Below are 72,089 nucleotides of genomic sequence, written 5' to 3' on the forward strand. Positions count from 1 at the left end.
TTAAGTGAACACTGGTTAATTCTGGACATGGCTGTGGGTTCAGAATTGCATTGTTTTCACATTGAAAGAGATGTGCAAGATACTTTGACCAATAGTTCAGCAAATCAGGCAAATAGCCATTTCAGAATTTTAAATTGTTTAACCATAATCACCAATGTATAATTTCAGGGATTGGATAGGAAATATGTCTTTTGATTCAAATAACCTGTTAAACCCACACAAGAGAAAACATTTCAATGTTTCCAAATCAATTATCTTAAATCAGGGTTATGTAACAAAAGGACAAAGCAAGGATGTCAAACACCCACTTTAACTTAGTAAAAAGTCATCTATTATAAAATATTTACATGCTTAGAATCATTACCCAATACTGAGCCTTTCTGAAGTTTTCAGTTACAGTGATTATCTAAGAAGCCTCAGAAATTGAGCCAACTTCAGAAGACAAAGTTGGAGGCTAAATTGCATCACTTGGGCTTTTAAAAAAACACTATGAGCATTTTCTTGTCAGGCAGCTTAGAATGAAAACATCAGAAAAGCATGCTCACACCAGAGTATAACATGAAATGCTGATGAAAATACTGTCAAACACAGTAGAAACACAACGTTGCCTTTTACAGTTAATTTTACTATTTTTAAAAAACCTCTGCTTTCTACATGAAATGATAGCAACCATCCACAGATACTATTAAATTAATGCAGATATTGGCATAGTTAATAGCTAGGTAAAGAACTAGAGTTCAAAGCAACACATTAACCATGATTTGAATCTTATCAAAAACTTGAGTGCTCTACATCATTTTTTACTTCCTTATCTTTAAATTGCAAAGTAGTATAACACGTAATTTTCATTAACTTGATTAAACCTTTTAAACAAATACCCAAGGAGGCTTCCAGGAATCTCACGATGTGTTTTCTGTATTTATGCTCTGCCAACACTGCTTCCAGGGGTGAATGACATGAAAATAGGCTGAGTTCGTAATAAAGAGCTTCTGTCCTGTGCTCTGCTAATACAGGACACACTGATGGTTTCCTGGTGATCCTTAGCTGCGAAGACCTGGCCTAGGGTCTTCAGGTTAAGGCTTCTAAAGGGAGGGAAGCTGGGAACTGAGATCTGAGTGAGGGGGAGGCATGACGATTTAGTTTCCAATTTTGTCTTCCTTCTGAGGCTTGCTCAATTTCTGAGCCTTCTTAACAAATAGTAACTGAAAACTTCAGAAAAGTCCTATTTCGCGTGATGATTCTAAGCACATAAATATTTTACCATAGATTATTTTCTTACTAGGTTAAAGTGGGTGTTTGACATCCTTAGTTTGTCCTTTTGTTACACAGTCCTCATTTAAGATAATCGATTTGGAAACATTGAAATATTTTCTCTTGTGTGGGTTTAACAGGTTATTTGAATCATATGGCACATTTCCCAACCAAGCCTTGAAATTATACATTGGTGATTATGGTTAAACGATTTAAAGTGGGAGCAGCAGCAGTGAAGAGACCTTGGCCATGTCCTGTCTTTGACCGGCCTAACCTGGTTTCAGCAAGAATCCTGTCAAGTCAGTTTAGAAAGAACCCTCCGCCCCGATACCTGATACCTGATTCCTGCTTTTGACAAGAATCTCCCTACCCTTGCTATCTCCTCTTTAATCTTCCGGGCACTGACCCCCTTGCTCTGCTTGTTGGCTGTTAGTCCCCACTTGTCCTTATTGTACTTGGAATCGAGCTCCATCTCTCTCCCCTGTTGTGATAGCTTTCATGTCTATTGTAGCAGTGCTGAGCAAGGCCTGCCTTCTTCACAGTTTTCACAAGAGCAGAGTGAAGAGTGGCAAGACAAGGAGAGGAGGGAGGAGGAAGCAGAGAGAATAGAGTCGAGCGAGGCAGGCCAGGCCCCACCAGACAGGGGCTCCTAGGCTACCTTAAAGACTGTAGCCTTGATTAAAAGAGAACAGAGTTCTGAAAGGGCATCAGAGTTCTGAGCCACTTAGTGACATGATCAGATTTGCATCTTTGAAAGACCATTCTGGCCTTTAGCAAGCAGCAACAATAATACTGTTTTTAAAATCCTGTACAATATGTAAAGGGACATGAAAGAAAAATTGAGTTCACCTGTACACATGCAAATCTTCCCCACAAAAGGCTGAGGCTGAATTTGAGCAGGGATTTGCAATCTTTGTCAGCCCACAGCTATTAGTGCTCTTTGAATTCATGCTCCCCAATCTCAGTCCTCCTGCAGCTGTAAGATATTAACAGTGACTGGCTGTGACTATCCCAGCTACCAAATCCTCCTGTTTAATGTGGGTGCTTTGGGGTTTTGTGGTCATTTTAAGCAGCCTTGTGGGTCTTGAGACAGGTGTGGGGCTCTAGTGGGGCAGTCCTTGCTCAAAGGACAATTTATAACCTGGGCTTTATTTTTAAGATATGGTGACATTTTGATATTATTTTGAGAAAGCTCCTTTTTAACTTTACATAGATATCTGGTGATAGTGTTATAACATAGTGAAACCACTAAGGACTATACACACTTTAGGCGAAATGGGTTTGTTGAAGTTAACAGTGTAAGAGCATCTGCTGAGAAAAATAGAAAAAGCAACTCTTGGTTAGAGAAAGTTCTACATGTTCCATTTTGTGAAACCACGTACAGGTTGAAGATGGGAAGAGAGGGGCAGGTACTTGAAGTGAGAGCTGGTTACCCTGACAGTGGGCTCTGTTTAGGAAAGGAAATCAGAGTCCCCAAAGAACCAGGTAGAAAGTATAACACTCAGACTGTCTGCTGGCTGCGAACCCACAGGTGGCATGCCCTTGGTGTGTCTGACCGGATCAGCAGCTGCAGTTGCTCTGAATCAGCTCACTCCATCCCAGACTATGACTTCACTCTCGTTTGCAGGGACAAATGTATTTATTCACATAGTTTCCCTTCTGCTTTTCAGAAGAGCACTTTCAAATAAATTTTCTTCCTATGTTTGGAATTTGCTTCAAAATACAAATATGTGACCTTATTGCTAAACTTGCTTCGTCAACACATTTTTCTCTGATGAAAGTAAATTGGCTCCTTGTATTGTGCTCTATAAGGATTTACTCTTCTCTACTGGGTTCTGGGGTGTTGCTTTTCTGTCCACAGTCAGCTAAGTAGCAGAGCAGGTAAAATTTCTAGCATAAAAATTAGGTAAGCATACAGAAGAGAGCATTCTGCTTCATGATTCAGCAGCCAGCTCCTTTGAGATCTTTATTGTCTTCTGATTTGGTTATGGCATCTCATCTTGCTCCATAAGTGTTTGAAAATAAGACTGAATGATTTGTCAGGTGGGAACATGAATCGGGTCTGGCAATGCTTTTCCAATGAGCACCAGAGGCATTTTAAGACACCGAGCTACATGCACTTACGTACTCATTATATATGACTAACTGTGATGATGATGATAACAAACCGAAAGACTTACTGTCCTGTTGCTATAGGCCAGTGTCAGAGTATAACAGCTAAAAGCAAAGTTGCCTCTAATCCATTATAAAAAACAGGCTGCAATCAAGGCCTGCTGGTGTAGTCATCACACAGATGCAGGTATTTTTAAAAGCTGGAAAGCAAGGCAAGAATAACTGGCATCACACGCATTTTTTCCCTCCCACTGCTTTTCCTGTGGGTGGCAATCAGCTGTGGATATTATTGTGGCAATTGACCTTTATATAAATGAATGAGCGTTAGAGTGGAGCATCGATTGGTAGGAATTTTGCTTTCATTAAGCAGTAAGAATTGTGGCTTGCTATTTGGGTCAGAAAAGCTTGATGTGATTAGAGTTTTAATTGGAAACATCCTAGCATTAATTACCTGTTTGTCACTCCTGTTTGATGTCAGTGGAAATGGCCCTATTTTTGATTCACAGTCTTTCATTCTAACCCCAACTTACCCCCTATGACTAGTTCAACTTGTTGGACTAAAATCTAGGGTATTTGATAAAGGAAAATCACTTTCATAGTGGAAAGATCATCACAGGCTAGGAACACAAGTAATTATACTCTAGACTTCAGAAAAGTATCTTTTTTTTCAGGAAGTGACTACCTAAGAGCACTGAAGTATCCTTCTGTGGTCTAAACAGTAGGTAGGCCATAAAGTTGACTGGTGCTAAACAGAGCCTGTTGCATTCCTGCATTCCTAGTCCCCAAATCCAGCAGGTTATGTCCTCCAGCAGTGTCACAGAAGTCCAAGGTATCATCTACCAGCCTACTCAAAACACCTGCAAGTACTCAATCCCACCCAGGGCACTAGGTGGTCTCTTTGGTTGGGCAGACCCTGGAGGGAGAAGCCCAAATGGCCTCGGCAAGGTGAAGTCCTAAGGGGAGAAACCACTCCTCATTCATCTGTGCCCCCTTATCACCCCTGACCAACACCCCACACAACCCCCTCTCCACATATACAAGATATAGTTTGGATATTTGTCCCCTCCAAACCTTGTGTTGAAATGTAAGCCCCAATGTTGGAGGTGGGGCCTCCTGGAAGGTGTTTGGGTCATGGGGACAGATCCCTCCCTGCAGTGGTGAATGAGTTCTTATCACTCTCTTTGCTCCTGTGAGAACTGGTAGTTTAAAAAAGAACCTGGAACCTCCTCCTTTCTCTCTCTTGCTCCCTCTCTTGCCTGCTCCCCCTTCACCTTCTGTCATGATTGTAAGCTCCCTGAGGCCTCACCAAAGGCAAATGCTGACACCATGCTTCTTGCACAGTCTACAGAACAGTGAACCAAAATAAACCTCTTTTCTTTACAAATTATCCAGCCTTAGGTATTTCTTTATAGCAATGCAAAATGGGCTAATACAACACACAAACATCCACACTGTGCCCCAGGGATGACTGCAACACTGAGCATATCGCAGACGCCTAATGCATATAGATCGACCAATTAATATGATGGGCCAAGGAAGATCCTCCTGGCCCTGATGTAACCCAAACTCATTTGTGTTAAGGCGGCATTTTGAAAAAGTTCTTGTTAAACTCCAAATGACTTCAGTGAAATATGACCAAGTCATTGGCGCTTATTATTAATGTTTACTGAGTGTTACTGTGTGCCTATGCTAGATACTTTGCAAATGTATTTAAATTTGCTAAATACTTTGCAAATGTATTTAAATCTCAATTCTGTCCTTATAAGGTATTTGCTGTTATCCCTATTTCTCAAATGAGGACACTTATTACTTTGTCTAGCTTAATTTGCATAAGACCACAGGGATCGTAATTAGCCAAATCTTATCAGTCTAACTCCAAAGCCTGGGCTCTTGAACATTACTTTATACTGACAAGTTCATTTATGAGCTAGGATGCGTGAGAAACAGATCTTTTACTAAGGAAATGGAACAGAGACCTTGTGCCAAAAGTGAAAGGATGAAAAAGCTGGGACCAGAGAGAGTGAGAGAGGCAGGGTAGGGAGGCCTGGGCCTCTGCAGAGAATTAGGGTCCCCTATAGCCAAAGGAAGGTTCTGAAACAAGCCTGCCTGGTTATTACCTTAAAACTGTCTAAGGTTGGCCCTGGGCATAACTTGGCTCTGCCAGCTTGGGAGGAATTATTATGATCAAAGTTTTAAAACTTGCATTTGCTTTTAACCAACAGTTTTAAAAGCACATGTTTCTCCAACTGTTCTGCTATTTTAGGTACAGTTCTACGGAAGGGAAGGAAGAGGAGGGATTTTCTCTCCCACCTCTCCCAGGAGTATCCTTCTCACTGCTTCACTCCCTCTTTCTATGGCTTTGCTCCTTCTTTACAAAGCATCAGCATCCATTCTGCGGTTGTTTGTAACTGTTCCTGTGTTTGCTATGTATGTATATAAAATCTGTAGTTGTGAATAATGGCACTGAAGCATAGCGTTCTAAACGTGGTTGTCCCCTTTCCCTACTTTAAGCCATGTGAGTTACAGCCTGTTTGAACACTGTTTGCAGAGTCCATATGTCTGAGTTAAAACTGTGTTTGGTTACAAGGAATAAAACGGCCAAAGTTCAAACCTACCGGGGGTTTGTCCTCTCCAATGAGGTGTCTGGGTCATGTTAAGGTGGACAGCAGTTCTAAGATGCCACAGTCCTACTAGCTGCCTCCCTTCCTTACTGTGTGGCCTTGGCCTCATGCTATCAAGAGCGTGCTGTACCTTCATGTCCATGTCTTGTGGAGAGGAATGGCAGTTCACCTGTCTCTTCCATAGCATGTTCCCAAGGCCCTCCCAGTGACTTTGGCTTAGATTCCATTGGCCAGAACTTGGCCACAGTGCCACTCCAGAAACAAGACAGCCAGGGGAGCTGAGTGTTTTATCATTTTGGATTCTCATGGTAGAGGGAAGACAAAGGAAGAGGGGTTTGTGAGGCAGCACCCACATCACCATGCTCTGGGAATGCTTGACAGGGAACTTTGGGAGCCTGAGCTCGCAAAACTCACCCTTATCTGAGATGGGGCTTAGTTTACCTTACAAAAAAAGCTCTGGGCTGGTTGCAGTAGCTCACACCTGTAATCCCAGCACTTTGGGAGGCTGAGGTGGGTGGATCCCAAGGTCAGGAGATCAAGATCATCCTGGCCAAATGATGAAACCCCATTTCTACTAAGGATACAAAAAATTAGCTGGGCATATTGGTGTTTGCCTTTAGTCCCAGCTACTCGGGAGGCTGAGACAGGGGAATCGCTTGAACCTGGGCAGCGGAGGTTGCAATGAGCTGAGATCCCGCCTCTGCACTCCATCTTGGCAGCAGTGCAAGACTCCATCTCAAACAACAACAACAACAACAACAAATCTCTGATGGTGAATCATGCCCGCATAATAGATTCCCCTTAAAAGTTACTTTTTGCTAGTGATTGCCATAGTAATTAAAAATTTGTCAATTATAACTCAGTGAGTTAGGGAAAAGTAGAATACATCTATACAGCACAGTATCTCTAACCAATGTCATTATTATATAGCCTGACACTACAAAAAAGGGGGTATTGAAGAACAGAAGGATGCTTCAGAGCTTACCCAGATTTACTCTCTTATTGCACAGATGAGGCAACAATTCAGAGCAGCTGGTGACATGACTGACTCAGGGCTACAGTCAGGGAACAACACCACAGGGGTGGGATTCCGAGCACTTTGCTCTATCCAGGACAGCCTGAGGACCAGTCCCAGGACCCAGCACTGGGACAGCCAGGCTCGGATCTGACCTGGGGCCCTGCGCAGGAGTCACATGAACAATAGTTTGCACAATCTCAGTCTTTCTCTTCTTTCACACCCAAAAAATAATTTCATGCAATTACTGCTGTTTCAATCAGCACACATTCTATTTATGTTGTTATATATGCAAATGTGACTGTAAGGGGGGAAAATGCTAAGTTAGAAGTCAGGAAATTTCAGTGTTTGTGTATCTATCTTAATGACAGCTAAAATACACTCCCTGCTATACATGTCTGCTTGTTAAAAATATAAACAGGAAAATTTTGAGTCTAACATTTATTTTTAAATACTGAAGATGCTAATATCTTTAGTGAACCACAAAATTAATATATATAATTTTGGTAGAAATGTTGCCATAGTAACTTTAGATTGAGAATCAACTTTCAGGTTCTCATATGCCCATATTTTCTTTCTTTTTAATAACCTTCATTATTGATTTTTATTAAAGAAAGTGAAATTTAGGACCTGTCTGATACACCACCCAGCTTTTTGTCAGATACTAAACAAAATCATAACAGTTCTCTATCTTCTAAAATAAGGCTCTAGGCAATGTCAAAGTATTAACTACTGCTTTGACATATTTTTTTAAAAAGTAAACAGATTTAAAAGTCAACAACTTAAAACATTGCTACAGTTATTGTTAAAATGTTAAAACCATTCAAGTCAGTAGCTGGTCCTGTCCCCATGCCTGCCGGTGTGGTTGTGTGATCTTGATAATGACCTGAACTTGGTGTGTCTGCACTTCAGGTTCATCATCTGTAAAATAAGACTGGTGGATCGGATGCTGTCTATGGTGCTCACAGTCAGTGCTTCAAAAAGAATGTCAGATTTGCACTGTCTCTTTTGGTTCTGAACACTGTTACCTATCACTGTATTGATCCAGGAAGCTGATCTACCAAGAATGACGAGACAATGGATTTATTACAGGAATCAGACCTTTCACAGTCGTGGGGAGGAGGAGGGTGCTGGGGAGTGGTTGGGCTGATAGGGGAGTGATGCTCAAGAGTCCTTAGCCGGTCACTCCACGAAGTCAAATATGTCTAACTCCCGAAGTGGGTTGCCAAGGGCGAGCTGGTGGAAAAGCCTACAGGAAAAAAATCTATGGATCCACAGCCAAGGGTCTGAGGAAAGGCTCGGGGCTCCTGCTGGTCAGAAGTCAGGAAGAATGGCTGGAAGGGAAGCAGAGGAGAGTAAGTTGAAGCTAGAGTCTGCTGGCACCTCTGACCATATGACCTTCAGAAAAGGAGGCTGCTGCTTACTTCAGCCTCCCAATTCTTGTATAAGGTTCTCTTTAGTCCAGTTCTTACCTGGAGCTAGTCAGGTAAAAGCAGCACCTCACGGATAGGGATTCTAGGAAATAGAGTTCCAGTTTAATTAAATTGATAACAGGACAATTTAATACAAACACAACTGAACAAAGTGATGAGAACTTTGCTCTGATTCTCTCAAATGTTATTCATTCCTTCCATAGTCTATGCACCCTTGTGAATAGTCTCAAATCTGTGGTGCAGTAAGTTAGGTAATGGACACTTTTAAAGAAGTATCATTATAAAAATATCTGAGGATTTAGGGACCATGGGGACAGTCGTAAAGTGAAACTTTGGTCTAGAATTAACCTGATGATCTGCCCATACCAGCCCCTCCCTCCTCACAGATGCCCAGGCTGTGGGAGGAAAGAGTAGGAGGTTTTGCAGAAATGGGACGCCCAGCCAGAAGGGAAGGGGAGGCAGTGGGAGGAAGTGGCAAGCGGAGAGGGAGAGAGAGGGAGAAAAGGGGGAGGGGAGAGGGAGAGGGAGAGGGAAGGGGGGGAGAGAGAGAGAGAGGGAGGGAGAATAGAGGGAGGGAAGAGGGAGGGGAGAGAGAGAGAGAGAGAGAAAGAGAGAGTTCAGGAGATAGGTAATAGGGGCACGGGGGCTTGAAAAAAGAGCGAACCAATGAACCAACACCCAAGTGCAATCTGGCTGCCCATAAGAATTATCCTGGGGAACTATTTTTTCCATTTCATTACTATTAAATAAGTTTTCCAAGGAATCTATGTAGCATATATTTAAAGGCTAGTGTATTATAATACATCAAATACTCACAGACCCACAACCCACCTTAAGAAAACGAACACTGCCCACTGTTGAAGCTCCCTCGGTGCCCCTCTCTGCCTGTCCCCTTTTTCCTCTTCTCTCCTGTTTACTACTTCTCCCATCCTGAAATTGCAGCCCAGAAATTTGCAGTTGCTTTTAAAAAGGATGCAAAGGAGAACACATAGTGTGGGTGAGAGGAGAGTGGAACTGATTTTTCTTCCTCAAGAAAACCTGCATGGAGTTTCTGTCTACTCTGACCATAACCTAGCCTCTTAGTGTTGCGAGATCACTTGGGTGGTTTTGGGCATATAGATAAGGCGTGGATGAGGGGCTGGCAGGGGTCACTATTTTTACTCTGACTCCTGTATGTTGCAATTCAATGGTTTTTTTGCATTAAAGAACCAGGCTCTTAGGACTGCACTCAAACTAGCAGGGTAACCTCTTGACTGGGCACCTTCTCCAAATTAGAGGCATTAAGTGAGATCATTCTTCTACGTGAAAATATGGTATTTAGTAGCCCCATTGAAGGCTGTTACTTTGCAAGTGATAACTTAGTGGAACTTTCCTATAAAGAGGGACTTTTGTTGCCTTTTCTGGGACTTGTAGATTGGTCTCTTTGGGTCCTTTTAGGCTTGTTGATCCTAAGCAGGCAACAAATAGAAGTAAATCACAAGGAAGGGCATGTTAGGGGGGTTACGAGGAAGTACACAGCAGAGAAGAGAGAGGTGAAGGAAGCTAAGGCTGGATTCCTTGAGGAAATGACTGTCTGGTCCAATATGGAATCCTTCCCCTTGCCTTCCGCTTTTCCTGGCACAGAACAGTTTGTTGAATTGCTGAGTTGAAATGAGACAGACATAATTGGTCAGCAAAGCCTCCACAGCTTTCTAGCTTAACCGTGCTTTTCTATCATCTACTTTGATTCCAACTCCACTGTTTCAGAACTGCACGCAGAATAGAAATCCACAGAGAAATCTCTCCAGCATCAGCAGATCTGCCAAATGCAGTGATGTTTTAGGAGTGGCCTCAGAGGAGCCGATGGTCCTTCAAGACTGGGAGTTTAATTGCTGCGAAAGGCTCAGAAATGAGTTAGCATTTTTCAACCTAAGTCTTTGAAGCAAGGTTGTCAGAATGTTCTATAGCAACCCCTGGGACTAAGCCGACATGGGTTGGGGGAAACTGGTGATCAGGTACCACTCACAGGCTTGGCCAGTGCGGGGATGGCAGATGAAAAGCAGAATGTTCTGAGTCATAGACTGAGGTCTAACTAGGTCATTGTGGCTGTAAGGTAGGTTTTCTCAAGCTCAGCACCACTGACACTGCGGATCAGATCGTTCTTTGTTGTGGGTGATTATAGCACTGTGCAGTGTTGCATGGCTTCCAGTCTCCTTGGCCTCTCCCCACTAGATGCCAGCAGCACCCTCCTCCCCTCAAGTTGTGACAACCAAAAATATCTCCAGACATTGCCGCATGTTCCCTGGTAGCAAATTCGCCCCCAGTAGAGAACTACGGCTGTAGAGAATGTGTCTACAGTAGTTTTTCTCAAAACACCATTCTTAAACCACCTGCAAGAGAAACACATACTGTACTCATTGAAATGCAGAATGCTACAGGCCATCCCAGAATCACTGCGATCATAGCATTTGTATTTTCAATGAGCATCTGGAGAAGTTATTATATACGTGAAGTTTGCAACCCATAGTCTTCACTACTATTTGAAGCAGGGATTTTTTGTTTTTGATAGTCCAATAATATACCTTCATGACATCTGCAAGGAAAATTCTATTTTAACGAGTTTTCTTTAAATGTAGGATTTTGTTTAAGAATTCTATTTCTGTGTCCTGAAAGACAGGGCTTGTTGATATCATGAGTAACCCTTGCACAGCTGCTTAATATAGTATTTTCCAACATAAAGTGTGACCATCTACATAGCACTGACCTTCCTTCCTACACCAATCAATGTCCCTTCTACTCTAGTTGGCGAGCACAGCTTGCAAGTCCTACCACTCGATGTTCATAGAAGTCTGGGCAAGGAAATCCATGATTATAGAAACATTATCTGGTCGAGAAAACTCTTTACAACTTAGTATCACTTAGTTTTAAGGTTAGGCCTAGCATAGTGCTTGGAAAAATCGTAAATAGACATTTAAATTTAGATGAGGGATGAGATGGTTTCTGAGTTTTGAATATAAAGTAAGTTATTTTTAACTAGCCAACCTCAAGATATTTCTATGGAGGCAACTCCAGTATTAACATTCTTTGATAAATGGAGTGTATGATTTCTGGGTACTATGTGCTTGGTTAATTTGGGGAAGGGGTTTAGATGTTATGGAACTGCTAGGTGGCGGTGGTTACCAGGAATGTAGTACATACAGAGGCAACGGAACCCTAGGAATTGGAGGGTTAACATTGTTCAACACGAAGTAGAAGACCTGAAAGAAAAACAAAAAGACTTTAAAAATTAGAGCCTGCCTTAACATTTTTCTTAAGGCTGACTCAACGACAGCAACTAACATTGCTAACACATTTCCTATGTGTTTCATGGGCATTATCCCAGTTAATCCTTTCAACAGCACCAGGAGGAAGGCACTCTTATTATTTGCCATTGTAGTTAGGAAAACTCAAGTATAGAGGCAAAGCTATGATCTGAATGTAGGTCTATCTTTCTAACATATGCTCTTAATCACACCACTATAGGTTGCCTGGAGTCCAAATAATTTAACTTGCAAAACATCCTCTAGGGGACAAAGGTTCAGACAGGCTCCATAGATGTAGCTGTTAATCTGTTATATGAAAATAGCTTTTGATGTAGTTCACAATTTGAGCTCCTACTCTAGAGGCATCATTATCTGCCTACCATGGTCTTGAAGAAGTGGAGCAGTGCTGAGGGAAGTGGGGGCTGGGAAGAAGAAACTCCTCAGGACTGGGTGAAGATCCTTGCTGGAGTCACCGGGCGCATGCTCCAGGAGCCCAGCAGGAGGAGAGCAAGGGCCTGGAGCCACAGGGACTGGGGAAGAGGGGCCGTTATCCCAGCTGGTGCAAATATCGGCTGGAGCCCTTTCACCAGCTCTTAGCAACCTGATTCTTTGTTTACCCTCTGCCTCTGCAGCATACTCTCTTTCCTGTCCTCCTGCCTCCCTCTAAGACATTCTCTTTCATCTGAATTCATTCACTTAAAAGGGACAAGAGGAAGACCATTCAAACTGATTCTTCCTGCTCTGAATCCCCTCAGGGAAGACCAAGGCTCTAGGGTCCTCACGGACCCTAGGGGACTCCATCAGTCACTATAGAGGAGAGAGAGGTCAGGCTAGCAAGGAACGTGGTGGTCAGAGCTGAGTGTTTTCAAAAAAGAGGCAGCAAGCTTGCTTTATTTAAAGGAGGAGGGAGAGAGAGAGAGAGGGAATGAAGACATGGTATTCTGATCAGATCATACAGTTTTAATATCCAATTAAGTATATTAGTATTAGAATTTACTGGCTGGGTACAGTAGCTCAGGCCTGTAATCCCAGCACTTTGGATGTAATTTCACCACCCGAGGCAGGTGGATCACAAGGTCAAGGGATCGAGACCACCCTGGCCAACATGATGAAACCCCATCTCTACTAAAAATATAAAAATTAGCTGGGTGTGGCGGCACACAACTATAGTCCCAGCTACTTGGGAGGCTAAGGCAGGAGAATCACTTAAACCCTGGAAGCAGAGGTTGCAGTGAGCTGAGATCGCGCCTCTGCACTCCAGCCTGGGCAACAAGAGCAAAACTCTGTCTCAAAAAAAAAAAGAAAAAAAAAAAAAAAAAAAGAATTTAGTTGTGTTGGTTTAGTTGGTGCTTTCATGATTTTTTTTTTTCATCTTTGAATCTTTTACTTCTTTTGGTTTTGCTCACCCTGCTCATCTGGAAAACACAATGCCTCCCAAGACAGGGAAGTAAAGTCATGGCAATGTGACCTTTTTTTTTTTTGAGATGGAGTCTCACTCTGTCACCTAGGCTGGAGTGCAATGGCACAATCTCAGCTCACTGCAACCTCTGCCTCCCAGGTTCAATAGATTCTCCTGCCTCAGCCACCTGAATAGCTGGGATTACAAGTGCCTGCCACCACACCTGGCTAATTTTTTGTATTTTTAGTAGAGACAGGGTTTCACTGTGTTGGCCAGGCTAGTCTCGAACTCCTGACCTCAAGTGATCCACCTGCCTTGGCTTCCCAAAGTGCTGGGATTATGGGCATGAGCCACCGCACCCGGCCAGCAATGTGACTTTTACAGTTGCCAGTACACTGTATTACAGGGTGGGTATCTTGCGTGTGGGCTCCAAAATTCAGGTTCTCCAAGTCACACAGAAAGTGCCAGTCGGAACATAAACTCAAGCTGTCACTGGTCTTTGAAATATATCATGCACCTACAGCAGCACACTTCCCGCAAGAGGGCCAGTGCTTGGCCTAAGGGTTGGCAGGTAAAACTGCCAGAGGACATGGTCCTGTGGCTGCTTCTCCTTTGTTTCTGTACGAAGTCATCCTGTAAGACACCTGCAAGTCCAAAATGCTGCAATTCAAGGCCTTTCATGTAGTTGCTTCAAGATGTCTTGCTGTTACAGGTTGATGCACTTACACTTATACTTGGGGTAGAATTTTGGGCTCTAAGTGAGCCACTTATCATCCGTGCTGGGGTCGAGTCAGCAGGGAGGCTTTCATCCCAAGGCCATCCTGTCTGTACTTTGTAAGCACTCAATTTCAACAACTGTTAAGTGTTTTGCCGTGACTGTCCCTGTATTAGGGACAGAGAAATATCCACTATACAAGAAGAAAAATGCTCAAGTTGAAGGGAAATAAAGGAAGCTGACTACCCTTTGTTTCTTTTTTTCTACCCCTGAAAGGAATATAAACCGTGGGACCTCAAAATCACTAAGCTGAGGAAAAGTCAAGCTGGGAGCTCTATCAGGCAAACTGGACTTCTATTTTATTCCTAAATAAGATATCTGTAAAGATAAAAAAGCTACAAACCTCCCTCACAATGTGCCCACAAGGAAATTCCTTGTGAGCCTCAAAATCTTTACCCTAAAACAGTTCTGTTGAGTTTCACCCTGGCAATGCAAACTGATAGCTTCTCATCACAGATGCGGGACAGAAAGTCATCGCTCTTCTCAGCGGACACAAATGCATATCTGACTGCTTCCACTATTTGTGTACAAATGTAGGTTCACTGAGCCAAACTAAATTGTGTATTTAGTGTAAGGCTGATCAAGGACTCAAAAGAATACAACCTTTTGTCTCTTATCTACCTGTGACCTGGAAGCACCCACCCTTGCCTTCATCTTACACATATTTATTTATGTCTCATATCTCCTTAAAATCTAAAAGCAAGCTGTACCCGGACCACCTTGAGCTGTCATCAGGACCTCCTGAGGCTGTGCTCATAGTGCACCTTTAACCTCGACAAAATAAACTTTCTAAATTCATTGAGATCTGTCTCAGATATTTTGGGTGCACACACCCCAAAAGACTCATTTTCTGGTGGGGGTGGATACAAAATTGAAAGTGATGTCAAGAAATCCATATTTCCATTCACCATGTAGAGAGCAGACACCGCCAGGAACCCAGATTCTGTATCACATCATCTTGTCTATTTTAAAGGCTTCCCGTGGGAGTGTCCACTCTCTGAATAGCCACCTCAAAGATAAAGTGCTCCCTTTAAAGGAACAAAGCTAATTATATTTATGTCTTATTCAAGTCATTCCTTTTATCATGATGACAGTGGACTTTGAAATCTGCCTAAGATTCTATGGGGATTTTCCTAGATAGGAGCGTAAAAACATGACAGAGTAGCAGACCTAATTTCTGTGTCCAAACACTGCCCTTCACTCCCTTTATGTTGGAAGCATTGAAAGAAATAAATAGGACAACTTAATCGTAGTGTTTCAACTTCTGGGAGAAGCAGCATGGCTTAGGATGGGATTTGTTCTGTTTGGACATGTTTTCATACTTGGAGATACTCACCATCTCTTGATTAAGGGATGTAATAGAAAAAAATCTAAAAGTTTGGATATGTGGAAACTGAGAGATTCCTCTTTGTTTGAAGCTGTGCCCTTTGCTTTGCTAGGTTTTCCTTCCTTCCTTCTTACTGTGTATCCTCTGGGCACTTCGTGGGTAAAGACTCCTTCTGTTTGCTCAGCCTCCTAAACCTCTTATCCTCCACAACCACTACAGCACCAGGTGTGAACACTTAGGAATTTGGTGGAGGTGGGGTAGGATAGGGACTCTCATTAAAAGGACAGGGTAGGAGTCCCAATGCCCACAGCTGTGTGACCCTAGGGAGTGGCTAATCTGGCATTGGTGACTGCACCCAATGTTCTCATGATTTCCCCTCTCCATCCCTACTCAAACCTTTCCCTGTTCCTGTCCCCGGGATAATAAGAATAGGTTTCTAACAGGTCCATGTGTCATTCTGTGGTACCATTTTCATACTTGGCAAGAGAAAAAGATGGGGCCAATTTTGAGCATAGGCAGAATGAAAGATGCCTACATGCCACGATTTTCTTTTTGAAAGTCTGGAGAGAGCGCACGTCAAGGTTCGTCAGTCCAAGGGGTTTAGTAGAGATCTTGTAAGACGTGCAGGATGTAAGGAACTTGGAGAAAAGTGACAGGAATAGAAACAGTGTTAATTCAAGGGGACAAGAATCCAGAATTTTGTCCTAAGCTGTCTTTCAAAAACAGTTTTCTGTCATCTTTGTGTTCACCTAGGTGTAAGGCAACCTGCTGTAGTCCTGTGTTCCAGAGACTCCTTCTAGGAAAATCTTGATCTCTAGTATAATTTGATTATTTCTGATGAAGACAGGGAAGATCAGGGACTTTTTCTCATTTATAATTTACTCTTGAATTTTGTTAATTTTAATAAAATTCTGAAATTTTAGCTTAATGTCAGTTGGGTTTGATTGATATCTTTGATTGAAAGAATATGTAAAGTTGTACCTACTATATATTTTCTTTTTCTTGGAGGAGCTATATCTAGAACTGCTCAGTTTATTTCCACATGAATGTGATAGTGATGCCTTATGTATGTTTAAAGTTATTATGAAAATTTGGATGCAAATACCAAGAACTCCTTTAGTCAATGGAAATCCTTTGGACCTTAAAGCCTGGTAACCCGAAATCAAGCAACAGGATTGGCTCAGAATATTTTTGTAATGCAATTGTCTGAATACAGGTTAGTAGTAATACTTGGAAGTGGTAAAATCGTTTTCTAATATCAGGGATGTGAGAAATTTCTGATTGAGACTAAACATTTCAGGCTTACTCTGTCATCCCAACCATCAGAGACCAGCCAGTGCTATAGTGCAAAAATAAATATTACAGTTGCCACAGAAACTGAGATCACCTTGGAGATGATTAATACCAGGAGGGCTAACAGTGGAGGTTGCAATCACAGCATTTCCGACCGAATTAATCATGACCAAATGAAGAGCAGAAAACATTTTATAAAGGCAGAAGAGCCAAAGTCTTTTTTCAGACCATTTAAAAATTACTACCAACATTTGTTCTCTGTGAATAAAATAGTCTCCTGTGAAATGGATAGATTTTCAATTGGCAAACAACTTTTTCCCAGATCAGTTTTAGGGGTCTGGAACATCTTTTTCAGGGTGCAGTAGAGAAGTTTTGATAACAAAAATCCACCTTGTACTTATGTACAAGCACTTTCCCCTTCTCTTCTCTACTGTATTTTCTTTTAAGTTTTAAATGTTTGTGGCTTTTACAGAGATTGCCTTGCTTCAGAGACCTTTGTCACACCATCAAATACATGATGCTACTATCAAAAATTCATTATTGGACATGAAGAAATTGTTGTTGCTTAAACAAAAGAGTTCTTAATAGAATGTAGAGACAATTAAAAAAATATTATCTGGTGTGGCTGGGTAGAGATTAGGCTGTCTTGGTTTTAAAAGACAGTATAACACACTTCTTTTAGAAATCTCAGTAGCAGGGGTAGAACTAATAAAAATAATTATGCTTTTAAGATAAAGAGGATTACATTATGAAAATATTATTAAAAATTGAACAATGTCAAAATATTTTGATGCCTGTAACTTTGCATTACTTCCTTCTGGACAAAGTAATGTTATTATATGTATACTAGTAATGATGAGTAACTTGGCTCTTGTCGCAGAAAATCATGGAAATCTTAGAGGCTTAATCTAATAAAGTATTTCTCAAATCCAACAATATCCAATTTAATATTCATCTTAATATCACAGAAAGAGACCACAGATATCATATGCTTCCTAAGGTGATCCAATAAGAAGTACACAATACCATGTATAAAATATTCTTGCCAAAAAGCCCTACCTGCTCAAATGACCCATATGCAGAATATATGGGGCAGATAAACTTGTACAAACAACACTAAAAGGAAGCAATCAGCTAAATCCAGAAGGTGGAAAATGACGCAGGACAAATTGGCCTGGTTTCTTTAATAAATAAATTACAAAGAAAATTAAAGATGAGGAAAAAACTAAGAGAGATATATTAAAGAGTTATAGTTAACCAACTATGATGTGTGGACCTTATTTGCATCCTGATATAAAGAAACCAACAGAAAAAAAATTATAAAACTACTGGGGAAATTTTAATACCAAGTGGAATATTTGATAATAAAAAATAATGTTACTTTTTTTGGTGGGACAATGGTACTGTGATTCAATTACAATGAGAGGAGACTCCTTTGGGGATACTGAAATATTTACAGATGAAATAGGATATCTTGGATTAGCTCCAAAATAATTCAGCGTCTAGTGGGTGAGACCTTCACTTTAAAAAAAAAAAAAAGAATCTCATTAACAATGGAGACTTTGCTGATAGTAGACTATAATACTATTAGAAATAGTACTGAAGACAAGAATGGGTGCTTTTAAACACCTGGCAAGTGTAAGAAATTTTGTGTATGCTTGCAAAGGGTAAAACTATTTACTGAAGAATAAATATATTCATTTCATTGTTAGAGATAAAAGGCTCCAAATCAAAATGGAAGCAATTAATTAACCAGCATCAGTGGTCATCTTAGATCTCTTTCTCTTGGGAGCTTAGCTGATGAAGGATGTTGCTCTCATGACAGAGATAGGAAGGGGAGAATAGTGAAGGCTGTGGAGCAAACACACATGTGTTAAAAATGTCCCTAGGGGCCTCCGCCAGGCTGGGTCAAGTACACCTCCTGGCCTGGGTGCTTTTTCAAAGTGTAGCTAAGAATATATGCTACCTCACTTCTCAAGTTACAAGAAGACTGTGTTAGCCTAAGGGACTTTTTCTTTCTTTTCTTTTTTTTCAAATAATAATTTCAGTTCTCAGAAGATCTTTCACTGAGAAGGCAAAAACCCCAGAAATTACTCAAAGCCATTCATTTACAGGTGACATGACTTAATAATCGTTGAGTTTCTGGATCATCTCAGAAACAGTCTTTTCAAAATTGTTTGCCTTTGGTCTTCCTGGCCTTATCCAGCCTCTTCATTCTGAATTCTTTGTTTACATTTCCTCATCCTTCACGCTGTCAGGAGGGGGTTCTCTGGGTCTATGAGGTTAGCACAGGCCCCAAGGCAGGAGGATGATCCAGGCCGGAGGGAGCGGTTAGTGTCCAGGGTGGGGAGTGAGCTAAAGGTCATAGCACACGGCCACATCCATGCACTAGTGGATGATTTGGTTATTTAAATCTTGTAAGCTCCTTGAAGGATGGGGTAACATCTTATTTGGCTTTGTTTTCTCAACACCTTACATGATGCCTGATGTATAATGGGTTCTCAAAAAGCAATTGGACAGTGGCTATCTGATGGTGGAATCATGGGGGACATTTCATTTTCTAAGTCATACAGTTCCATTTTACTTGAATGTGTTTTTATATGGTGGCCACACATTATTTCCATAACCAGAGATATTATGTAAATAATTTTAAGTATATGGATAATAATTAAAGTTTTAAAAGCAATGGTGAATAATAGCTTGCTGTGTCAAGAGGAAAAATCTAGACCTAGTTGAGAGCCTAGACAGGGAACAGTTAATGGAAAGACTGGATGTGGGGCATGAAATAAAATCTAGTGAATGATGATGCAAAGGGTTTCAAGCTAAGCGGTTTGAATGATAGAGCTGTCACCACTGAGAAGAGAAAAACTATAAAATGGACTAAATTTAGAAGGAAAGGTATAGAGTCCAGTGTTGCTATGAAAAATTTCATTTGTCTGTCAGACATCTAAGCAGAAAAAACAAGAGACTGATATAAAAAAGAGTTTGGGAGTCAAGGCATTCAATAGTTTTTAAAGCCATTATATCAGCAGTGAATGTTGGTAGATTCAGAAAAGAAACAAAGACAGCTCTAGAGCACTCCATTGCTAAGTGCTAGTGAAGACGGAAAACCCAGCCATGGACACTGGGAAGAAGGGATTAGCAAAGTAGGGGAAAAAAAAAAAAAACCTGGGAGGATATAGCGTCCTGGAAATCAAGATTTAGAGAGAGAAACACAAAGAAAGGTAGCTAGTATGTTGAGATGACTGAGAATCAAAAATGCTTCCACTTTTCTTGCTACTACATTGATCTAGGTCCCAACTATCCTTAATTTTTCTCTTTGCTTCCAATATTTTCCAAACCTCAGATCATGGCCAAGTTTATATTCCTAGAGAACCGCTCCTAATATAGTTCTCCTATGCTTAGAAAGTCTTACCACTACCACAGAACCTGGTTACTTGGCCTGGCTTTTGAAGTTGTTACTCACCTGAATTCCAAGTACCTTTCCAACCTTACCTTCTTTTCCTCTCCAATTTAAATCCAATACTCCAGGCAGGCCACGTGTCCTGCAATAGGCTTTACTTGTTCCTAATGCTAGGTCTTAACTTTGGCTGCTGTTACCCTCTATGAGATTGTCTCTGAAATATTTCCTTGGTTCATACATATCCTTTAAAGTCTACTTCAAGTTGCTTTATCCAGAGAGCACCACTTTCTTTTTAATTTTCCTTCAGGATGTCAAGGATAGTACAAGTCTCATAGGTTGGTTCCCAACGCCATAGCTAGAAGTTACATGAGCGTGCATATGACACTTGAAAGTATTCTTAAAAATCTGTTCTTTACCTGTTTAATAAAATTAATGATGTCAAAATACTTTTCCTACTCAATTTGAAAGAGTGAATATTTGGATCTAAAATTTATTTTCCTACTTTTTTGGTATCTGCTGTTACCAGAATGTGTAAATGTGTAAAATTTCATTGAGAGTAGGTTTCTATTTCAAGTTTACATCTAGGAAATGAAGGTAATTTGCATACACAGGTAATATTAGAATTCCTGGGAGACTAGAGAATGAGAAAAATGTGCTGTACCAATGATAGGACCTTGGTAAATGTAATGTAATCTGCAGTTCTCATGAAACTAACTGAAATGGTCTTTTTGACTTATGAAATCATGAAATTGAAATATTATGTACACCTGAGTAATTGTTTCATTGACAAAATGGAGGTAGTAGTTCCTTTACTTCAAATAGGGGATGGGCCTTAAGGTTAAATTGAAAATATATGTGATAAAAAGATAATACAAAGTTAATGTTTCAAAAGCTCTTTGGCCAACTTTACATGTATTGAATTCCTTTTGCATTTCAGCAATAGCTTTTATATTTTCTATGTTTTTGAAAAGATATACACAGCCATTGAAATTCCTTTCCTTATTCATTCTGTGTTCATATGAGCCAGAGGACCATTGTATGCATGCCTCCCTAACTCCCTGCAATTGGTTTATAACCCAATCACTGCCTTATATCACTGTAAAACATAAAATTTTATAACCAGCCACATATGTTCTCCCTTTCCTGACATAGAGTCTTTGGCAAACTGACCCCTCAGTATGGGACAATGAAATTTAACTTGTATTTTCCACCATGAACTAAAAAGTGAATTACTTCCGCCAACATTCCTTGGGAACCCAGTAGGTACCAGCACTGGGTAAGCCCTTGATATGTTAAAATCAGTTTCAGAATTTTCTGGGCTTTTTGGTGTACAAATAATTCAGGGACATATGTGGATTGACAGTAATTTCCTTTGACCAGTGAGCCAATTCTTGACTGACTATGGCAATAGAAGTGGGTGAGTGAAAATAGCACATAGAAAAGATATACTTATTTATACCTCCTCTGTCCATTGGACATTTTCACATATTCTCCCTTTTCTTCCATTGTAAGCCTATGGCCAGTGTCACCGTTACATTGCAAAATGGTCAACACTCAGTTCTACCTCTCTTTTAACCTATCAACGAGAGAACACAGCCATAAAATTGGGTTAACAAAAATAAATAAATAGTTGAAAGAGAAGGGGCTGAATGAACCACAGATCAAATATTAAGTATTTAGGTATTCGAGAGCAGACATATCTTTAGAACTAGTTCTTTTTGGTGGAATTTCATAACATACAATAATTTTATGTCAGAATTTTGTAGTGTATATCATTGCCAGAAAAAGCCTGGTAAGAAAAGACTGGTTTATAGAAAATGTACTTCGTAAGTTTCTAAATGCCTTGGTAACCAATATAAAACATTGTGGTGTTCACATGCCAAAGAGAGTGTATTTCACTTACATTACTTCAGAAGAGAAGTTTTTCCTATCATTTAAATTATAGTGAGCACATTACACAGTAAAGTATAATTAATTATATCCATATATTCAATTTGTTCCAGATTCTAAATGTCCTTCATATTTTTTGCTCATGTGTATTTTATTTGACCCTCTTTGGGCCTTGAAACAGTAAGAGACTTTAATAACAAACTCATAAAATGCAAGAGCCTTTGAAAAATAATTCCTTAACTCTTCAACTAACTGGCTGGAACGTTAATTTGACTTTTCAGGTTATTACCTTGTGTTATCATTTATAATGTTAACACACTTGGAATTTGGAAATGCTTTAGGGAAAAATACACATCTAATAAACATAGAAAATATCTGAGTACAGGAAAAAAAGTTACTTTATTTTTAAAAATAATAATTTCTTAACAGCTTTGAGCTATTGATGACTCATTAGCTCATGACTTCAAATGAATGATTAATTCACTAACCCTTAGGGTGACTGACTCAAATGAACTAGATAATAAGCACTGTTAGTGCCTACTAAAATGTATTTTAAAATCCACTAAGAATATTTTTTCACTGCCTCAGTTATTAAAAATTATAAGCTTGGTTTTATTCCAAAATTAAGTATAAATGGAATGCCTTTTACTATGCATGTGCTTTTAATAAGTAGGAAAAACATATGGCATTCTCTCCTCCTCTCTTATCTCCCAAATACCACACTCCTTCCTTCCTTCCCCCTTTTTGCCTTCCTTCCTGTACATGTGGTTTATTGAATATGAATGCAAATGTCTTATTTTAGTTCCATACATCTTGCTGAAAGACAACATAATGGTTTGGAAGGGCTTAATGGCACAGTTTTCATAGCAGTGTTAGATAGTTAATACTTTAAAACAAGAGAAATCAAAGTAAAATATGAAAAATTCCCATTCTAAGCTTGGTGCTGTCTCCAATAGCAGTCCCAAGTATAACCTTAACCCCAACCCAACAAGATGTGTGGGACATTTCAACACTATGCTTCCTTCCAGAAATTGTAGATACTTCCCTCTTTACCAGTCCTAAGAAACCCCAAATCTAATCAACAGATTTTGTGCATATGTGTTTTTTAAAATTTGGTTTGATTCTAACTGAGGCAAATACTAGGAATCAACAGTCCTGAATTCAGGTCTTGACTCTGCTGACTTTGGTGCTGCACTAGGTGTCAGCCTTAATGTCCTCTTTCTTCCAAATTCCAGGTATTTCTGTTTCTATTAGCAAATTATTCCATCTTTTGTACTATACTGTGGCCTTGTCCACATTACAAACAGTTGAGCTGTGCATATAACTCTACACTTAATTTGTAGAGTACACATGCTCCTGGGGACAGAACATATACTGTTTGGTAATGAGAAAGACTAAAAAATTATTGCAAGTCTCACACTTTTAAATTGTGAATTAATAAGGGAGAAGACCAAAAAAAGAGTGATATTTTTCCTCTGTTATTTTTGTAATAAAGCAATTGATGAACCAGCCAGAAATAAAGGATTACAATAAGAAGAGAATAGCCCAAGCTGAAGATTCTGCCCAGTTTGCTGAAAACTGCCTTGATGTGAGAATAACAAGATACTATGAGTAGATGTAGTTGCTATGTTTTTTGTTTTTTGTTTGTTTTTTTTTTTTTTTTTTTTTGAGACAGAATCTTGTTCTGTCACCCAGGCTTCAGCACGGTGGCACAATCTCGGTTCACTGCAACCTCCACCTCCTGAGTTCAAGCAAGCATATCAAGCTAATTTTTGTATTTTTAGTAAATATGGGGTTACACCATGTTGGCCAGGCTTGTCTTGAACTCCTGACCTCAAGCGATCTACCTGCCTGGGATCCCAATGTCCTGGGATTACAGGTGTGAGCCACCCTGCCTGGCTGAGGTTTCTTATATCCTCTTTATTACTTCCTTTTTCTTATACACTGACAGTAAGAGAGGAAATAAAAATGTAGTTTACCTAAAATGTATCTCAAGAACAGGAATAGATCTGCTGATATATGAGAGTTGAACTACTTCATTTTGTCACTTTAATGAGCCCTGTTCTTGGGCAGGCATTATTTTTAAATTATTATTCGTTATGAAGTGAAGTGTTCCCCCACCTCCAATTGCTATGTTGAACTAACCCCCAGTACTTAAGAATGTGACTGTATTTGGAGATAGGGCCTTTAATGAGGATATTAAGTTAAAATAAGGCTGTCATGATGGGCCCTAATGCAGTCTTACTGGTATCCTAATAAGAACAGGAAATTTGGAATATACAGTCACCAGGGATATACGAAACCACATGAGAGCACATTGGCAAGCCAAGGGGAGAAGCCTTAAGAGAAATCAAAGCCACCAACACATTTTCCTAGACTTGCAGCCTCCAGAATTATGAGAACATACATTTTATTGCTTAAGCCACCCAGTTTGTGGTATTTTATTATACCAGCCCTAGAAAACTAACTGGCTATCTTAAGACGGCATCAACTATTAAGTAAAAGGCACTTCAATGAAGTGGGCCTTTTTTATCTTATGCCATCATCCTGGGAAAAAACAGCATATAGAGAGAAATCAATGAGTTATGTCAGTGTGAAAACACCTCACAAAGGACTTTAATCATCAAATGGGAGATTAAAGACAAAGGCCTTCAATAATCCAATAACAACATTATATACACTGAAAGCTTGATATAAGGTCTAAAATAGGATTACATATAGGGTCAAGGAAGGGTGACAGAGCAATCTGTCGAAAGTAAGAGACTGGATAACCAAAGGACCAGTTCCTACTTAGAGAAGAAGCGATTAAGATCTCTGAACAACCTGAATACCACAGTAGGCGGATGTATGTCAGTGGTGAGCCAGCACTCTAAAATTTAAAATGTTATAGGAAAATTATTGATAGACTACTGGACCTTTTTCTTTTTTATAGATTTTACTTATTTTAGTTATCTGTGGCAAATATAAAAGCTGACTGCTAAACAAGTAACTCAAAATTTAGTAAATCGTAAAGAGCCACTATAGTATCCATTTTGATACACACTTGTGTTAAACAATGTTTTTCATTTTATATTGCCATTGTTTCTTTGAAGATTATACAGGTGGAAATATGTATGTAAGCCTGAAAGCTTTACATGGATGCCAGGTCTTCTGGCTCCAAAATCCACACGTCCCACTGCTCTGCTCTCTTGCAGGTCCTCCCCTCATACTTTGAGAAGCAACCTGCTACAGTGAGGCCGGGACAGGCTGTGGATCTCCATCTGAGAGCATCGAGAACGCTGGACCTTTAGAGTTAGAAAGAACTTTATAGTTCTTACTCATCTCACTTCACAGGTGAGGAATTCAAAGCTTGACATTTAAAAAGTAATTGAAATAGAGGGATTAAGTGACTGGCTCAAGGCTACATGGCCAGGGTGGCAATGGCACTGAGGGTGTATTGCACCCTTCTCACCTACTCTACACTAAGAACCTTTACTCACCTCTCCACATCCCCATGTTATGGGCTAACTTGTGTCCCCCTAAAATTCATATGTTGAAGTCCCAACTCTCTTACCCTCAGAATAACCATATTTGGAGATTTAAAGAGGTAATTAAGGTAATTAAGATTGAACAAGGTTTCTATAGTGTGCAGTTGTAATCTATTATGGCTGGCATATTTTCTAAATAATTTTTAATATTCATAAAAGCCTAATGGAAAGACACAAAATATGGTCTAACTAGAATTCCAGGTTTCATTGCTTTTAGGTAGAATTATACCAATGTGGTGACATCAGCTATCTCATATGCATCTGAAACTTTTAATTAGCAATATACATCTTTAATTTAAAATGAGAAAATTATGTATCATTTAAAAAGTTGATTTGCTTGATAAATTAAAAACTCAGGCTTTTTGATGAAGATTGAGCAGGAACCACTACTTTAAGCCTCCAGTTCCTTTATGTGGATCATCTAAGACCCATGATGTTTAATCTTCTTCAAATTTCTAGAGTTCTTTCAGGGATGAACTGAACAAATTATATGGCTTCAGTCATCTGTCACATCAGGGGTGTTGAGAGCCACTGTTTTCAAATCTCAGTGCTACTGAGAAATACAGCTTGCTAGATGCTGTGTTTGGTTATTTTCCTGAGAAAAAATGAAACTTTAAGTGAAAACAATCCCAAGATAACATTAAAAAACAGCCTAAATAGGGGGATAGACCTAGCTCTTTAACTTAATAGAAGCAAAACTTAAAAGCCAAGATACTCAGTACATGTACTAGGGTATCAAGTGCCCACAGTAGAACATATCTGAAAGTGTGAAAAACAGTACTTTAAGCAGAAATGTACATTTTATTTAAAAAGCAGTAGCAAAGGTGTGAAGAACAGAAACTTCTATTAATAACAGAAGTTTATTAAATGCTTTATAGTAAAATATTGAGCCCACTCTGTTACAATACACAGGCTTAATGTTCTAACAAGCAAAACTGTGTCTCAATTGAGGGAAGCTTGTGATGCAAACGCAATGTGGAATTTTGGGGAGCAACACAAATGGATCCTCCTTCTGCTCTTCCATAACCGCAACACTGATGTTCAGAAGTGCTTAGGTATTGGGAGAAACCTGTAGAATTTCCTGAGTATTCTATTCAACAGTTCTTACAATTATGTTACCTTAAAGGAAAACATGAAAATTTTCTGATGGAAACATCCATTTTAATATTTATCATCTTCAGTAACTAAGAAACACAATCCTAAAAATGTATTATACCATAAGAAAGTCTTTGGAGTTATCATAAGGCTTTCCAGCACAAGGTAAACTTCAAGGCAATTTATCAAGAACTAAATGTTTTTGAATTACCAAGCTAGTGGCATGTGAAGGTGAAATGTCAAGGTTAGCCGATTGTTTTCCAAATACCAGGATCTAAAACATATTGGGGGAAAATAGGATGTGGGAATGAGGGACTATTGGAAGTAACAGATGGCTAGAAAAAAGTACTGAGACTAGTTAGCATTAACTAGCATGTAATGTATCTTCATTCATTAGTCAACATTCCGTTCATGTGTATAATTATTTCAGGATAGTATTTCTACAAAGTATATTGGTTTATCAAGTCAGCTTGTGAATTTTGATTCTGAATACCTAAAGTTATAGCCACTATAATTGCATTTTGATATTTATCCATAAGAATGTCTGGCATTGTCAGTGATGGCTCTTGGATACATTGTTTCTTGATATAACATCACTGAAAACAGAACTGATGTTGAAAAAATACTACCTATCTAAAACTCAGGATTCACAATAAACTTAACCAATTCACATCATTGAGCTCACACTGAAACTAGATCTCTTTCATTTTAAATAACTTAACCAAATCCTAAAAAGAACAATTATTCAGAAAATCACAGCCTAAGGTTTGCACTCATAGTCATCCATAATACATATTGAGTATTGGGACTGAATTTGTACTCCTGGTCCGCACTTTGGTACCCTATGTTTTCCATATTGGACATTTCATTTTATAAACAGGGCAATTAATTAAAAGTAAAGAAAATAAGTAAGTTTTAATTTGGATGCAAGTATTTTGCATTCATATTACTAAAAGAGATCATGCTTTCAAAGGAAGAGAAAATAAAATCATATGTGATTAATATAGAGTACTGCAGTCACAAGTAACCCAAACATACAACCATCTTCATTACAGAACTAAGCAGCCAATTCTAATACACTACAAACCATTTGATTAAAAAGGCTTACAGCCAATGCTTTAAGAAGGAAACACCAGTGAAAATATTTTTAAATATATACCCTTGTAAAACGATATATTCCTTTAACACTAAAATCTTGTTTCAGAAGTTCCCCGCTTTAGGTTGTTACTCAAAAACTCATCATGTTCAAAACTTAAATTATTGTGAGATCTTGAAATCATAAGAAGCTTCTCCTTATTGGTAAAGTCTTTTTTGATGGCAACTTGGGGCACAAGCAACCTATCCATTGGGTCCTCTTTGTTCTCTAGTTTCATGTACCCCTTGCTGTTGTTCCGATCCAACCTAGGCCAACTTGGATGTTTCCGTTGTTCTGCCTGAACAGTTAGAGTGGAGGGACCCCGGTCTAAGTCTAAGGACTTTGAGTGTGATGACAGCAAATGCAAGGACGTATTGGACCCAAACTGTCTTCTAGCAGCCCCAGGAGACAAGAGCTGTCCAGGCCCAGGCCCGAGAGCCATAGATGACTTGTACTGACTCGACAATGACTCCCCGATGGAATTATTCCTTGGTAGCACTGTGCTGACAGGCTGGAAGGAATCACTGGTGTTGGGCAAAGGAACCACAAGGGAATCCATTGACAAATTCCTTGACCTGCTTTTGAGGTTGTCAGCATCTTCAGTGATGTTATCTATACTGGGCTCATCAATAACACAGTTATTAAGTTTGATCACAGGCAATGTAAAAGCACTGATGGATGATGACACAATTGACTTGGTTTCGCATTTCTTAGAGCTGCTGGTCTTATCATCAGATGTCTTGGAAGGAGGTGGATAGAGGCCAAAGACAGAGACAGAGCTGTCAGAGAGCAATGGGGGCATAAGATGCCCAGAACTCTTACTTTCATTTAACATAAGTTCATCCTCCTCCACGGAGCTGTCCATTCGAAAACTGTTCCGAAAACCCGAGAAAGAGGCGATCGTATTTGCTGCCAATCTGGAGGCACAAGAGCTCCCATTCTGTTTTACTTCTGTTTCTCCCATCAAGCCAGTGTACATGCCGTTCATTTGCCTTTGCTCCTTGATTCTTAGCGTGTGAATGTCAATGACTGTAGAATAGATATCCCTCATGTGTATGATTTTGGTCTCTTTGTCACGGTTTTCGTGAAGAATGGCATTAGCACAAATGAAAATGAAAATGCCAATCCCCATGGTGAATGGACCAAGCATTTTCATCTTATCAGAATGCAAATGCTGCTCGAAGAAGCGAACCACCACACCGCCCTCATTCCGAATGACCTGAGTTTCATTTGTTGACAGTGTTGTTTCGGCATCAATAAAATGTTCTTTTTGGGGCCAATATCCAAGAACGGCCATGGCAATTCCTATAATGGAGATGAGCACTCCTAAAATAAGAAAAAATCCAGATGGGGAATAAAGCCGGATTTTACCACGAACAACCACAACCTCTGCCCGGGGCCGGCGCCTGACAGGTTTCTTCTCTTGGGTAGCAGGAGATGGACTGAGGTTGACATGCTGCTGTGATCTGGCGGAGTCTTGCCTTTTCAAGGCGGCCAGGCCGGTTATCACTCCACCAGTTGCTATCATAGCTTGGCCTTTTATTCTGGCAGAAAAAAAAAAAGGAAAAAGATGATCTAAATATGTTCTTGGGGTATCAGCATCAATTCAATTAAACAACTGTTTACATAGAATTTTTGTTGCTGTTACAGTTTCATGTGATTAAATGGGGTAGAATATCTTTAATTGACATAGTTTTGGTACAAATTTTATTTATTGACTAATGTAAATTTCTTGAGATTTCTTTTTTGGCTAAGTGACTATTTCTGTTTTTTTTTCAGTTACATTTCTATGAATAAAATGTGAGCTCGAGGAATATTTTGTTTAAATAATTTTATCACCTATAAAATAGTCCCCTGGCCACAAGACTGATGCACTGTCTCTCTCTCACACACACACAGTTATCTGTGCTATTTTAAATCACTGAACAAACACTCCAGACTGACAAAGAGGATACATTCCAGCAATTCATGGTTCTAAGACCTCTCTAGTGAAAGTCATCAATGAATTCTTAGCTACCACATTTAATTTCTCTCTCTCAATTTTCATCTTCCTTATCTCTCTGTTTCCGTAGATATTACCGGCCCCTTCCTTCTCCACACTCTGTCTTCCCTAGTCTTTTATGATGTGAAGTTCTCCTACTTCTGCTCTGACCTCACTATTTCAATAGACTCACCTTAAAGTAGAACTTCTCCCTAGAGTCTTGTCCTTGGCCATCTTCTCTTCCATACTCTCCCTTGGCATTCATATCTGTTCCTACATCTTCCACTATTTCCTTTATGCTAATGAGTCCCAAGTCTATATTCCAGGTCATATCCTGACTTTCAATTTCACACCTTCCACTGCCCGTTAGGGAACATACACACATCATGTACTGCTAGCGAAGCTGAACTTACCTTCTAGCACACACCAGCTGCAGCACTTGACTTGTCTGACTTTTTTTAGCAGGGTTAGTTCTCAGGTTTGGCTCTTTACAGTTATCTTCCTCTTCCAATCAGGTTCTAAATCCTAGAAATTTCCATTACATGATGTCTTTTAATTTCGCCCCCCATTCTAATCCTACTCTTCCCAGCCTTGTGCAGATCTTATTACCTTTTACTAGACCATTATTATAAACCCCTAGCTGGTCTTCCAAACAATTTCTCTTCCTTTACAATCAAGATTAATCATCTCCAAAGTTTGTTTAAAGAGCAGAATAATGACAAAATATTCTCCACTACCTACCAAAGCTTAAGCTGAAATTCTAGATCCACTGACTTTAACTTTGTCTCTAACTTTTCTCTTTAAAACTAAAATCTAACCAATGTTCTGTATTTCTCATTCATATTCCATTTTGTATAATTTCTGGGATTTTTGTTAACAATGTTCCAGCTGTCCAGAATCCACCACCTCCCCACCCTTGGTCTTCACATATGGACAACTGGCTAGGCATCAAAGCTCATATTCCATTTTCCTTATAAAGTTTTCTCTAGCTGACCCACTGCACCCCATGCAAGCACATTTATTCCTCAGATCACTTTATAATGGCAGGTTTTCTATGGTACTCATAATATAATATCACAGTTCTTCTACTTCTTATGATCAAACATCAAATTTAATTCTTATTTTTATTACCAGAAACATTCACTGTAGTGGCTTCACATGGCCAGTGTTCAAGAAATATTTGCTAAAATGCTGAATAAGGGACAAATGACTACCATATTATTGTACTAACTTTCCTAGTTGAAAATATGAACAAACTATCCAAACAAAAGTCAACATTTGGTAAAATAGCTGTCCTGATTTATAATAAATGGTTCTCATGCTGCCATATCTAGCTGGTAGGAAACAAGAAGATATTTTAAGTCCCACAGGTCTTTGGCAAATTTCAGAGAGAGTTTCTTCAGGGCATCAAATCTCATCTTGCAGCACTGAGCTCTCCTTTTGAATTTCTATTTATGATTTCTAAATTGTGTTTAAATAACAGGGTTGTGGTTGGTATCTACAGTTTCAACAAGCCAGTGAGTAAATCCAGTCTTCAGTTAAATTATAACTAGGATTAAAATAGTTTTATATTGGAAGAACAAACTAAATTGTAATCTGTTGCTCTAGTCTATGAAATTTATCAAAGTATACATACTACAGATTAGAACCTTCCCAAACCTTTGCTAAAATAAAGCTTAGTGTCAACCTATCTCTTCTTGAACCAAAAGCCATTTCAAATGTTTCAATTAAATGCTTAGATTAGATAGCAGCCATCTAGTCCAGTTATTTCCATATGGCGGGCTTAAGGATTTAGTCTGAAATCCTTCTGAGTAGAATAGAAACAAGGGCAAAAGCCTTTCATTTAATTTAAAAGCAATAAAAGTGAATTACATTCCATACAGATTTCTAGTCCTCTCCCACTTTTTAAAACATTAGCACTACCATTTTCTGTTCAGGAGGCTGATAGAGGAAAGGAAGTTAGAAGAGAAAAGATATTTTAAGAAACATATATGAGGAAGGAAAGGTGAAAAAGAGGGATGGATGACTGAGCTTGCATGTGAAGAAAAGTGAGACAGGAAGAAAAAGCAAGGGTAGCTTTAAAGTATGAAAATTTATAGAAACAAAAAGAGGCAAAAATTCCGGAGTAGTTCAGAAATAAAGAATATAATGGATGGGGGGATCTCAGTTTCTTCAGCCATTCTCCTGTTCAGGCCCAAAGATTAGCAAAATCAAGTTTGGTGCCAATGTCCCTTAATTCTGTTCAAGGCAATTCAATACTACACGAGGCTCTATTATGACTCGCGGTCCCAATCCAGACCCCGAGAGGAAAGCAAAGGTGAGAAAATTCAAACATGGTTTCAAAGAGCTTGAAACCTAATGAAGGAGCTAACAGATCCACATAAAACAGAATGAGATAACTCCTAGAATGAAAGTTTCCATTAGGGAAGAATCTTTCAATAGGCTTCACACAGGAGATAGCACATAGATCACAGTCAAAAATCAGTTTAGCAGCATTTCAGGAAGGTCAAGGGAAAGAAAGCAGGCTAGGGAACAGGACCTTGGCCAGCACACAACTCAGTGCTACAGGAGGTCAACTAGGTAAGTAAGGTCAGGGGAAGAGGGAGGGTCAAGTCTTGGGAGTTTGCAAATGCTAATCCTAAATGCTGCAATTTTATACACATCTGCCATGGAGTTGGAGTAACACATAAATAATGCTGTTGTTATTTTAGAAAAATTAGTAGATGAAGGCAGGAACGGGGGACAAATACTGGGAAATGGCATGAGGATGCTAAAGGCAGTTTCACAATAAGAAGCCTAGTGAAGGCTGGGTACAGTGGCTCACACCTAGTACTCTAGCACTTTGGGAAGCCAGGTGGGAGCATCACTTGTGGCCAGCAGTTCAAGACCAGCATTGACAACTTAGCAAGTTAGCCGGGCATGGTTGCACATGCCTGTAGTCTCAGCTACTGAGGAGGTTAAGGCAGGAGGATCAATTGAGCCCAGGAGCTGGAGGCTGCAGTGAATTATGATCATGCCATTGCACTTCAGCCTGGGTGATACAGCAGCCTGGCTCTCTGAAAAGAGAGAGAGAGAGAGAGAGAGAGAGAGAGAGAGAGAGAGAGAAAGAAATTGAGGATTTCTGGCAAGATGGCCAAAGAGGAACAGCTCTGGTGCGCAGCACCCAGTGAGAACGATGCAGAAGGTGGGTGATCTCCACATTTCCAATTGAGGTACCCAGTTCATCTCATTGGGACTGGTTGGACACTGGCTGCAGCCCAAGGAGGGCGAGCCAAAGCTGACTAGGGGTCACCTCACCCAGGAAGTGCAAGGGGCCGGGGAACTCCTTGCCTAGTCAAGGGAAGCCATTATGGATTTTTCCCAGCACTCTGGCTCAGATACTGTGCTTTTCCCACAGTCTTCACAACCCGCAGAACAGGAGATTCCCTTCAGTGCTACAACATGAGCACTCCAGGTTTCTAGCATAAAACTGGGTGGCCGTTTGGGAAGACACCAAGCTAGGTGTCTAAGGGGATCCAGAGAGAAAGGTTGGGTTACCCACAAACGAAAGCCCATCAGACTCATGGCGGATCTCTTGGCAGAAACCCTACAAGCCAGAAGAGAGTGGGGGCCAATATTCAACATCCTTAAAGAAAAGGATTTTCAACCCAGAATTTCATATCCAACCAAACTAAGCTTCATAAGCAAAGGAGAAATAAAATCCTTTACAGACAAGCAACTACTGAGAGATTTTTGTCACCACCATGCCTGTCTTACAAGAGCTCCTGAAGGAAGCACTAAACATGGAAAGAAACAGCCAGTACCAGCCACTGCAAAATCATACCAAATTGTAAATACCATGGACACTATGAAGAAACTGGAGCAACTAATGGGCAAAACAACCAAATAGCATCAAAACGGCAGGATCAAATTCACATATAACACTAATAACCTTAAATGTAAATGGGCTAAATGCCCCAATCAAAAGACACAGACTGGCAAATTGGATAAAGAGTCAAGACCCATCAGTGTGCTACATTTAGGAAACCCATCTTATGTTCAAAGACACACATAGGCTCAAAATAAATGGATGGAGGAAGATTCACCAAAAAAATGGAAAACAAACAAACAAAAAACAAGGGTTGCAATCCTACTCTCTGACAAACACACTTTAAACCAACAAAGATCAAAAGAGACAAAGAAGGGCATTACACAATGGCAAAGGAATCAATGAAACAAGAAGAGCTAACTATCCTAAATATATATGCACCCAATACAGGGGTACCCAGATATATAAAGCAAGTTCTTAATGACCTACAAAATAGTAGATCAATGAGACAGAAAATTAACAAAGATATCCAGGACTTGAACTGAGCTATGGACCAAACAGACCTAATAGACATCTACAAAACTCTCCATCCCAAATCCACAGAATATATATTCTTCTCAGCACTACATCACACTTATTCTAAAAATTGACCACATAATTAGAAGTAAAACACTCCTCAGCAAATGCAAAAGAATGGAAATTGTAACAGTCTCTCAGACCACAATGCAATCAAATTAGAACTCAGGATTATGAAACTCACTGAAAACTACACAACTACATGGAAACTGAACAACCTGATCCTGAATGACAACTGGATAAATAATGAAGACAGAAATAATGATGTTCTTTGAAACCAATGAGAACAGACACAATGTACCAGAATCTCTGGGACACATTTAAAGCAGTGTGTAGAGGGAAATTTATAGCACTAAATGCCCAAAAGAGAAATGAGGAAAGATCTAAAATTGACACCCTAACATCAGATTAAAAGAGCCAGAGCAGCAAGATCAAACAAACCCAAAAGCTAGTAGAAGACAAGAAATAACTAAGATTAGAGCAGAACTGAAGGAGATAGAGACACAAAAAACCCTTCAAAAAAAAAAAACAGTGAACCTAGGAGCTGGTTTTTTGAAAAGATCAACAAAATACATAGACTGCTAGCTACACTAATAAAGAAGAAAAAAGAGAAGAAGCAAATAGATGCAATAAAAAAATGATAAAGGGGATATCACCACAGATCCCACAGAAAGACAAACTACCATCATAGAATACTATAAACACCTCTATGCAAAAATAAATAAATCTAGAAAAAATTGATAAATTCCTAGACACTTAAACTCTCCCAAGACTAAACCAGGAAGAAGTTGAATCCCTGAATAGACCTGTAACAAGGTTTGAAATTGAAGCAGCAATTATTAGCTGACCAACCAAAAAAAAAAGTCCAGGACCAGACAAGTTCACAGCCGAATTCTACCAGAGGTACAAAGAGGAGGTGGTACCATTCCTTCTGAAACTATCCCAGAAATAGAAAAAGAGAGAATCTTCTCTAACTTATTTTATCAGACCAACATCATCCTGATACCAAAACCTGGCAGAGACACAATTAAAAAAGAAAATGTCAGGCCAATATCCCTGATGAACATTGATGCAAAAATCCTCAATGAAATACTGGCAAACCGAATCCAGTAGCACATCGAAAAGATTATCCATTATGATCACGTCAGCTTCATCCCTGGGATGCAAGGCTGGTTCAATATATGCAAATCTATAAATGTAATCCATCACATAAACAGAGCCAAAGACAAAAACCACATGATTATCTCAGTAGATGCAGAGAAGGCCTTAGACAAAATTCAACACCGCTTTATGCTAAAAACTCTCAATAAACTAGGTATTGATGATAATAAGAGCTATTTATGATAAACCCACAGCCAATATCATACTGAATGTGCAAAAAACTAGAAGCATTCCCTTTTAAAACTGGCACTAGACAAGGATGCCCTCTGTCATCATTCCTATTCAACATAGTATTGGAAGTTCTACCCAGAGCAGTCAGGCAAGTTAAAGATATAAAGGGTATTCAATTAGGAAAGGAGGAGGTCAAATTGTCTCTAATTGCAGATGACATGATTGTATATTTAGAAGACCCCATTGTTTTAGCCCCAAATCTCCTTAAGCTGATAAGCAACTTCAGCAAAGTCTCAGGATACAAAATCAATGAGCAGAAATTATAAGCATTCCTATACACCAATAACAGAAAGCCAAATCATGAGTGAACTGCCATTCACAACTGCTACAAAGAGAATAAAATATCTAGGAACACATCTAACAAAGGATGTGAAGGACCTCTTCAAGGAGAACTACAAACCACTGCTCAAAGAAATAAGAGAGGACACAAACAGATGGAAAAACATTCCATGCCCATGGTTAGGAAGAATCAATATCATGAAAATGGACATACTGCCCAAAGTAATTTACAGATTGAATGCTATCCCCATCAAGCTACCATTGACTTTCTTCACAGAACTGGAAAAAACCACATTAAACTTCATATGGAACCAAAAGAGAGCCAGCATAGCGAAGACAATCCTAAGCAAAAAGAACAAAGCCAGAGGCATCCTGCTACCTGACTTCAAACTATACTACAAGGCTACAGTAATCAAGACAGCATGGTACTGGTACCAAAACAGAGATATAGACTAATGGAATAGAACAGAGGCCACGGAAGTAATGCCATACATCCATAACCATCTGATCTTTGACAAACCTGACAAAAGCAATGGGGAAATGATCCCCTATTTAATAAATGGTGTTGGGAAAACTGGCTAGCCATGTGCAGAAAGCTGAAACTGGACCCCTTCCTTATACCTTAGAAAAATATTAACTCCAGGTGGATTAAAGATTTAAACATAAGACCTAATGCCATAAAAACTCTAGAAGAAAACCTAAGCAATACCATTCAGGACATAGACATAGGCAAGGACTTCATGACTAAAACACCAAAAGCAATGGCAACAAAAGCCAAACTGGACAAACGGGATCTAATTAAACTAAAGAGCTGCTGCACAGCAAAAGAAACAAGCATTAGAGTGAGTCAGCAACCAACAGAATGGGAAAAAATTTTACAAACTACCCATCTGACAAAGGGCTAGTATCCAGAATCTACAAAGAACTTAAACAAATTTACAAGAAAAAAACAAGCGACCCCCATCAAACAGTGGGCGAAAGATATGAACACATTAAAAAATGCTCATCATCACTGGCCATTAGAGAAATGCAAATCAAACCACACTGAGATACCATCTCATGCCAGTTAGAATGGCGATCATTAAAAATCAGGAGACGACAGATGCTGGACAGGATGTGGAAAAATAGAAACACTTTTACACTGTTGGTGGGAGTGTAAATTAGTTCACCACTGTGGAAGAGGGTGTGGCAATTCCTTGAGGATCTAGATCTAGAAATACCATTTGACCCAGCAATCCATTACTGGGTATATATCCAAAGGATTATCAATTATTCTACTATAAAGACACATGCACACGTATGTTCATTGTGGCACTGTTTACAATAGCAAAGACTTTGAAATCAATTCAAATGCCCATCAATGATAGACTGGATCAAGAAAATGTGGCACATATACACCATGGAATACTCTGCAGCCATATAAAAGGATACTATGCATCCATGTCCTTTGCAGGGACATGGATGAAGCTGGAAATCATCATTCTCAGCAAACTGATACAAGAACAAAAAAACCAAACACCACATATTCTTACTCAAAAGTGAGTGTTGAACAATGAGAACACATGGACACAGGGAGGGGAACATCACACATACGGGCCTGTCAGAGGGTGGGGGACAAGGGTTGGGATATCAAGGGAAGGGGGGATGGGGAGGGATAGCACTTGGAGAAATACTTAATGTAGATGATGGGGTGCAGCAAACCACCATGGCACATGTATACGTATGAAACAAACCTGCACATTCTGCACACATACCCCAGAATTTAAAGAATAACAAAAAATAGAAGAAAAAAGAAAAAAGAAGCCTTGTGCAACTAAAAATCTATAGTGAGTGAATCTACAGGCTCTGCATCTTCAAACTGTAATGCCATTTGGTCCACAGTGTTCAGTATATGCAAAAACAGCCCCCAAAAATACCTTTTTTTGGTCAATGCTGCAAAGATACATGCCCTCCATCCTACACTTTTATGACTGTTTTTCATTTTGTATGTTTTTCTATGGCATGAGGGTTTAAGAACCCTGTTAACTAGTCTCCTCCTTGTAAAAGCCATACTTTTCTAAGTTTTAATGTTAGTAATAACGGACCATACTGCTTATGGTCAGGCACTGCTCTAAGGGCTTCAGTACAAAAACATTTATTCTCACAACAATTCTGGAGGTGTACGAATTATAATATCTATTTTTCATGTTTCTGAGGCTAAACATAGCTTAGGTCACTTGCCTGGGGTCACATAGCTGGGAGGTAGCCCCAGAGCCTGTGGTCTTAGAGTATTTGAGAAGGGGAAGGGCCTCCAGATTTGCTTTCATTTGAGGTTTTCTTTTTTCTTATTCTGCTTCCTGTTTCCATAATAACACCAAATGCTAAAGAATGCTGCTCAGCCTTTAAAACTAGGCCTGTGGGCCAACCAACTTCCATTTTTCAAATCCCAATGACTGCCTACAAAAAGCGAGGGGGAGTACATAAGTTTGAAGGCCTCACCTTGGGTGAGTATCTGGCCTCTTGCACCTGTCCAGATCCCCTTTAGCGTATGAAGACACAGACTCAAAAGAGACCATATCTCTACCTCCACATCCTCCTCTTTGCTCTCCACCATGGCTGACAGGGCAGGTCTGGGACTTACTCCCTCAAAGATCCAAGTGAAGGATTTTACTACACTGAATTTCATTTTGTTAACTGGAGCACAGAATTTCTGCTTAACAGTCTCTTTGGATCCTAAGCCTGGCTTCCAAAGTCATGTTGTCCCTCTCAATTTGTGTTCATCTGCAAATATTACAAATCTGACTTCCAAAGCTTCACCCAAGTTTTTGGAAATTAAAGCATAGAGCAAAGAAAGCTCTGTGATATTCCACTAGAGACTTCTTTCTAGGTAGACACTGTTCATTTGTTTAGATATTCATTTAATTCCAATAAAAATGGACACCTGGCATCAAAATATGGGTAGACACTGGGCTCAAAATATGTTTCCTGGCCCCAGACTATATTGATCAGCAACCATCAGTTTGATGGTGTCATTCAACTGGCTATAAGTAACTCTAACTAGAAGGCCAGCCACACTTAATGTTTCCATATACCCTAAAAAGAGATCATGTCGAAGGCCGAGTTAAAAGACAAATATGGGCTGGGCGCGATGGCTCACATCTGTAATCCTAGCGACTTTGGAAGGCCGATGTGTGAGAACTGCTTTAGCCCAGGAATTCAAGGCCATCCTGGGCAACATAGCAAGACCACGTCTCTTAATTTAAAAAAAAATGACAAATATGAACATACTCTGCAGGCAACCAAAAATACAAAATTAGTTTGGGCTAGCTTTTGGCCACATGTAGATCATCCTTTTTTTTTTTTTTTTTTTCCATTCCCTGCTCATAAACCAGCAACAATTTTGCTAAGCAATAGACATCAAGATTACCAGCTTGAAATTCACAAAACACGTGTTCTTTACTTTGCAAACTAGGATACTGCTGGGCTATCTCCAGGCCTTCGCCATCTCACATAAATCTGAGTCATTGTGGGTCGTGGAAACCAACTTTAGGAAATCTTATTTTCCACCTTCCTCACTAGAGAGAGATGTACTCAGGCCTGCCCTCAAGCCCACTGTCTGCGTGCCTCTCTTGGGTTTACTTCCCTTTGAGCCATGCTTATTTTACCCTTTGCAGACAAAAGCTCTTCTTGACGAGAAGGTTTCTGCTTTGTGTATCACATGTACACCACATACTGTCCATTCTAATCTTCAGGCTTACCTCTCCTATTTTTGTTCTCATACTAATCTTAAAAGCCTTATTGCTGTTGTTCTTTACCCTTTTTACAAGCCTAAGCACATTCTGGTATTTGCTTTTTCTGGCACTAATCCATCCAGTTTTCAGTATTCCCACACTCTTAGAAGTCTATTCCTATATATTTAGGTCTCTAACCACACTGGCCCACTATTCTGACCACATTGTGAGCCTATAATACATTAGACATGGTTCAGTTATATTTGAGATGATAATTACATAGGCTTACAAGTTGAGAGACTTCAGATATCTTTGGGCCCAGACTTTTTTTTTTTTTTTTTTTTAGCTAACTAAAGACCAGGAATGTAACTGAAGATCAAACACCGAATTAGCAGACAGAATAGAATTGAAAGACAAGTTTTCAGGCTCCCAGTCCAGTGTTCATTCTTGTTTATATGTTCCCCTTTCTACTGTTTTTTTTTTTTATGCTGTCCCAGTGCCTGGCAGAGTGCCAGGCATGTACTTAAATGCTCAGTATCTGTTGACTGTGAACTGAATTGATTAAGTCTTAAGTATGGCTCAAATGTTCCAGGCGCTAGGAACACAAAGTTCATAAAACCTCGTCCCTGATTTCAAGGAGTATGGAGTCCAGTGGGAAAGCAATAGAAGTAAACATTTAAAATAATTGCTATGATGGAGTTACAGGAGCTTTGGAGAATGTTCTCTATACTATCTGGAGGAATCAGGAGAGGCTTCCAAGAAGTAGTAGCAGTTAATGAAGGCTTGGCACACCAGTGAGGGTATGCCATGCAGATAGATTCTAATTCATCCTTGTTCCTGACATTTCATGAGGGTCCCTGCCCTCCGATTTTTCATCATCTTCCCAGTTGGAGTGTGACTTATTTTAAATATAGTTAATACTGACTTATTTATATGTTTGAATTTTTATCTTTATCTGGAGGTTTAAAAATTCACCAGAATGTGAGGCAGTCTGCCCGAAGGAAGTAAAAATTAATCTATGCCTTGAGTACCAAACAAAAACATTATATAAAAACCCCATGTGGTATCCACAAATGTGACAGATGGAAATATTTTCTGTTCAAGCTAGAACAGTTTTAGGACTTTCTTCCCAGTTGAGACATTTCAAACTTTTAGAATAGGATTTTTAATCTATATCTTTACCAGAATTGAAAAAAGAAAATTCATATGGGTTACTAAGAGTTCAGTCACATAAAGTTTAAAAAATAAGAATAGAATAAAAATCTTCTTTGGCAGGCATGGTGGCTCATGCCTGTAATCCTAGAAATAGGCTGAGGTAGGCAGATCACCTGAGGTCAGGAGACGGAGACCAGTCTGGCCAACATGGTGAAACCCCATCTCTACTAAAAATACAAAAAGTTAGCTGAGTATGGTGGTGGTCGCCTGCAATCCCAGCTACTCAGGAGGCTGAGGCAGGAGAATCACTTGAACTTGGGAGGTGGAGGTTGCAGTGAGCAAAGATCATGCCATTATACTCCAGCACTGGCAACAAGAGTGATACTGTCTCAACAGCAAACAAACAAAATATTTTAGTGTGTAGCATAATGGTTTTTCACATCAATACTGGAATCAGAGACGGGGGCCCATGTCTTTGCTTCCTTACTTGGTAGCCATGCAAGTGGCTTTTCTTATCTCAGTTCCTCCGTCTATAAAATGGTAAAGTCTTGTTTAATACACACAGTATATAATGCACTTGAGGCAGAAGACCTCCGGGGGCTTGAATCCCTACACAGCACTTAATACTTGATAACCACACTTGAACTGAATGAACCTCTTGGAGTCTCAATTCCTTTATTCGTAAAATGGGTATAGTAACAGTACCTGTAGGACTGCTGTGAAGCAGAGGAGATAATGAATGCAAAGGACAGCTCAGTGTCTGGCAATTAAAGTCTACATGAGTGATATCAGTGATATTAGCTGGGTCTGACTACAAGGAATTTTCAAAGATAAGTTATGTATATGATGCTTACTTTTGTGTTGATTATAAGAGGTTCTCAATAAACAATAGCTATTACTATTCATAGCTCACATTATCCTTTTACTGCTCTGCTAGGCAAATTAAAAATGTACTAAGGTAGGTAATTAATGATGGCTTGCTGTCCACGAAGAGGACTGCAAGTTTATTCTGAGACTTAGAGTCAAAGTCCATCTGAATGGTATCTGTATATTTTAGTGGCAAAAGCATTAACAATTTCATAGTTAAAAAGAACAGTTGATTTATGTGAGAAAGACGGGAGATATGGAGAGAATAAAGCATACCTTTTTAAAATTCATTCCACTTCTTCATATTTGGAGACTTGTCTTGTGACAAACGTAAAAGCAATAAGAAAAACAAGGTAGGAAAACCTAAACCAGTCCATCTGATGTTTTTAGTTATCTTAGTGATACAATTGGATCAAATGCATGAGTAATCTGATCAATTGTGCAAGCACTATTCTGTTTCCATTGGGAGACCCAGGCATAAAACTAACAGCAATATGGGGCCTGGGCATATGGGGAGTAGAGAAGATGCCTTAAGGGTGATATGATGTGAAAATCTGCAAAATGTTAATTCTGTGACAAGTTTAAGCTATGATTTTAAGGACACATTCTGAAGATCTTTACTGGTCTACCTTGGAGAGAATTGTTTCTCAATAATCAGTATGGTTCTACATTTGCATGAATGCTGGAACTAAAAGGAAATACAAAATGTTTAGATAATTCACAAAATGATATTCAAGTCATTAAATGTAAAATATCACTTTATGGTCAAGTACATCTTGAGCCTGCAGAAAGTGCTAGAAATAGAGACTAGATCGCCTTTGGAAATCTATACCTGTTCTGTTAGTAATGCCTTCAAAACCTGCCAGACTGACAAACTGTAAAATATGGGCCCACACCAATTATAAGCAGTGTAACAATGACAGAGAACAGCTGCTCTCCAAAGACTAAAAGCCAGAAGCCCGTAGAATACAGATGTCTCCAGAAGGCTAAGTAACAGATCCATAATGAGCTCAAAAAACACCCTGCTGAGACCCTATGGGAGATATTTTCTGCAGGAACAGAAGAAATTAGAAGGCCGTTTCCCTCCAAGTAGAAATATGCTTTCCGTTCCACATCCCAACTCTGGACAAGCTCTTATACAATCACTGCCACACTCCCCATTCTCTGCATTTCCTGACAGGAAGGAGACTTGAAACTGGTAATAGAGAAATTATCACTAAAAATGTCACCAATCTACTAAGATGCAGGACAGTGGCTGAGATATTCCTGGATGAACAACTGAAGCATTTAAAATCACAAAGTGGACTTTTTATAGAGATCTTTCCACTGCAGGAAAACATATAGTAATTTCACTTAGAGGATACTGGCTATGTTTTTGGAGACACCATTGAATAGTGAGACTCTAATAAGTATTAATATCCTTTCCAGTGATTTTTAAATACCTGTAAAATCCCACACACTGTTGGCTTTCCTACAGGACAAGGCGGAAAGCTGGAGGATAATAGCAATTTAAATTCTAGTTGCTCTTCGTACTATTAAATATCTTGCATAAATAAGTCTACGCTTTGGCAAGTAACACAGCTGTGTCCATACTGTTAGAACTTAACTGCTCCAAATAGGGAGCCATTTCTCACCAAGATAAAGTCACCATCTAAATGAGCAATGAGTTGTGCCATCCTTTAAACCACAGACTAATATACTGTACATTAAATTTCTTAAGAAGTTTTCCAATTGATGGTAGCTCAATTAATAGTAAAGCATTCTTAAGAATCTATACAAACATAAGAAAATGGTTCAAATCACATCATTTCTGCTGGAGAATTTTACATTTTTTTTTTCCATAAGTAAAATTTAAGTAAGATCGTCCTTAAAGCAAGGTAGAAAGAGGTGTGAAGGGAGACTTTCTGGGGGATGGCAAGACCAAACTTCCCACCACTCACAAGAAGAATGATCCCACTTGGAAATGCAAATTTCTTTTAGCATTTGAAGATCATATAGGGGTTTTTCAGAGAAACCCCACGGATGAAACCTTAATGGTAAATTTACTATTTTAAAAAAAAGGAAGGTAGTGGAGATGCCTGCAACTATTTCTGGACTATTTCTGTTTTTATCTTTTTCCTTCTCTTCTCCTACTTGTGCAGGTTAGTGGCAGCAAGGTGAATTGAAGAAATCATAGATTTTCAGATTTTCAATTTTTAAAATGTATTTCTCACTTTGTTTTTCTCTCATGTATTTTCTTTGGAAACTACTTGCTATAGACTGAAGATTTATGTCTCCTCAAAATCTACATGTTGAAATCCTAGCCCCCACGGTAGTGGTATTAGGAGACAGAGTCTTTGGGAGGTGATTAGATCCTGAGGGCAGAGTCCGTAAATGGGATTAGTGCCCTCATAAGGGGAGTCCCAGAGAGCTCCCTTACCCCTTCTACCATGTGAGGACACAATAAGAAGACAGCATCTATGAACCAGGTATACTGTATCTGCTGGTATGTTGGACTTCCCAGCTTTCAGAGCTGTGATAAGTAAGTTTCTGTTGTTTATAAGCCATCCAGTCTATAATGTTTTTGTTATAGCAGTCAGAACAAAGTAGGACACTCCACATGCTCATGGTAAAAACCCAGCAGTGCAAAATGAAGAGGGAGTTGCTTCAGCCTCTAGTTCCCTTTCCCCAATGTAAGCATGGTGTTGGATTTCTTATAGCTATATCCAGAGAAGAGAGAAGAATGTTTTCTCATTTATTTTTCTAGAACTGATTTTTACTAGTTTTTTACATATTGAGGAAATCAGGTTTCTGGTTGTAATATGCATGGCAAGCATGTTTAATTTATATTTTTATTTGATTGTATCTTTTATCATACAGGAAAATTCAATTGTATATTCAATGGTTAATCCTATCAGTATGGTTTCATGTCATCATTAGAAAAACCTTCTGCAGTCTAAGATTATATTTAAAACGTTCTCTCATGTTTCTTTCCAGTAATTTTATGGTTTAATTCCTTGCATTTAAATTTTCTGATGTACTGAAATTTCTTTTTGTGTAAGAATCAGGCAGGGATCTAACTATTGTTTACAGGTAAACAATCGCTCTTCCCTTGGTTTGAAATACTACCTACATTACATATCAATTTCATATATTTGTACTGTATACCAAATCCAGCATGTATTTGGGTCAATATTAAGAGATACCATTCTGTTTCATTAAACTGTCAATTAACATGGCAGAACCAAACAGATATTTGAATATCTGATTAGGATTAGCCTATTCTCATTTTTTTCATATCTTATGATTTTTTGGTGTTTTCCAGTGAGTTCTATTGCTTCTGTTTTTTGTTTGTTTGTTTAGAGATAGAGTTGCCCAGGCTGGAGTGCAGTGGCACAGTCTTGGCTCACTGCAACCTCTGCCTCCGAAGTTTGAGTAATTCTCTTGCCTCAGCCTCCTGAGTAGCTGGGATTACGAGCTCATGCCTCCATGCCCAGCTAATTTTTGTATTTTTAGGAGAGACGGGGGTTTTATCATGTCAGCCAGGCTGGTCTTGAACTCCTGACCTCAGGTGATCCATCCATATCGGCCTTTGAAAGTGCTGGGATTCCAGGCATGAGCCACCACTCCTGGGCTCATTATTTTTCTTTGTCAAAAGTTTCTAGTCTGTTCTTACACATCTTATGTTGCACATGAACTTTAGAATTTTATTTTTAAAAACCTAATTAGTAATTTTTATGGAATAATGCTAAATCTATACATAAATATATGGAAAACTGATGTTGTTACATTGCTGTAGCATTTTATCAACACATAAGTTTTGTGTCATAGTGTTTTTTTTAACATAGACCTTTCTCATTTCTTGTTACTTTTTATCTCCTGGGTATTCTGTCATTGGGTTTCTATTGTATATTGGTATACAATACAACTGGTATTGTATATTTCTTTTACTCCCATTTCTATTGTCAAGTAGTTGTTTGAATGTAGGAAGGCTACAGATTTTGTGCATTGATTTTGTACTAAACCACATTACTAAACTTGCTAGCTATTTAAGAAAAAGTTTCCATTTCATTCTCTCAAGTATTCTAGAAATACGATAGGTTATATAGTATTATTTGCCTCCCTTTTCCTAATTTTAAAACCTACAATTGCTGTTTTCTAACTGTATCACTTAGTACCTCCAGAGCAAGGGGAAACACAACTGGAACGTGTACATCCTGGCCTCGCTCCTGAATTTAATGGGCACACCTATTGTTTCGCCACTGAAGTATCAATCAATCAGTGCCTGCTTTATTAAGAGTTTTCACCTAGAATTCCAGGAGACAACATTAATTGGTTCAGAGTTGCTGTCAGAGAGAAAGCTCTCTACCTAGAGAGGAAAACAGAGAAAGTGAAACAAACGAGCAGAGACAAGGCAAAGAGAAGAAAAAAGAAAAGGGTGAAGGACAAAGTACAGGAAGAGAAGGAGAAAGTTGTATTGGGGGAGGAGAAAACTATGGTTTAATGACAACATTAAATATTGGAAAGCATGAATAAGAATTCCTATATGCCTTCTTAAATGTCCTTACTTCTTAAAAACAGTATCTTCTTTGAAAAAAACATGTATCTAAGGACAGGAATTTTCTGCCTGAGATTTTCAAGATTACTGAATTATCTACAGAATATATGAGCTGAAAAGGGAAAATTGAGAAGAATGACAAATTGCCTAAGATGTCAGGAATACAAAAGATATTAGAAAGAATGCTTAGCAGTAAAGTGAGTTCAAGGGAAGCCTCACATAACAATAACAGGACAAAACAATGTTTCTAGAAACACCATACATAGATACTACCAGTTTCTACAAGGATAGTGTAATTTGGAATCATGCGGCAGATATTCTTAACCTCAAGTATCTGCTACAAATTATAATGGTTTGTTTCCTCTGCAACATCCTGTTAGAGATAGCAAGCCAAGGGAAAAGTGGGCAAAAAACTTTGATAGTTGATTCACAGAAGAAAAAAACATAGATGTTCTGTTAAAAAATGAAAAGAATAATGAGCAAAGAAATGCAAGGTAATCTCAAAAGTAAAAATATTCACTTACTAACTGGCAGAAATGAAAACAAAAAAGGAGACTGATTATGACCACTATTGGGGAGGTTTAAGGAAGAAGCACTAATAAGCTGTCAATGAGAGGACAAATTGGTACTGTTCGTGAGGGTAACGTGAGAAAGACTTTCAAAAATTGAAATGTCCATTCCCTTTGCCACCCACTGCTTGCTGACTGCCAAGTTCCCTTCTATGAATCCTTTCAAAAGATTTGCCCAAGAATACATGAAACTATGTATAAGGATATTCACTGCAGCACGATAGTAATGGCAACAACTTGGAATCAACTTAAATGCTCAGCAACAGAAAAGTGGTTAAATCAATCATGCTGCCTCTATATAACGGAATAGTATACACTATTTAAAAGGATTAATATACACTAACAATGAAAAATGTTCACAAGACATTTCTGAGATTGTAGAACAGAAATAAAGAGTTAGATCCTGTTTACGGCAAATATACAGAATGTTATTGATGATAGGTAACAGAAGGCTCACTTATACGTAACTGTATAACTGACCTTATACAAGGAACATTCACTACTTTTATCTCATTTCCAAGTTGGAACTCTAAATACAGAGCAAAAAAAGGATGTTGAATCTAGGAACATTAAGAGTAAAAGGCAAACCAGTCTGGTACCTATTAGGTGTACTTGCTCATTTAAATCAGGTGGAGTGAAGCCTTTGGGGCAAAAATGCAGGACCAGAACTACTAGAAAATAGCTAAAATCACAAACCAGACTAAATGGGAAGCTCAGGAAAGAAAGACTTATTTATGACACATTATAATCTTGAAGCACTGAAAACAATTCTACCCACTTGGATAACACCTGAATCTATTGGGTGTAAAGAAACATAGAGGACATGGACACAGGGAGGGGAGCACTACACACTGGGGTCAGTTGGGGGGAAATAGGGGAGGGACGGTGTGGGGTGGGAAGCTGGGGAGGGATAGCAGGGGGAGAAATGCCAGATGTAGGTGATGGGGAGGAAGGCAGCAAATCACATTGCCACGTGTGTACCTATGCAACAATCTTGCATGTTCCTCACATGTACCCCAAAACCTAAAATGCAATAAAATAAATAAATGGGGGAAAAAATAGAGGATGAATTAAGAATTGGTATCTGCCTTTATGAAATTTATACTCAAGAATCTGTTTAAGGCTAATGCTGTATATTGTAAAGCAAATGAGAAGTAAGCCTTAAACAGCATTGATGAACTTTCTCTGCACCTGGGTCATCCTAACTTATTGACAACTTCCTTCTGGTCTCCAAAAGGAGGTGGCTTGCTTTCTCTCCCCAAAGCTCAGTTCTCACTGTTTATTTCTACCTACCTTCATGCCAGCTCATCAGTGAACTTTGGTTGCTCTAATCTTACAACTTTGATTCACATATGGAAACAGCTTCTGAGAAGATTCTGTGACTTCAGAATGATTATTCTCATAAAGCATGTAGCCACAGAGGCTAGACAGAGATCTTCAGCCTTGTGATGAGAGGGAAACTGAGCTGGGGCTCCAAAAAGGATGCTTCCCCTTAACCTAATTTACAGTCGTCTCATTAAGATGATGAAGCAAGACTGAATTTTATTTAGTTTTCATGCCTTGAAATTAAATCTCCATTCCACTCCCTCTGTTTACCCTGTTTCACTTTTTGTGTGCTGCACAGTCCTGTTCCTACAGAGACCCATGAGTCATCCCAGTAGGCAAGGGTCTGTTTCATCAAGGCCTCTGGGCTGGAGTCGGGCCAGTGAGAGGCCACTGTCCCTTGCACTCAAGGGTTACTTCACTGGAGGCTTTTCCCTGTCTACTCTCAATCTACAGAGGGAGTATTTACATATGACTTTTCTTCAAAGCATTACAATCCCTGGGGCTTATTTAAAATGAGTTTATGACAAGGGAGAGCAGTCCCCTACATTCAAATTACTTCAACCATAGTTTTCTTGATTTTTTTTCATCAAAATCAAACACTAATAGTGTTATAATGAGTTTTTGATACGTGAATGCTTTCTAAACAAATACTTAGCATTTGTTTTCGTTTCTTAATCCTCACTGGTATCAGATCCACAGATGAGCACAACTTACTGTAACACTCTATTTTTTTTTTTAGCTTTGCTGTAGTTTCATGCAAAACCAGATATTTATTTATAGTCTTTTGGAAATTAATGGAACATTTGTTGGCTTAGTCACATACTCACTCACTTAATCCTCATAACAACCCTGAAAAGTGGTTATCAACATCCCCTTAGACAGACGAGCTAAGGTCCAAGAGGATATGTAATTGGTATGTAAGTGGCTGTTTTAGCAGCTCTTTCAACTCAAGCTCTGACTATATAACTTTCGCAGCCACTATATTACTTCCGAACTGGCTGTGTCTTCAAAATGAAAATGATGTAGAGAATTGAAATAATTGCTCAGCTTTCTCAGGTTTCAATATCCTTTGCTTTAATATATTTATGGGGTGTCTGGATTATTTTTATATTTTTGAGTAGTGAAGAGGACTTTTCTTTCTTCCTAAATCTGAATAAGATAATGAAATCAAGTAATTAGGTAAATCAAATAGCATTCCTAATTCTTCCAGCACAATGTTGATAATTGGTTCAAATTTCCAGTTCACTATAATTAGAAGCAGATTCCAACTCATCTCTATTTAGCTCTGCGTGTGTTGTTTTCAATCCAGACCAACAATTATAACTTCAAACTTCTATGCTCCTTTATCTAAGGGAATCATGACTTTTATCTTAAACTCTTGTGATGTTTAACATTGATTTCTGCAGAAATATTCAATAGATGCTTGCTGAGCACTGCCATGAGTCATGACCAGAGTCTGTCACTGAATCCAACATCCTCTGTGCTCTAACTGCACTGAGGGTCTAGAAGCAGGGAGATGAGCGAGTATTATTAGGAAGCATTCTAGGCACAAGGCTGGGAGTTTTCATGGGGCACAGAGAAGGCCAGAAAAAGACCTCTGGGGATGGAGTAAGAGGGAGCGAGAGGTTTGAGAGGAGGAAAAGCAGAGAGGCAGAGAGGAATTACCAGCCAGAAAAATCAAGAGAAGATGGCTACTAGCATAGTATGATTTGATTTGCATGCATTCAGACTGGTTGGGATTTAGACCTAAGAAGCATAACCTTCTATCACCAATTGCCAAGCAGAAGACAGAAAACTGGTAATAAATCTAGGTTTTACTTGAAAACACCAGTCACCATCATGGCTCCCCTACCCATCCTGGTGATCCTGGGATAATACTTTCAACCCATAATATAAGTTGAAGACTACTGCTAAAAAGGTGATCTCAGGACTCATTCAAACTGAAATTAAAGTTAACTAAACCAAGGTCTACAGCCTTAGATCAAAGTAAATATTAGTCAAATGGAGACTTTTTAATAATGATAAAGTCCAGGAACAAAGAAACAAAAGTTTTAGCCTAAATCTTTCCTTAAAGAACTGCCAAGAAGTTTTAAATCATTCATCTGGAGACTTTGGGGGTTAGTATGAAAAATGAGAAGAAAGAGTGAAAATTAGAAATGAGACGAGAACTAGCATTTATTGAGTCCTGATTTTAGTTTTTAGCAAGTCAATATATATTATTGAATTGAGTTTCAGAAAAATGCAGGAGGGAAAATTGCTCCAATTCATTGAGGCTCAGAAAAGGTCTATAATTTGTTCAATGTCACACAGCTAGGAAGTGGAAGAGAAAGCTTTCAAATCCAGATCCATTTAGCTTAAAGAACACGCAATTTCTTCTTCCTCATACACACATTTAACAGAAAAAGGATTAGGAGAAGGAAGCATAATTGAAAATTTGGGGAGATAACAGATGAGAAAGAAAGAAGCCTTTATGAATTTAGAATGCAGTTAGAAAAAAATATGCTAAAGAAAACATTTTAAAAATATGTGATTTAAAGAAAGAAACCAAATGCATCTCTGAATTGCATAGCACGGTGCCCTGCCCTTGATAACTTACAACTGTTGATGAGGATAAAATAAGTTCAACTTCTTTAAAGGAACTCACTTCTAGAAAAAATTATCAAAACTGTATGCGAGAAGTAATCAAATACCTCAAAACAGAAGCAAAAACAAACACACACCACCCAATGCACAAATTGAGCCCAAATATTCCAAATAGCATGTAATGGTGGCAACACATAATCCATTTAGTTTCTTATGTATCTTGTTATTTGGAGGCATAATTTCTGTTGCTTTTATCTCTTTATTGCCATAGATTGGACCTGTCTCCAAAGCTAAGAGAATAGTAAAAATGACTCCTATAACCCCAAACTGACTGATGTTTTTAAACCTAATCAGGTTAAAAATGTCATTTTCCTCCTAAAGTATCACACAGAAATATCAACAAAAGGTTTTTTGTTAGCAATATTTGTATATATTTTTTTCTGTCTCTCTGGGTTGTAATTTGGCAACATGTACTTTTTTTTCTTTCAATTATTTTGAAGCAGTGATTTTCCAACTCATTAGGGTGTATTCAAATAAAGGAATTATATGTAATCATTTAAAAATGTAAGACATCATTTAATGATAAGAAGAAATGTTCAGTAAACCAGTGAATATAAAGACAATGTGGTAAGCAATCTCATTTATTTGAGACTTTTTCACATATACACATGGCTGGATAATAGATACCAAAATATACACAGCTGTCCATATTCAACTGCTGATTCAGCAACACAAATGTTCCTGTAGTTACAAGAGGCACACGGAGAAAAGATATACACAAAGAAAATACCCAGATAAGCCATTTGAAAAAGAGCTCACTCCATGGTCTAACTAAATATAATTTTAATTTTCGTCATCTGTTAAGTAATACACCGAATAGAAGGCCACTTAAAATACAGCCTTTCATTTCTTCAAAGTCACATATATCTTTAGTCTAAAAAGTCAAATTACTTTGTTGTTATGCCATTTGAGAGCTACAACTATGAATTTCTAGCTTAATCAGTAAATTAAACGATAAAATTTCATGTCAAAATCACAGATACATTAATCTTATCTTCTACGAATACTCCTTTTTAATGATTTCTAAAAGGCCAACTGACTAATTAACTAGATACCAGAAATAGAATAAGAACACTCACATAAGTTTTTCAAATAGTTGGTTGAAAGAGTCCAAACGTCTTTACTGTTCTGACCATATACAACTTTCATTAAATGCAGAGTGGAAAACCCTCTCTCAGGTCTTCTGGTACATAACAGTTCCTAAGTTTTCGAATTCGCAGTCCGTAACAATCAAAACAACATTCAGGAAGACACATAAAAGATACCAGTATTATGATATTCAAAGGAGAAATAATTAGGATCATTTCAACAGTTCAAAAGTAACATTAAAAACTACAATGAGGCTGGGTGTGGTGGCTTACAGCTGTAATTTCAGCACTTTGAGAGGCTGACGCCAGCCGATCACTTGAGGTTAGGAGTTCGAGACTAGCCTGGCCAAATGGCGAAACCCTGTCTCTACTAAAAATACAAAAATTAGGTGGGCGTGGTGACATACATTTGTAGTCCCAGCTGCTCGGGGGGCTGATGCAGGAGAATCACCTGAACCCAGGAGGTGAAGGTTGTAGTGAGCCAAGATTGCACCACTATACTCCAGCCTGGATGACAAAGTGAGACTCCGTCTCAAAAAAAAAAAAAAAACAAACAAAAACAAAACAAACAAACAAAAAAACTGTAATGAGATACCTCCTCACACCTGTCAGGAAGGTTATTACCAAAAAGACAAAAGATAACAGGTGCTGGCAAGGATGTGCAGAAAAGGGAGCCCTTGTACACTCTTGGTGGGAATATACATTAGTATAGCCATTACTGAAAAAGTATGAAGGTTCCTCAAACAACTTAAAATAAGACTACCATATGAACCACCAATCTCTCTTCTATTTATCCAAAGAAATAAAATCAGTATGCTGAAGGGATACCTACAGTCCCATTTTCATTGCTGCATTATTCACAATAGCCAAGACATATAGAATCAACCTAAATGTCCAGTGACACATGAAGAAAATGTGATAAACATGTGTAAATATATATACATATACACATATACCCACACTATAAAATATTACTCAGCTTTTAAAAAGAAGGAAAGCCTCCCATTTGTGACAACATGAGTCAATCTGGAAGACATTATGTTAAGTGAAATAAGCCAGACACAAAGAAAAATACTGTATGATCTCACTTACATATGGAATCTAAAAACGTCAAGTTCACAGAAGCAGAGAGTACAATGGTGGTGAGCAGGGGTGAAGGGAGAAATGGGAGATGGTCAAAGCGTACAAAGTCTTAGTTACATTAAGATGGTTAAGTTCTAGAGATGTATAGGGACTGTATACAGTTGATAATACTGCGTTGTATATTTAAAATTTGCTAAGAGTAGATCTTAAGTGTTCTTAACATGCACACATGCACACACACATTTACACATGAAGGTAACTATGTGAAGGAATGGATGTGTTAATTAGTGGACTATAGTCATCAGTTTACTGTGTCTATGCACATCAAAACATCATGCTGTGTACCTTAAATATACACAATTTCATTTTTTTTAAAACAACAACAACAACAAAAAATAAGCAAAACCAGTACCTGAGAATAAACTAGCATCAGCAAACCTTGGGATGTAAGGAAGTAAGAGAACAAGAAGAGTTCAGATGGAGTAACTCTGCCCCAAGTACGATCCTTGGGCCAGCAACACTGGTATAACCTGTGAGTTTGTCGGGAATGCAAATTCATGATTCCACTTCTCCCTACTGAATCAGAAGTATTGGATCAAGTGGGCCCGGCAAACTGATTTCCTAAGCCCCCCAGGTGACTCTGATGCCTGCTGAAATTTGAGAGCCACTGAGATGGAAGAATTTCTGGCACAGATGCAGCCTCTACTCATATGAAACAGAAGGGGAGGGGACTTTCTAAAACAAGATTCTTTTTGGAGGGTGGGAGGAGGTGGGGAAAGGAATGCTTTTACTAGAGAAACATGACTTGAGGCAGCAGTCTCCAGCATGTCCTCTAGGATCAGGGAGGCTTCTTGGTGCTTCCCCAGTGGTCACAGCCTGGCCATGAAGGATGGAAGAAGAAATGAGTAGGAAGGGAAAGAGACGACAAGCATAGGATTTCAGGAGCCCTGCACTGAGAAAACATCCCCTTGTGCCCTCCCTATGCCTAGAATTCCTTTTAACGGGGACAACGCTTCTTGTTCACTCAGTCCGTTCTTCACTCACGGTTTCTTGAAGACATAAATGGGAACTAAGGACCCAAAGCTGAAGAATGCTGGAATATGTACTCCAGAGGAGCTCACAGGCCAGAATAACTCATTTAAGATTAAAGTGCCAACTGAAGTCACATATTCCCGTAGGTCCATTGTTTAACTGCAGTTTCCCAACCCCACGAAGTTAGGCATAGAGAGGTGACTTGCTTAGGTCAGAAAAATGTGAGTGGAGAGATGTTCATCTCTTCCTAGTGAAAATCTTTCAGAGCTAGTGTGTGACATGACGTGATCCCTTCCCCTTGCCATAGTGACCAACAACCTTCCAGATAGCAATGGGTCAGTCAAGTCAAGCTCTCATGTAAGGATGATGTGGAAGAGGGACTGGCCAAATCACAATGGACCTGAGTAAGTGAGAAATTCATCTTTGTTGTTTTAAATACTGATATTCAGGAGTTGTTTGTTACTGCACATAGCCTATTCTGACTGATACAAGTAGGTATTAGTAATATTCCAATGTTACATATAAAGAAATAAAAGATTAAAACAACTTACTAAAATACAGACAGGTGATGGTATGGTCTGAATATGTCCCCTCTGCCAAAATTCAAATTCATATGTTGAAACTTAATCACCAATGTGATAATACTACTAAGAAGTATGGTCTTTAGGAGGTGATTGGATCATGAGGGCTCCACTTGCATGAAGATTAATGCCCTTATAAAAGAGGCTTCATACAGCCTTCATCCCTTTTGCCTTTCTACCTTCCACCATATGTGGATATAGCAACAGGTACCATCTTGGAAGCAGAGAGGAGCTTTCACCAGACACTGAACCTGCTGGCCTTGATTTTGGGAGTCTCCTAGCCTACAGAGCTATGAAAAATAAATTTCTGTTGTTCATAAATTACTCAGTCTGTGGTATTTTGTTATAGCAGCAAGAACAGACTAAGATAAGTAGTGTCACTGAGTAAATGTTTTTGGTTTAATTCCTGATGTTTTGGCTTCAGGGGCCAAGAAAATGCAATTACTTGATTCCACAAAGATTCCCTCTTGTAGCTCTAGTTCATACTTTGCCATATTGATAAGTGTTTATATCACATGACTAATAATTGATCAGAAATTGCTCTCAGCTAGACAAAAAATAATGAATGCTGGAAAGAATGCAGAGAAAAGGGAAGTCCTACACACTGTTGGTAAGAATGTACATTAGTACATCCACTATGAGAAACAATATGGACATTTCTCAAAAAAATAAAAATAGAAATAGCATATGATCTAGCAAACCCACTACTGGTTGTTGATCCTAAGGAAAAGAAATTAGTATATCAAAAAGATGGCTGTACACCCATGTTTACTGCAACACAATTCACAATGCAAAGATATGGAATCAACCTAAGTGTCCATCAACAGATGAATGGATAAAAAAAACGTGGTATATACACACAATGTAATACAGTCAGCCACACACATACAAAAAAACAACCATAAAACCATGTCATCTGTAGCAACATGAATGGGACTGGAGGTCATTATGTCAAGTGAAATAAGTCAGTCGTCTACGGCCAGACTTACCACACTACACGCACCTGATCTCATCTGAAATAAGTCAGGCACAGAAAGACAAATATTGCATGCTATCACTCATATGTGGGACCTAAAAAAGCAGATCTCATGGAGGTAGAGACTAGGATGGTGGATTCCATCCTAGGAAGAGACTGAGTGGGAGTGGTGATATGAAGAGGTGTTGGTTAATGGGTATAAGCATGCAGCTAGATGGAAGTTCTCATGTTCCATAGCAGAGTAGGGCAGCAATGGTTAACAACAATGTATTACAGGCTGGGCCTGGTGGCTCATGCGTGTAATCCTGGTACTTTGGGAGGCCAAGGCAGGTGGATTGACTGAGCTCAGAAGTTTGAGACCAGCCTGGGCAACATGATAAAACCCCATCTCGACTAAAATACAAAACATTAGCTGGGCATGGTGGCGCACGCCTGTAGTCCCAGCCCAGCTACTGGGGAAGCTGAGGCAGCAGAACGGCTTGAACCCAGGAGGGGGAGGCTGCTGTGAGCCGAGATCCCGCCACTGCACTCCAGCCTGGGTGACAGAGTGAGACTCTGTCTCCCTCTCTGCAAAAATAAATAAAAACAAAATACAGAGAGGATTTGATATGTACCCAGTACATACAAATGATAAAAACTTGAGGTGATCGATACCCTAAATACTCTGAATTGATCATTACACATTCTACACATAACAAAATATCACATGTACCCCAGAAATATGTAAAATATATATTAATTTTTTTTTAAAGAAATGGCCCTCATCAAAAGAGGCTAAACATATTGCCCACTGTGACTCAAACCAAAGGAAGGACCCAAACCCAGATCATTCTGACTCTAAAGACTGTGATTTTATCACAATGCTACATTGCTTTCATGGCTAACTGTACCCTAAACCAACTAAAAGTTCTGGTCTCAATTCTACCCTTAATAGCAATAATCTTGAGGTAATAATATAATCAATGGCTTCAGGTTTTTATTTGTAAAGTGGGAATGTTTACTCTCCCTTCCTCACAGGTTGCTATGAGCTAGACTGAGTTTAAAAGGTTTGCAAATCATACATCAAAGAATTAGAAGTAGTAAATCACAAAATTTCAGCTCTGAGACACTCTCTGGTTGGTGAGTGGCTCTAGAAAAAAGTAATAATTTTGCACACATCTCTTTAGAAGATAAGCTTTTTACTTTCATTGTGATGGAACTAATACTTCATTCTAGGCTCCTCAAACAATATTAAACATAATTTGATTTCCTTTTGATGACTCAGAGTTGTTTTGGTGTGTTTTGATTCTATCAACCAGGACATGGTTTTGTGCAATACTCTGACAGCTGTGTGAAAAGCCAAGGCCTTTCCTTAAGAAGCTTATCTACATATATTGGAGAATGAGAAATGCCTTTTTAAAGGCATAATCATGCCAAGAGGCAAATGCAGTTAATGTGCTCACACTAGTGAAGGTCTGCAGGAGTCTGGAGGAGGAAGAGATGACCACTAGGCCAACACCACTGTTGATGCTGGTGGGCTACTGCAACTGCCTTTTCCTGTCCAATTGATGACTGAAGGTTTTAATTTGCTGTGGCCCTAGAAATGAGATAACAAAGTAAACAGACTTATTGATGTGTGTAAATTAAGAGCAAGCAAAGTTGAAGTGAAGACTGAGTATACATACGTGTTGGGCTTTATGACATCTATTTGACTTGTTTTTTTTTTTTTTAATTTTGTGTGTGTATGTCTACTTCCTGGTTTTGCTTCCTCCTTAATAAGCAAAGGTTCATCAAGTGTAAAGTTATGATACTGTATTGGCCTTTAAATGGTTAAAGTTATTGAATATGTTGTAGCATTTGAGTAGAGGAAAAATCTGTTCTAGATTTTACATTCTATAAAATACAAAGAATTCATAAAGAATCCTTTCCACTTGTTCAGGACTTACCAATATATTTAAATTTTTCCACCTAAAAGATTCTTTCTATACACACTTATATGTTGCTAAATCAACTTCAACCTGGGTAGATAAAGCTGTTGATATTTTCAAACTAATTTTTAAAAAGTACCACCACTTGTGCTCAAATTTTCATAGTTTAATTTTTTTCAAACTCAAATGGTCAGAATAATTCAACACCAAAAGTAAGTGTTTGAGTAACATTCAAATCAGTCTTTCTTTGTTCACTCACTTGTTGCATTTATTTATTTTCATTTATCTAACAAATATTTAATTAGCATGAACTATGTGTCAATCACTCTGCCAGGGGCCCAGGGATAAATGATGAACAACTCAAGACTTGATCCTCACCTTCTTAAATCTAAATCTTGAGTGGAAAGACAGAAATTAAACAAACAATTATACAAGTGATATGTATTAAAAAGAGAAAATGTAGTATAGTGTGGAAGTGAATACCAAAGTGAGCAATCTTAGTCTGGAAGGTTTTAGAAGGCAGTTTAAGGAAGTGACTTTAAACTGAAATAGTGCAGGGAAGGGAGGAAAGGATAGCATGTGCCAAGTCTCAAATACTAGAGTACCTGGTTTCAAAGAAGTGAATGAAAAACAATGTGGCTTGGGCAGGTGGTGAGTGGAAAGATAGCAGGGCAAGATCATATGAGATTTCATAGATCATATTAAGGAGTGTGAACTCTATCTTAGGAGACATCATGAGTATGCTTCTAGCAGAGATAGAACAGGATCAGGTTTGCATTTTTATAATATTCATGCTCCTGTAGGGAAATGGACAAAAAATAGATGTGGGAAGGCCATTTAAGAAGCCCCGACAGCAACCCAGGAAAGAGATGATGTAGCTTGAGCCAGGGTGGCAGTCAGTAGGGTGAACAGAGTAGACAGAACAAACAGCTATTTAGAAGACAGAATACAAAGACCTTGACATTGGATGTGGGCAGAAAAGATGAGCAGCTATCAAGATGATGCCCAGTTGCTGGCTTGAGCAATTGGATGGATGATGGCACCTTTCACTGGAATAAGAACAAATGAAAAGAAGCTGTTTGAAGAGTTTAGTTTTGATTATTGGTTCTTACATTCCTAGAGACTTGCTGTTGACTATATATATAGACACACATACACACACAGACACACACAAAGAGAGACAGAGAGCGAGAGACAGAGAGAGAGCGAGAGAGAGAGAGCGCGCACAATCCTATAATCAAAACTAAAAATTTAATCCGCTAATAAGCATGAGGCTTAGTGACTATGAATCATAATAATGTTGTTTCTCTTAGTGAAATACAATCTCTGTATCTTCACACTAGAATCAAATGCTGATGAGTGTAATTTGGGACTAATTTCTGTTCTCTTACATCATCATTTGTTTGATAATGAAGGAGAACTGTGATAGCATGTAGTATAAAGTAATTGTTAATATACTATTAAAAAACAAGAAAAAGCCTGCCCCCAACTGCTTCCAAAATAAAAAATCTTGGTAAAAATCAATGTAATTGTGACATTAAAATGATAAAAGGAAAAAAAAAGTCACAATATTTAGAAACTATTTGGTGTATAAAACACTTTGAAACCCTGAAATTCAAAGTAGCATTGTTACCATATCATTACTAGCTTGATTTTCAAATGACTTGTTTCAACATTGATAATGAATTTTCACTAATGATGCTTGCAGTGTGACATTTCCTTACATACACACAGCACAGTAATTCACCTACACATCATATCACAGCTTTTTCTTTTAGGTTTGGGCACAACCTCAGACACCCTTCAGTAGCTGCCTTGTGGCAGCAGGAAAAGGAGGGTTTCATGACACGTGGGTAGAGGAAAGGACATCTCATGAGCATGGGAAGGGTGGGCAGATTTCTTGTAATTTGGTAAACAATGAAAGTAGGGCTCAAAGAGACCCCAGCTCCTTTTAAAACGTAAGGATCTGCCATGTTATGGACACGTCAGCCCTTTTTCTAACTACTGGTAAATAGTTTTCTTTTCATTATACAGAACTGATTTCTTCACCACGGAATGGTGCAATTCATTAATAATGAAGCTTGTTATTGGTAGGTCAAGTACACAAAAATAAGGAGAATATATGAAAGGATGCATTCCTCCCAGTTTGAATTTTATCTTTTAGTCTCCCAGGGTATACAGGACCTTGCGCTCATTATCTCAAATCCTCCAGTCCTAGTACATTATGTGCTCAGTAGGAAAAGAAAAACCCTCTCTTTGGGGTCAAACCTTTCTTCTTTCCAGCCCCTAAGGGTCACTAAGTCCCCTGTTGGGCTGTTTTCCTCAGAGTAACCCCTTTCCTTCTGCTTCCCTTGAGGATAATTCTGCAGTCCTTCCATTCCATTGAATTGCATTCCACATAGGTTGGTAGGGATGGGCTTTCAGTCCCCATGGGTAGACTATCTATAAAACATTTCATACTGAATCAAATACTTGACCTCCTATCAAGGAATATGCTAAGGACTCTCTTATTCTTCCTTTCTTTCATATTTCTTAACCAAAGGTGAGTTTGGAAGTTCAGTATGGTACCGGCCCCATAAAAACAGTCTGCGCAGAGCAAAGGAAAACAGCCCTCAAACCATACATATATATTTGCTGGTTTACTTATGATGTGTCTCTTCCACTAGATTATAAAGGGAACATTTTTGTGCACAAGTTCCGAGCATAGTACCTGACACATAGTATGCTTCATATGACATTTACTGAATGAAAGTGGAATCCAGAGAACTGGACTTGGCCAAATGATGTTACAGGAATCTGAACTATTCTGTGCTCATGAGGTTGTGAATTTCAAGAGAGACCACGCATATGTTCTTGTACTGAATTATGGACAAGTGACAAATTATTACAGTATTTACAAACACTGGTAATGAAAATTCATCTTTACTATAATGAGTCATTTGAAAATTAAACCAGTAATAATTTGGTAACAACACTTTAGGTTCCCTCTTCTTCCAGAGTTTTAAAGTATTTCATACACCTAATATTTCTAGATATTGCAGCTTTTTACTTTATATATATATATAGAGAGAGAGAGATGGAGTCTTGCTCTGTTCCCTAAGCTGGAGTGCAGTGGCATGATTTCAGCTTACTGCAACCTTCACCTCCTGGGTTCAAACAATTCTCCTGGCTCAACCTCCTGAGTAGCTGGGATTACAGGTGCCTGCCACCACCCAGCTAATTTTTATATTTTTAGTAGAGACAGGTTTCACCATGTTGGCCAGGCTGGTCTCAAACTCCTGACCTCAAGTGATCCACCTGCCTCAGCCTCCCAAAGTGCTGGGATTACAAGTGTAAGCTATAGCACCTGGTCTCTTTTTATATTTTCAATGTCATAATTACATTGATTTTTATTAAGACTTTAATTTTTGAAACAGTGAGACACAGATTTTGTTGTTCTCTTAATAGTAAATTAAGTTGAACAATTATTTCATATTAATTTCCAAAGAGATTCTCTTCAAGTATAAAATAAATAATACTCTAAGAGAACAAAAATTAGACCCCAAATCATACACATCAGTTAGCTTTTAATTCTAGTGCGAGGATTTAAAACTCCTATTTGGAAGAGGGAGGATAATGATATTCGAAGCACATGATGCTCAAAGGCTCTAAAGCAGTAAAAAGTTTGATATGTTCTGGGAACAGAAAGAGGGCCAAAGTGGCTGAGGCAGAGAGGGACAAGGGGCTGGTCATGCAGCCTAGATAAAAAGTGTGTGATTTGTTAGGTGTATTTAAGCAAGTTTATGACACAATCTGATATGCAGATATCACTGGCAGCTGTGAGGATAATGAATCCCAAAGTGGCAAGAATGGAAGCAAGAAGTAGACCAGGTGAGGGATGCTGGTGGCTTGGACCAGGGTTGTGATAGGAGAGGCTGAAAGGAACAGAAGACAGGATGCACTGCATGGGGGGTGAGGGACAAGAAAAAAGGGCACTTCCAGATCTCTGGCTGGGGGGATGGCTGTGCCATTTATTGACACAGGGAAGACTGTGAGTAGGAAGAATATTTGGCCTGAGGAGGACAGTCAGTATTGAGACTCATGAGTTCAGGTGTGGGCATGCGGGTCCGAAATACCTGTGAGACATCAAAAGTAGAGGGCTTCACAGGCAGTTCCAAGGCTAAATCTGGGCTGGAATACAAACTCAGGATTATCAGCACATATTCCATGTGTAGAATGAGAGCAACCTCAAACCTCTGTTCTGTTTAAAAGACCACAGATATGATGCAAGGCAAATGAAGAACTACTGGTACTTGATTCTGAAGTTTCCATCATGAATTACTTTGGACTCAAAATCCTGAAGACAACTTACTCCTAAGTAATTTATGTACATATATATTTTACACAAGATATGTTATAAATATATGTTCATTTCTCAATGCAGAATTAAGTCAGACATCAAAGTTTTGCCTTATTAAAATATGTATCTTCACATTAAAAATAAATTGATATGAGGACATTTAAAAAATAATTTCAATTATGTGTTCCAGAATCTTGGTTTCAAAATATGGGCACAGATACACCGCATTTGGCAAACCGTTAGGTAACTTCTAAGTCAACATTCCAAACTAGCATCGAGCCCCATGCTCCTTCAAGAACACATCCCTGAAACATTCGAAGTGGGTGACCACAGCAGGAATCTACAGCAGAGCAGAGGATTCCTGGTGACCAAAAGTGGGTGTCACAGCTTGGCTGGCACGAGGAGGATGGTTACTCAAAGGGGTGGTAGCCCCAGTGGGGTATTCAAGTCTGAGCTGGTTAAAGAGGGCATCCCCACAGGGAGGGGAGTAGGGGTGTCTAGGCACAGAGTTTCAGAGCCCAAGCTGAGAGAGAAGCCACTTCATCTGGGGCTGTGTGCCAGCACAAGGTGTTAGTATGTGAGGGAGCTGAGATGGGACTCCCTGTGGGAGGGGCAAGGTGGATGAGGAGTGGCCATGAGGGGTACAGCCCTGCAGGGAATCAGCTCCGACAGTGAGAGGCAGGAGTCCCTGTGGGGTGGAGGAAGGGCTGCAGGGATGGGAGACAGTTTGCACACAGAGGGCCTGTGAGTGGCAGTAATGCCTGGATAGCAACAAGCACACCCGTCATTCAGACCTTGGTTTCTAAATACCATTTTCCACTAAAAAAAATATCAGGCTTCTGGGAGAAGTATCTAATTTCAGAGCTAGAGCAGGGAAAGGACAAGATGAACTCACAACAATTAGTGCCAATAAATAAATAAAGGCCCAGAAACGTTCAAAGAATGATGGAGTATGTCAAAAAGGCTTGAATGAATTTCCACTGGTCAAATATGGGATAACTGATCATCAAAATAAATAATGATAGTATCAGATTTTACCTATTAAACCACAAGACCACAATAATATAAACAAATGTATACATTGATAGTTTAAGAAGGAATAAGATATTTACATACATTCAATTTACCCCCTTACAAAAAACTTAGTAATTAAAAATGTAAAACAATATGCAATTTTACAGTGGTGGACATGCCTACTCAAGTGATCAAATGAACTTCATTATCATGGGACAAACTGAAATGCAGTAACCAACACAATGAGAAGACATCATCACTTCTGGGATAATCCTGCCAAACCTGAATCCAACAATAAGCTAGCACCAAACTGCACCTTAGGAGACATTCTATAAAATCACTGGCCCTTCCAGTTTATTGAAGTCAAGCAAATACTGAAGAAATATTCCAGACTGAAGCAGAAGAGAGACATGACCACTAAATCCAATACATGATTTTGGATTGGACGCTTCTGCTATAAAAGGCATTATTGGGCCGGGCGCGGTGGCTCAAGCCTGTAATCCCAGCACTTTGGGAGGCCGAGGCGGGTGGATCACGAGGTTAAGAGATCGAGACCATCCTGGTCAACATGGTGAAACCCCGTCTCTACTAAAAATACAAAAAATTAGCTGGGCATGGTGGTGTGTGCCTGTAATCCCAGCTACTCAGGAGGCTGAGGCAGGAGAATTGCCTGAACCCAGGAGGCGGAGGTTGCGGTGAGCTGAGATCGCGCCATTGCACTCCAGCCTGGGTAACAAGAGCGAAACTCCGTCTCAAAAAAAAAAAAAAAGGCATGGCATTATTGGAAAACTGGCAAAACTTAAGTGGGATCTGAGAATTCAATGGTAGTAATATGCCAATGTTATTGGTTTGAATTTAATGGTTATGTTGCTGTTATATAAAAATGTCTTTGTAAGAAATGTTCACTAAGGTACCTGGAGGTGAGAGCGGTTACTTTCAAGTGTTTTAGGCAAACAGTTTTTTGTACTATTCTTGCAAAATTTCCGTAAGCATAACATTTTTTAAAAACTCTTAAAAATGGCATTGATTTGTCTTAATACCCCATAAGCTAAGACATTAAGCCCAACATGGTCAATTACTGGTGTAAAACAAATCTTAAGAGTCAATGTAAAATGCCATATTTATTTTCTTTTTCTTTTTTTTTAATTAAAGATGGAGTTTTACTCCTTGTCCAGGCTGGAGTGCAATGGCAGGATCAGCTCACTGCAACCTCCACCTCCTGGGTTCAAGAGCTTCTCCTGCCTCAGTCTCCAGAGTAGCTGAGATTATAGGCACACACCACACCTGGCAAATATTTGTATTTTTAGTAGAGACAGGGTTTCACCATGTGACAAGGCTGGTATCAAACTCCTGACCTCAGTTGATCCACCTGCCTGGGCCTCCCAAAGTGCTGGGATTATAGGTGTGAGCCACCACACCCATCCTGATTTTCCAAAACTTCCACTCAAGCATGCAGTCTCCCTACAGTAGTCAAGTCTAGAGTTCACTGTGGCTTTCCTAGAGTTTCAGTAACACTGACAACTTATTCTTAATTAAATAAGAGGGTCATGCTCCTAAAATCCAATCTTATCAAAATTCAGACATAAGTTCATCAATATTTCACTTGGGCTTTTGAAGTGGTAATTCTTGTCATGTTTTCTGATTATCACTTAGGTTGGTTGAAACAAGGGATCTGCCACACTCAACAGGAGCAATGACTCATTTTTGTACATAGGTTCTAAATACTACAAAATTATGAGACCATATGAAATCTTTTCACCCAAAAGACTTGTAGCACTAGTAGACAATTTCAGAGAAATATGAGGTTTTTCTTTACATGGTTCTTTTTCTATTTAAGCAAATTCTATATAATTCCTTTTAAATAAAAACTGTAAGGAAAATGCCCACAATTACCATGAGACATCTAGACTTAAACAGTTCATTTAAAAATGAAAAAGTTAATGTTAAAGGACCTTATCTCACTCCACAGATTTTGAATTCATTTGACTTTCGCCGGCCCTTTAGTTGTCTGTTACTGATTTCTAATGTATAAGATGAGAGCAAAGCAGTGAAGCCAAAGCAATGAGCTTGGTCTTCAGCCCCTTCCTAAACCAGCCAGACCACACAGGGAATTTCCACTCACAGAGAACTCACAAAGAAACTTTGATCACAGGAACACCCAAAAGTCTATCCAGGAGGTAAGTTAAGGCTCAATTCCATAACTTAACTCAAACGCATTCACTTTAGTTTCAAAATATATGATATTCAATCCAGCATTTTATTTTAAAGAAATGTAGTGTTCAATTTTGCTGTCAGAGTCATATTATATAAACTGCAATAAATACCATAAATCTTCTAAAAACTAAAAATTAACTCATACTTTTCTGATATTTTAAGATTGCAATATACTTCAAGAACATGATTCATTGTTTTTGTGTAAACAGTGAGTTTTCGTTTAAAAAAAACTGAGAGACAGAAAGGAGGTGCCTTTCATACATAAGGCATATTATTCCACAGAGAACAACTGCCTCAAAAAATCATATCAAGATTCACTATAATTAATTCTGGCCTCCCAAATTCTAGGTCACTAGCTTTTAAGATGGTGAATTATCCTCTTCTTTTATCTAACCACCTGCTAGTCATGAGATATCAAAATACTTTGTATTATAAGAATGACAGGAAAAAAAATAATCCCATCTATCTGAAGCATTACCTGTCCATCAAATCTTTGAATTGGAGGCAATTCTGTCACAGATAGAATGTGGGAAATAGTTCACTAAGTAGTATTAAGCAAAGGCTGGCACGTCCACACTGGTCCCTAGAAGCCTCTCAGATCCCAGGTAGTTGTAGAGACAAACTTGTGGAGAGAAGGCTGGCATGGCCCAAAGGTCCAATCAGTCTGGAGATCATTTATTTAAGATTATTTCTGACTTTATTTTTAAAAGTTTATTTCATATAAAGGGAGGCATGCTTGTTCAAAGGGTAAAACATAACCACTTAAAGATAAATAATTAAAAATAGACTTTGAGGTATCATGTGTCAGTTCATGTCCAATGGGAAGCAGACGTCAAGAGAGAATTAGAAATATGACTGTTGGGAAAACACTTGTGACAAATAAAGGAAAGAGGATACAGGAATAGGTAGAGAAAACCTGAAACCACCATGAAGCCTTGGCACCCATGAAAGGAAGGAAAGGAAGCAGGACTGAGAAAGAAAGAAAGGAAATGCATGTGGCTCTGAGAAAGTATCAAGCAAAGACTGCCCATTAGAGAAGTCCCATGCAAGACACAGCTGGCCTGGTCCTCATATCCCACCATGCTCAGTCGCTGGGAACATCCCAGGGTCGGGGAGTGGGAGGTGGTCCTGTGTGAACACTGTGGTGGATCGGATGTGGCACCTGCAGGCTGTTGGCCAACTACTCCTACGGTCATTTTCCACTAAAGGGAGATCTGAGTGGCACCCTCATCGATGATGTCAATGCAGAAACAACCAAACTAGAAACAAACAAACTAGAAAATACAACCAAACCTAGCATGCATATACTACACAGGCAGTTTCATATCACTCCACTACTTGAAAGCCTGTGAAACTTCTCCATTATCCACATAATAGTACCCAAATAGTTCCACAAAGCACATGATCTTTCATAATCTGGACCCTGCTTTTCTGGTCAACTCCATTTCCTACCTCTTTTCCATGAGCACTTTACTACCTACACTTGAGCCACACGTATTTCCTCATGTCCACCCACATGTCTCCCTTGACTTTTCAAATGCTCCTTTCTTTGTCTGTATCTGGTTCCCCAACCCCATCTAAGATGCAACACCTGCCAAATCCATTCAGGCCTCTGGGGCCATCAGGAGGCTTGGGGGATTATGGAAAGTAGATAAGGAAGAGGTCAGGGTCAGAGGATGGAGGCTAGAGACAGAAGCAGTGTCTCAAATACTCAGGAGGGTCTGGGAAGAGGTTTATCATAGACTTCCTCTGGCCTCAGGTGTAGTTGGATGAATATATCTGGGGAAGTGCCTACCTGGGCAGAAAACCCAGAATGCTTCCCTCCTGATCCCCCTGGTAAATTAGTATCCATTCTTCAAGACCCTCATTGGATTCTGAAGCCTCTACAGTCTGCTCTGCCCAATCCATCAAGGTTCATAATTCCTTCCTTTGGGCCCCTACAGTACTGTGCACTAGGGGGCACTTTTAGTACTATCCTGGGAATACTGTTTCCATATCTGCCTCCTTACTGCTCCAAACTCCTTGACCATGCCTTATTAACCATTGCATGCCCCACACTTTGCAGATGGAGCATGGTAAGTACTCAAAATAAGTTTGATGAATGAACGGCATTTACCACAAATATAACCATATAGATGATATGTAAATAACACATCAATATACTTGTATAAAAATAAAAAGGATAGCAGATGTAAAATTCAGAGACCAGGTCTGAGATGCAGTCTCTTTTTTTTTTTTTTTTTTTTTTTTTAAGGGGGAGGAAAGGCAGGGAGCAGAAGAGCCAAAAGCCTACAGCACCTGGTATTCCCAGGCGGTCTCCCATCCAAGTACTAATCAGGCCCGACTGCAGTCTCTTAAATCTACTTCCAAAAAGAATAAATTCAAAGTTTGTGAGCGTCAAGCTCCCTTCCTATGACCCTTCACATAACTTTTATTAAATGTTATTTGTAGTCTGATTTGCAGTTTAAATTGTCTGCTTAGTTTTTTCCCTCTACATTAGAAGCAACTTGAAGCTTATTGTCTTTCATCTCTACATATCTTGAAGCACCTATCAGTGTTTTAAACATAGAAGGCATTTATGATATTGACCAAATCAAGTACCTCTATGGATGCACCTGTTTAAAAGGATCTGCGTAAATGATTATTGATATAATTCCTCCAAAGAGTGATAACTGAGGCAACAAAGGTTTTGATTTTGAATTATCTAGATCATTATTTAAATTCTCCTTGCTAAAGTCTGTAAATACAGACGAAATATATCTCCTGACCATTAACAATACTACTGTAGCAAGCTCCTTGCCCAAATGAGAAGAAACTACTAATCCTGTTGTCATATTTCACAATCTTGATGCCCAAATGAACCAAAATGAACGAAATCCCTAAATAAAAGAAAATATTAGATTAGATTTCTTCCAATTAATGTTTCTTCTGTGACCATATTTCAGATGGTACTTAAAACACATTTAAGCATTTTCAGATGCAAGGTTAAGCTTCTCTGCTTCCCCTCATTCCCTCATCCACATAGGCTTATTACAACACCACAAGACTTTCAGAATACAACTATAATTCCAGGCACCTTTCATATTACGTAATGGAGGTTTCACTCCCCACCGTGTGAAAATAAAAGGAAAGCTACACTAAAATCAGGTACAATGTGCTCAAAACCAAGAAAACCAGATTATAAACTGTAAGGTTTCCATTTAGCATTTAGCAGACAGGAAAAAACAGGCTGTCATGAGTTTTGTCAGGAAACTAAAGGAGAAACTTTAAAAACATCAAGAGATCAGCCATCAAGAGATCAAACAAGGCCTAGATGGGAGGCCAAGACGTAAAGACAGTGAATATGAACTACTCTCACTAAGATTTCAGTCTTAAAGGAAAGGAGAAAGAGCAGTAGTTAGAGATGGGTACACAATTAAGAAGAGAGGATTGGGCTTGTGTTTAAGACAGAAGAACTGCTTCTGACAAGGCTAACAAAGTCAAACCAAACAAACGATTTCCAGGGTGTAAGACTGAAAAGGAAAGTTCTTTCATTTAGAACTCAGGACATTATGTATTAGGTATAGAGTCTACAGCAATACACCTGGAAAATGGGAATTGGTTAAGCAAAAACTGTCACATGTATTAACATAACACAGATCAATCTCATAAACACAGTGGAGAGTGGAAGAGCTAGTTTCAGAAGACTATATATATTTAGATTCCATTTATATTTAAAAATATGTGAGACTAAACAAGACTTTTAAGGGATGCATACATGTGACTAAACTATAAAGAAATGCAAGGGGGAATAAATATAAAACCCAAGATATTGTTTAGGGGCATGTGGGAGGAGGGATCACAGCACACAAGGGCTACAGATATATTTAAAAGGGTCTAGTCTCAAGCTGGATAGTGTTTTTCTCAGTATGATTCTTTTTTTTTTTTTTTTTTGAGACAGAGTCTTGTTTTGTCACTAGGCTGGAGTGCAGTGGCACAATCTCGGCTCACTGCGACCTCTGTCTCCCGGGTTCAAGTGATTCTCCTGCCTCAGCATCCAGAGTAGCAGGGACTACAGGCATACACCACCATTCCCAGCTAATTTTTGCATTTTCAGTGGAGACGGGGTTTTACCATGTTGGCCAGAATGGTCTCAATCACCTGGCCTTGTGATCTGCCTGCTTCAGCCTCCCAAAGTGCTGGGATTACAGGTGTAAGCCACCGCACCCTGCCACTCAGTATATTTCTTTAAGCTGCACATATAGTTTATATTTCTCCTTTGTGCATGGGGTATATTCTATATATTTTTTAAAATCAAATATAATTAAGACAGAAAAAAAGCTTGGCTATCTTATATGTAAATGGAAAGGTGCCAAGAGGAAAAGTTAGATATTGAAGATATGAAAAGACAAGGATCTGATGGAGACAAATCCTGGAGGAGAAATGATGTATGAGCTCCTGCCTAAGGAATGCAGTAACTTTGGAGAAGAGGGTCATTTATTCCCAGAAGCCAGGGAATGACAGAGGGTGAAGATAAGCTTGTATTAGTTTGAAGTAGATAAAATTAATGGTTTTGCAAGTCAAAACCTAGTCAAACATGGGCAGTGTCATGTGTGTCCACTCAAGACATGAAGAAGCAACCTGCCAGTGAAGTGTTAAGTGTGTGTAGTGTCTGTCATTTGGATTAGGAAGCAGCCCATCTACCGCAAGCTAGCAGTGTGTCAGGAGGCCTGGGGAGGGCGGTGAGACCCAGTATGGGGAGAGGACACTCCAGGTGTGCACAAGAGGACTGATGAGCACTGCTGAAAGAAACGGGCACTAGAAATCATGACTGTGTAATGGCAATAACCCACTAAATTGCATGATTTTCTCTAGGAACACTGAGCAACCCAGTTGCCAGAGGAAAGTGAGTGTTCCCAGGAATATGAAAACACATGATTCCTCATTCTCAGAATCGTTCTCCTATCGTGATGCAAAGTCAACTAATGGAAAGAGAACTGTAAGAAGAGGCCAAAACAAAACTGCTGCAATAGTCTAATTTAAGTGATAAGAGCAATTCTTAAAAGTTTCTGAAAATGAACTTCCATTCACCATTGCCACAAAAAGAATAAAATACCTAGGAATACAGCTACCTAGGGAGGTGAAAGTTCTCTACAAGGAGAACTACAAACCATGGCTCAAAGAAATAAGACATAATACAAATGAAAAGCATTCCATGCTCATGGATAGAAAGAATCAGTATCATTAAAATGGCCATACTGCCTAAAGCAATTTATAGATTCAATGCTGTTCCTATTAAATTACCATTGAGATTCTTCACAGTACTAGAAAAAAATTCTTTAAAATTCATATAGAACCAAAAAGAGCTCCAATAGCCAAGGCAATCCTAAGCAACAAGAACAAAGATAGAGGCCTCATGCTACCCTACCTGACTTCAAACTATACTACAGGGCTACAGTAACTAAAATGGCGTGGCACTGGTACCAACACAGACAGATGGAACAGAATAGAAATCCCAGAAATAACCACACAACTGTAACTATCTGCATTTTGATAAACCTGACAAAAACAATAGGGAAAGTATTCCCTATTCAATTAATGGTGCTGGGATAAGTGGCTAGTCATATGCAAAAGATTGAAAATGGACACCTTCCTTACACCATGTACAAAAATTAACTCAAGATGGATTAAAGACTTAAATGTAAAACTCAAAACCATAAAAACCCTAGAAGACCACCTAGGCAATACCATTCAGGACATAGATGTGGGCAGAGATTCCATGACGAAGATGCCAAAAGCAATTGCAACAAAAGCAAAAATTGACAAATGGTATTTAACAAAACTAAAAAGCTCCTGCATAGCAAAAGACACTTATCAGATTGAACAGGCAACCTACACAATGGAAGAAAATGTTTGCAAACTGCATCTGACAAAGGTCTAATATCCAGCAAAAATAAGGAACTTAAACAAATTTACAAGATAAAAAGAACCCCATTAGAAAGTGTGCAAATGACATGAAGAGACATGTTTCAAAAAGACATACATGTAGCCAAAAAGCATATGTAATAAGCTCAACATCACTGATCATTAGAGAAATGCAAATCAGAACCACAATGAGATACCACCTCACACCAGTCAGAATGGCTATTATTAAAAAGTCAAAAAATAACAGATGCTGGTGAGGTTGTGGAGAAAAAGGAACACTTATATACTGTTCGTAGGAGTGTAAATTAGTTCAGCCTCTGTGGAACAAGTGTGGTGATTCCTTAAAGACATAAAGACAGAAATACCATTGGACCCAGCACTCCTGGTTATATACACAAAGGAATATAAATCATTCTATTATAAAGACACATTCCCATGTATTATGTTCCTTGCAGCAGTATTCACAATAGCAGAGACATGGAATCAACCTAGGTGCCCATCAGTGATAGACTGAATAAAGAAAATGTGGTATATTTACACCAGGGAGTAATATGTGGTCATAAAAAATAACATCACGTCCTTTGCAGGGATATGGATGAAGCTAGAGGCCATTATCTTCAGCAAACTAACACAGGAACATAAAACCAAATACCACATGTTCTCACAAGTGAGAGCTAAATGATGAGAACACATGGACACATAGAGGGGAACACCACAACTGGGGCCTACTTGAGGTTGAAGGGTGGGAGGAGGGAGAAAATCAGGAAAAATATCTAATGGGTAGACTTAATACCGGGGTGATGAAATAATCTGTACAATAAACCCCCATAACACAAGTTTAGGCAGTAAACCTGCACTTGTACCCCTCAACTTAAAAGTTTTAAAAGGCTATAAGTCATGTTGAAAAAAAAAAAACCAGCAAAATGAAAAAAAGGTTTCTGAAATAAGGATTTACTAAAAACCTATAGATGATCCAGGTTTTTCCACTGTAAAAAATACATGTTATCAAGTCTTATAAACTTTTCATTTAAAATTCTATAATTTAAAGCATATAATTTGCCTCTTCTAATAATGTTTTGATTATATAAATGATCACCAGTGTGAATCCGCAGGTTAAAAATACCTCAAAGTTAAAAAAGAATAAATTCTGGATACCACTTATCAAAATAATAATAATTAAGAAGAGTTCATTATTACAGTATCTAAAATTTACTTGGTATGAAAGTGCTATCTTCTATGCCCATACATTCTGTCTGAACATCAGAAAACAAAATCTGTGATCTACTGTCATCAAAATTAATTATAAAATGGCTTCTTATGAATATCTTGCTACATTTATCCAGAGTTCAATTTAGAAATTAGTGATTATTAATGTAGTCACATGATGGATGCCCCTCAGAATGGAGGGGACCATCTTCTACCCAAATGCTTTTCACTGGTAAAACAAGTGGTTTTACCTAGTGTTGCTGCACTTAGAGAAATAAAGAAAGAAGCAGGACAGCCAGGGATGGAAATTATGCCAATGCAGATTTGGAAGATGGAGAGTGGTAA

General features: G+C 38.9%; 1 protein-coding gene across 1 annotated transcript; it reads right to left on the reverse strand.

Annotated features, from left to right (window-relative positions):
* Positions 1–26,108: 26,108 nt before the first annotated feature.
* On the reverse strand, positions 26,109–43,256 carry TMEM200A (transmembrane protein 200A). The gene is made up of 2 exons (XM_032274808.1): positions 41,602–43,256; positions 26,109–29,101 (listed from the first exon to the last, which is right to left on the reverse strand). The coding sequence occupies exon 2, from the start codon at positions 29,083–29,085 to the stop codon at positions 27,610–27,612; it is 1,476 nt and encodes a 491-aa protein (XP_032130699.1). The 5' UTR covers positions 29,086–29,101; positions 41,602–43,256; the 3' UTR covers positions 26,109–27,609.
* Between the last annotated feature and the right edge of the window lie 28,833 nt (positions 43,257–72,089).

This window comes from Sapajus apella, unplaced genomic scaffold (genome assembly GCF_009761245.1).
Source record: "Sapajus apella isolate SASKATOON/1434 unplaced genomic scaffold, GSC_monkey_1.0 scaffold6, whole genome shotgun sequence".
In the NCBI taxonomy this organism is placed as follows: Eukaryota; Metazoa; Chordata; class Mammalia; order Primates; family Cebidae; genus Sapajus; species Sapajus apella.

Excerpts from the sequence above, each read along its gene's own strand:
- TMEM200A (XM_032274808.1), bottom strand. The coding sequence starts at position 29,085 with ATGATAGCAACTGGTGGAGTGATAACCGGCCTGGCCGCCTTGAAAAGG.